The sequence below is a fragment of the Cottoperca gobio genome, chromosome 10, assembly GCF_900634415.1.
Source record: "Cottoperca gobio chromosome 10, fCotGob3.1, whole genome shotgun sequence".
Classification (NCBI taxonomy): Eukaryota; Metazoa; Chordata; class Actinopteri; order Perciformes; family Bovichtidae; genus Cottoperca; species Cottoperca gobio.
This window is the reverse complement of record NC_041364.1, coordinates 19,546,872-19,607,373: the sequence shown is the minus strand read 5'-3', so window position 1 is coordinate 19,607,373 and position 60,502 is coordinate 19,546,872. Positions and strand designations below refer to the sequence as shown.

The window sequence follows — 60,502 nt, the reverse complement described above, 5'->3', positions numbered from 1 at the left end:
CCCAAACTGTTAGACAACATGCTTCTTGAGGTGCTCTACAGGAGTGTGGGTTTAATAAAGACAGTCAAACTCTGCACAAGCTTACAAAGTCAAAAATATATAATGTTTTGGTGCGAGAGTTTTCTCGCCAATATAGTGGAACTAGACGGCACTCCGTTTGTGGTGCTCAAAGGGATCAGCAAGTTCTCTTTCTAAAAATTATGACCCGGGTACTCATAATAATCCAGAGACCTCGTTGTTAACGAACTACAACCATCGAACTACAACCGCCAAACGTATCACCGTTCAGGAGTAATCTAGTAGTGGACGAGAGGCTCGTGCTCACTCGTTGGCAGGTGTAGTTTGGTAGAAAGAAAACAGCCCTACAGGTAATATGAAGAACATGTGTTTTTGATTTTGGGGTGAACTGTCACTTTTTTTCTCAACATTTTTTTTAAAACAAGAGTCTCCGACTGGGACAACACCCTGGCACTCTGTATTCGACAGCTAATCAAACATCATAGTTCGCCTTTATGCTACATTTAAATGAAATACTGATGCTGGAAGAGAGCAGCAGCCAGCAGAGACTTGCTCTGGCTCTGCAGCATGTTGTGAAGGAGAAGAATCTGGTTTAAAGCTGAGCTGTGTGCCAGGCTGACGTCCTAATGCACTCCGTATGTGGAATGTGATCTGCGCGCCCAGAACTCATTTCGGTCCAATGCAACACTTGCTGCAGTTTCCATTTTGCTGAATAGTTGTTTGGTTGTTAGGATTTTGGAAGATACTTTAGTTTAGCATATGGACGTTTACGTAAGGAGATTTGGCTCAAACAGGACTGATACCTGCAGAGTTTGAGTTTAAGTTCCAGGAAAAACAGAATACTTTTACCTCTTAAAGTAACCGCTAGTAGAGTTTCGTCTGCTGTGAGTCAGTCAAAATATGTAGATCACAGTTATAAGGCTCGACTTTGATACACCAGGTTTAATACAAGACTTTATTAATTGCATATTCCAAACAGGGTCAACAAACCAATAATAATTCCACATAAAAGACCCCGACTTTAAAGCTGCAATAGGAGGGTTCAGTGAGGGGTTATTACCAAGACTCAAACACATGCACAAAGACTTGGATTGGTCCTTTGGTCAAACTAACTAATATGGAAAACAAAACATGTTTGAGGCCACAGATGATACTTCAGCTGACAACCTCAGCGTAAAAAATCCCAACCTTTAACAAAACCCTCAAAGAAAGTCTGAACACAGATTGAGGCTCGTACTGCCCTGGTGTACCGACGAGCAGCGGGATGTTAGTAATGTGATAAGTTCACTGTCACTCTTGCACAGTTAGCTGTAAGAAATGGTGCAGGAATCTGGCAGAAGCAATTTCATATTCCATGCATATTTCAAATAGAATGCTCTCTGAGGAGGGACAGTGTCATCTGGATTTCCAAAGCTGTGGTCACAAAAAGAGCCCTCTCTCACAAAGCAGGGCTGTATCTGCACATGTGTTGACAAGCATGTGTGTGTCTTTTACTGCATGTACTGCGAGTGTGTGTGAGCGTCAGGGCAGACAAGCCGCTGCCAACAAGTAATACAAATAGTGTACCATAACATAGAAGTCCTGAGATTCCCCCCCCCCCCATCCATAGTATCAGATGTGAAAGGCAAAAACAAGGCGACCTTGCTTATTAAGTGCTTCTGTGCAACTTTTTAGAGTCTGTAGCGTCTCTGTACAGAAAGTGTCAGAGTCCATCCAATCCTGAAGGAGCTGAAGTCAGGCTGTTGTGTTGCCAAGCAAACAGGAAGACAAACATGGCTCTTAATTCCAGAGGGATAACTCAAAAGAGAGGCTGTGCTTCCTGGAAGCGGGGCCCATCGTTATCTGGGCGAGACAGGAGGGCTGGAGGTGGGGGACTGCATCTTGCAGGGGCTGCTCAGGTCTCCGTTGTGGAGCTTCCATATCAGCTCCTCGTTCTCCATCGACAAACGTTTGTTCATCTTGGACTCCTTATGAAGGGACTCCTGCAGCACGGCCTGCTCCGTCGACAGCTGCCTGCAATGCATTGACACAACGGACGACTTAGAAAATACTCTGAAGAACAAATGTTTACAGGCGTGAAGCTCTCACTCGCAGCATCAAATCAAATCACTTATGGATCCTACTGAGGGTGCAATTCAAACATTTCTCAAACTGGAGTAAACAGTGCATTTGTTGGGGACACGTATGTGAGATTGAGTCAAAATAAACTACAGTACCATAAAACACAGGGCTCAGTGATTAACCCATTTGTGCCCAACTGAAATGTTGAATATGAATAATTAAAAAATAAATCAGTCAACCTGTTTGAAAAGGGAGTTTTCCTTTTGTTAGACTTCATTTACCTTGTGAGCACATGGGACAAGTGTTTTTTCTATACGTTTCATTTAGTAAAATCACTGCATGTCAGAAACTACAAGGAGCACAATCAAGTATTTGGAATCTTCGACAGTTTTTCCTCATTAAAAAATAAAGGGTGAGTCTTCATGTGATCTAAAAAAGTCAACGTTCTGTTAGATATTTGCCAAAGTCTGTCTGTACCAGATTTCAGGACTTTGGACAAATCAGAACAAAAGTTGTGGCATTTTCCTCATCATACTAAATATAGTCTTTGGGCACAAATGGGTTAATAGTTTTTGGAAAATAAAGCAGGTATAATATTGCTAACATATAAAAGATAATGCGTGGCACAGAGGAGCTTGCACTTAACGAATGAAGTCATTGAAATGTTCAATGAAGCCCCTCACCAGCCGTCTGGTTTCCATCACTACACGTGAGTTCTTACGGGGAACTCTTACCTCGACAGTGAATAATGTATTTCCATGCGGGCTCTCAGGTCCTCATTCTCCTGCTGGACCTTCTTAATGCTCTCGTCCAACTTCACATTTTTCTCTGTCTGGAAAGAGAAAAACAACACATGACTCACTCATTCTGTGGATTGTTTTATGCCAGTTGGTTTGCTTGTCCCAGCAATCATGATCATGTGCCTCAGGTCTCACCAGCTTGTCTATCTCCATCAGCTTCTTCTCCTGCTGGTGGAGCTGTTTGTTTTTTATTTCCAGCACCACTTTGAGGCTCTCTAGCTCCTGCTCCAGATACAGGGTGTGCGAGTCCTTCTGCAGGGGCAAAAAAGTAGAGCCAAGATGTTCGGGGACCGTCAAAGACTTCAAAGAGTTCAGCCAGCCTTGTAAATGTCATGTGGCCATGAATCCAGAAGCACGCAACAGAGGGCGCCATGCATCACTTACATATTCATCTCTGCTCTGGGCTCAATGAGGCTTAATGACAAATATTGTGTTCTGTATTAAGGTAGTGTTTAAACTACTCCTTGTCCTTTTTAACTACAAGTATGTAATATTAAGCTGTTGCTAATGCAGCTCTTATTATGCATCTATTAATAGCAGATGTAGAGTGGCAGGATAATGTGAGGTAGTTACCTTAATGACTACTGTGCCAGGGCAGAATGCTGAGGACACGAGGAGCCACTTCACACTGATGAAGAGCCTCATCCTCACTACAGCAGCACTCAGGGAAAATTAAATCCTCACTCTGGGCAGTGTTGTAGCCAACAGAGTTTAACCCACTCCTGTTCAGTTTCACGAGGTAAAGAATGGTTAATTGATCTAATAGACAACTCTTAAAAAAATTGGTATTTTAACCACTTTGAAAAAAAGTTGCTCCGATATCCTTAGGGGACAAACAAAACTGCAAAACTAATATATATTAATATTATTTTACAGAGCACAATTTGAGATTAGTCCTGATCATAACGGAATTTTAACCCTTTAAATGCCAGTTTGTTTTCAAAACGCTAGGTTGTTTTTTGTCTGGGATGTCAATGATTAGCAACATCATTCATTTTGATGCATCTTTTTAGTGTGTGCACAGGAAACCAGGAAAATAGCATGTATGTATTGCAAAGGGAAAATATGAGAAACTCTGGTGGAAAATAGTAAAAAATACAATTTTGAAGCCAGTGCTCTGAATGTAAAGCCTGATATAATAGAAAGACTGATTGTGGGCTGTTGGGAGTTTCTCTCTGGTAATCATTGGCTAAATGGTTTTTGTTTGGAGGCAAGCAACACTGGAGTCACGAGATGTCTCTAAAGTGGAGCTCTGCTATAATAAGCGCACAGATACGAGTACCTGACTCTTTTCGGCCAGCTGTTTCCTCCTGTTCTCTTTGGCAGTGAGCTTCTCAATCAGGTCATTGTTCTCCACAGTCAGCCCTTCAATCTGTCCCTGTGGATGTACGCAGCACAACAAGTCACTGAGGGAACTTTTTACACACTGGTTCGTCAATTCACAAGTTATCCATATGTCATCACATAATGTTTGTGTGAAGTTATTTGATAAAAAGGGGAAAAGAAGAAGTTATGCTTACAGATAGAGCGGCTCCCGTCTCTTTTAAACTTGTGTCCAAAGACTGCAGCTCCTGATTGTGGACTTTGCTGAGCTCTAAAAGGAGTTTTATGACATCAGAAATATTTCAGAAAACTCAAACTGTACAACAAAGTATCGACACTAACCACAGTTTTATGTTCTGATGCAATACAAAAATGCACACGTGCATTTAGTAACTGAGGTAAAATGTCAAAAGTTAACAAAAAGCCAAGGATTTCTCAGATTACAGAATGGATGTAGTTTCATTCATTTGGTCAAATACTGTTCACTCACCTTCCAGTGACGTTTCACACTGCTGTTTAACAGACTGCAGCTGCTCTGCATGGCTGCTCTCTAGTTTCAGCTTCATGGCTTCATGATTGGCTTCAAGCTCTCCCATCTTTAAAAAGCACACAGGATAGACTTAATATCTAAAGGCATAACTCATCCTAAGGCATTACTTAAAAGATGTGTTAGTTATTTACTCATGAAGCACAGAGAAGTTCAAACAAACACATTTTAAACATGTTTCAATGAACGTCCTCCACTGTTGTCTGAGCCTCTACAGAGAACAGCTTTACATTAAAAGAAGAAAAAGAGTCTATAAATTAAAACGCAGTAGGATACTCAGAGGCAACAATAACAAATTCAGTCATTTTGGCAGAATATATTTGTGTCACTTTTAATGCCACAGTGATTCATTGAGAGGCATTCTGGGTGCCACTTTGATTAAGGCTGATAAATACCAATCACAGGCAGTTTCATTTTGTTTGGTAAAAGTTCTTCACTTCAGAAGTAAAGAGGAGTCTGTGTGACATCCGAATTTCAAATATTATTTTCATAATAGAAAGCCCTGACCCTAACCTGGGTATATTATTAGCGGGGTAGCCGATAGTTTTCCTTTTTCGCTTTTTTCCTCTTTACTGTTTTATGCAATTAACAGTCTGTTTTACAAAATTAGAATGCTAGGACATAAAGTTGATTACATCAGCATTGTTATTACAAAAGCCTAGTCATTAGTTAAAATCAATGTATTAAGGCTACTGAAGGTCTGCACAACTAATTAAAATTCTATAATACAAATCATCATCAAAAAGGTGGAGTGTGGACAAACCTGCTGTTGCATGAGAGTCCTGCACTTGTCAGTCTCCTCGTGGAAGGTGAGCTGGACTTTGTCCCACTTCGTCTGGTAGAAGGCCTGCACTCTCTGCTCCACCTCGACCAGATCCTGCTGGTGCTGCTCCTGCAGCTTGTGCACAGCATCCTCCAGAGCAGCACACAACTCATCCTTCTCCTTCTCCAGACGTTCAGATGAATGGACGGAGCAAACTGGAAATTAAAAAGTGGAAGGTCAGTATTTTGTCTTTGTAAAAAGGGGTGACAGGTGCATGGCGTTCTGTGGTTGTATGCAGCTGTGTACACTGTAATATTCATTGAAATAGGGCAGAGGAAAATGTGTATTAGTAACCGCTTGTGTAACAAATGAGATGCGTCCAGTGTTCAGCAGAGTTGATGTAAATGTGCGACACTAAATGTGCTCCAAAAAGGAATGGAAAAACTGACTTTGAGGGAAGGGTCCTCTTGCACTTGACTGCATATGCCAACTGCACTGCAGTTATTTATAGGCAGAAGAAGATTAGTCTCTAAATTCTTTCTCAATATCTTGAAATCTGTAAACCAGTCTCACTATTTCTCAACTGTTCCCATTGCCAAGTGTTTATATCTGCTCTGGAGTGGGTGACAGTGACACACTCCATAACCTGTCTCCAGTTTAAGTGCTTGTGCAAAAACACAGCTGATACCCAGCAGTTGGTGTTGCCAGCCGACGTGAACTTAAACTCACTAGTAAAGTCACACAGACAGTTAAAAAGACAGCTGTGCAGAACAAGAGCGTCTGCCGTCATGTTAAGCAGGTTATTTTCTGTCAAAGGTTTGGTCTCAAATATATTGTTTGACAATAAACCACGACTACTTGGAACTTGAGACTCTGCATGACTTCAAAAGAGGGCGTAATACAATCCTGAACCCAGATGTTGCTCTGCTACAACATGTGTGGCAGGTATATTCACTGCCCTCACAAACCATCATGTACTATTCCCTGATACAGTATAAACCCTGCACTTCATGAGCATGTAGATTCACCTTAGTGAGTGGGATAACAGCAGCAGATCCAGGAACAGTGGCAAAGCTAACATGGAGACAATCCATCAGGCTTTGGCATGTACAGCTCAACAAACCATGTGCAACTGAGATCTGGTCATATGAGCCTTTCTAGTCCAAATCCACCCCACAAAAACACATCTTGGCTCAGACAGTTAATCTAAAGTTAGCTGCATTTTGGCCCACCTTCAGCAGGGGGACGGGGTTTGGAAGAGTCTCAGATGCTGAAAGAAGTAGATCCCTCAGATATAATTTTCCATGAGGAATGATAAAAGGGGGTGTGGTTGTATAACAATTTTGGCTGTGGCCCAAGAATGTAATTTATTGCTGTATGAGGCGTGACATCACTGTAAGCAGGCAGGGAGACAGTCTGAACTAAAAGCGGACTTATAAATGTGTCTGGACTTCCAAACATCTTTTACTACAAATACAAAAAGGTCCATCTGCGGGCAGTGTAGGAAAGAATGTGTTAATGCACAGATATAACATCGCTCAACCTATAAGAGCAGTCATGAGGAAGTCCCGAGGCTGTGAGGGAGGGGAGGAGCCCCAACACTACAGCTGCCATAAGTAAAAGAGTGTGAGAGGGATGAAAGCTGGTGTGTGAGCACGCAAGTGCCTGTACATGCAAAGCTATTGTGTGTGGCAACATGGGTCCTTGTCTCGAAGCCTTCACAAGGCCTCAGGTGGTGTGGCATTCCACCACTGGGGGCCCCTGCGGTGTGGGGTCAGAGGTCAGCCTGCCACTCCCTGGGGAAAGGGCTGACACCATACTATTCAGCAACACTTAAAGGCCTTGACAAATAGAAATGCGATTTTCAGTGGAGACAAAGCAATTAACAAGTGGAGGAAGAACCACAGGGGGATCTATGTGGTGGACACACACCATACATGAACGGTAATATTTGATCCATGAAACAGTTTTGACACCAGTTCCTTCAAATAAGTAATGTTAACCAATCACGGCACACACCACTTCAAGGCACAGCACTGAGCCATTTCATTATTATTAAATGTAATAAAGATTAAACTGCATAACTGCAGTCCAGAGGAATTTGTGCAATGCAATGTGTGACTAAATTCATCAATGCAGAATAACGCCTAACCGATGCTATGAACTTCTAAATTAAAGCACACATGACTCTATAACTGCATTAGACACAGCAACAATATAAGTGAACCATGTAAACGACCAAATAGGCATGATGAAACAACATTATCTATACAAACATGATCCAAGACATTTCCTGACTTGTCATCTTAACTGAACAATCAAAAAGGACACAAACGCATCAGAAAGGGGAACTGAAAGCAGACCCTGTACCAGGAGTGTGTACTTTGGTGATAACAACTTTAAACACAGCTGGTGCGTAACCAAGGTGACCTCACTTACCCAGCTCTCCTTGAAGGTTGACCAGCTCCTGGGACAGATCTCTGCACTGCCTTGTGGCTTCATCACGCTGCAGAGAGAGAAACAAATGTAAACAGTCATAAACATGCTCACGAGGATGTCAATGCAGTTTTTTTAAAAGCTTAAATCAACACAGTTCAGATCACAAATAAGCAATGCCAGCATTATGAATGTGAAAGATTATTCACTATATGAAGGAAGGTTCTGTGAGGGCAACACCCTGACAGAAATTCCTTGTCCTTCCAGGATACGAGTTTGACTGACAAATGCTAATACATTAACAGCAGCAAGGGAGGGAGATGAATGAAAATAGACATTCAACTCGTGTTTTCAGTTTGCCTCACATGCCTCTGTCTGCCTTTACTTCTGCGTTTGACTCAGTTTTGCAGTACAGAGGAGGCTGCGCTGTAGCTGCAGTCCTCCTCCAGACTCCTAACTGACGCATTCAAATCCAAAAACTGTTTACCTCTCGTTCAATACCATCTCTCTGCTGTGTAACATAAACAGCCTGAAACAGTAAACAGCACACAGCCAGCATAATACAATTATGAACCTGAGACAAAATAGCCCAGTAAGACAAGCTGAACATCACTTCACTGATCAGTTTACAAAAGCAAATATAGTCCCCCCCACTGTCCAGCTATAGCCCAGATCTGAATCTATTCCTCACTGCAGAGTAGAACAATGTAGAAGCCAGTTACCCTCTCTGCAGCGCAGGCAGCCCCAAGGCACGCTCTGCTGCCAGAACAGCCCATGATCCAGCCTCAGTCTGAGGCTTGGTAGCCAGAGTCTGCCCCCCCCGAGCTATGAAGACCCAGAACTCCAGGACAAACGGCGGTCCAGGTGGACGCACCACCTCCGCACACCTCCTCCCAGACTGCTCTGACTACATCTGAGGCAAGACTGAAAAAGCCGCTTCACTGGCTGTGGAGAGTGACTGCAGAGTGCATTACCGTATTACACCTAAAAACACAAAAGGGGCAGGCTGCAGTGTGCATAAGAACAGCCTCCTCACCAGCGAGGTGGGGTCACTTTAAGGCAGCACTAAAAGGCAGCCAGAGTAGAGCAAATAGATAAATTGTACAGAGCTGCCTGACATAGGGCTGATGGAGCAGGACTTGTGTAGTGACCTTCCCAGGGGATACATGTTGAGGCTTCATTACCACCATCCCCCACCACTCATCCAAAACCTGCATTAAATCATCCCCTCACCCCTCTGCATCACAAGCTTCTGTGCAGCTAGTGGTTTCATGGGTACGATCTCTCCATTACGAGATGATATCATGCTGAGACGGATCACTTTTCCAGCTTCTGTGAAGAGTCTTTACAGTCAAAGTATAGAATTAAAGAAAATGATGTCACTTGTTGACTCACTACATTAGTAATCATTCCTCGGACTGCATTACAAACAGCACATCTCAACCATCTTTCCAACTCAGTTGATAAAGCCTAGGTTTCTTTAAAGGGACATCTAGCTGGGTGCAAAGAGTAGACATGTCCCCTGTGTATATCAATATACCACCATGTCAGGTGTAGAATAACACTTGATGGTAGAGAGATCAATGACTAACTGCTTGAGATCAAGTTACAAATGCCAAGAAATATTGTGACTATCAGAAAGCAAGTGAAGTGAGATTATAAATGTGGCGCTCGCATTCCTCCACAACATGTTTCACAGCATTTGCTCTTTGAGAGAAGGTATGTCAAACCCGGTCCAGTGCTTACACACGCCATCCAAATAGATGATAAGAAACAGGGCTCTGCCCTCGCTTAGTGTTTGGCTGCTGTTCATCATAACCATATCAAGTCAACAGCTGGGACATTCTCACACTATGGTGCTAAGGAGCTGCTGCCTCCTCTTCTTGGCGAGTGGCCACCAGATTCCATTACACACTACATGCACACAACACTTGTCCATTAACACACATCTGTTAGTGTGTACTGAATTGATGTCTTGATATTAAATGCAAGTTGTGTGTGTTTTATGTACTGAAGATCTTAGTGTCCACTGGAATTATTGGTTCCAATAGAGGACTGAAAAGAAGCAGGACGTGCTGTAGCTAAAGTCGAGTTAGCTGCTGTTCTATGAGAGAAGATCAAACATGTTGTGTTTTTAATATTTGCAATCAGTTTCACAACCCTGCCACCCAAACATGGGATACGAGTCAGACAACAGTGACTGCAGATCACACACTGTCTTATATACCAGCTGTCACATTACATGGGCCAGAATGCCATACATTTAGACACATTTCTCTCCAGCTTTGTTTTGTATGGCATATATCCATCCACCAAAACTCTCCACACTATTCTCAAAAAATAAGTTACTACTGGCTTTCTAATGCCTGGAATGTGCACTCAAGCTACCACAGGCAAACATGTTGATGGCTCATGGATGATGGTTTCCAAGGCTCCTAAACATCTACGGAGCGAAAGTCTTTCCACCTTTTCGATCAGTAGGGCAGTGCAACTGGCAGCAGTAATGATGACACAACAGTACTCACTGAAGCTCACCGAGACTAAAATTGGATTGATATGAACTCTGTCACAACTGTAACTATCCAGAGCAATGCAACAAGGGATCTGTCTGGTGTCAAACTCTGGAGCAAGGCAGGAGTAAAGGGAGTTGCTGTAATCTAGGCCAAAGGAAATAAATGCATGAGGGACTTTCTGTATTATGACTGAATTAAGTAGTGGTTAACTTTTCGAAGAAGTTCAAGTGCACAACCACGCTCACACATCTGTTCAATTCTCGTTAACGAACATCCCCATGTTTCATGTTAGAAGCAAAGGTACCGTTTTTCCTTTGCTCTGAGTCCCTGTGTTGCTTGGTAATACATTACATAACGTAGCACATTGCTTGCAAAGAACAGCTTGTTGAAAGAACTTAGGAACACTTTGATGGAGCCACTTCTCACTTCACAGCAGCAACAAGTATATGATCCTCACCCACAAACACTGCTAATGTGTGTGATGGAGCGCTCCACTAAGCTGGAAGCACCACAGCTACAGTAGGGTCTGAAATAGGGTCACCCTTTTCCTCTGCAACACCCTGGTGCCCTGTAAATCTACTGAGTCTGCAGCACAGGGGTGCTAAAGTGAAAAAGATTTATGTGGTCAAGCAAGTTATTTTTACAACCCACTACATGTGCATTTAATGCATTCGGCCTCAATGCCCTGTGCTGATGTGTCAGAGGGGTAGCAACAATGTCAGATAAGGTCCAGTGGATTGCAAAGCATGGATGGCAAGTTCAGTGGCGTCTAGAGGAAAGTCCTGGTAGACCCGATGTCTGCCTCTTGTGCTAGTGTTCATTTAGTCAACTATCTTTTTTATTTAGTCTTAGTCCCGTGTCAAATGTCCTCGTCAGTTTTGACCATAATCAGTCATCCCATTTTATTTAGCAGCACAGGAAACAGAACTGCTGCATTGAAAATAAATAAAGTATAATATTGAATCTCTTTTTTTGTCAACGAAAACTAGAGAGAGATTTTGGTAAAGCTTATATTTTTCAATCTACATTTTTATCATATTTTTTCCCTTCAACAATATTGCAGGTTGATATAGTCAGTAAGCGTTTAATGACGTTGGTGCCGTTTCTTCAGCGTTTCGTCATGGAAAAGGCAGTTGACGAACATATTGAGTAATAGTTTTCATTAATGAAATTAACTCTTTGCGCTACTGAATGACATGAAACCCAAAGTACTTACAAATTCATTTACAAACACCTAACAAGTAAGCGAGAAAAATAAGCATTTATTGATTTTATACATCATCTTTTGATACTAGCAGGAGGGTTAGAAGGGGAAATGCACTGACTGATGGGTCTATCAAGTGTTTTTTCAATAATAACCTATGAAGTTTATCAGTGTGCTGATCGTATGCTTGTTGATGTTGATGTTTAACAGTCAATGCAACAGCACAAAGTCACATTTCAAATATATCATTAATCGCCTCTGGACATCAGGCAACGCATCACTGTTTGAAATGAACAGCACTGAACCACAAGACTCTTTGTTATACATGTAACACAGTGTATGGGTTCTCACTAAAATATATCTCAATTCAATTTTTGTGAAGTAAAGACAGGGAGCTGAGTGGGAGACACTTAATATCATCTGATGTCTTAAATGTATATTTGGATGGTACATTACAGTTGTTTCACTCAATCAACACATATGGTGTGAAAAGATTTGACAAGGGCACATCTAAAGTTAACCAGAGACTGAAATAGCTTGTGACATTTTATGTACTCAAACAGGGCATCTGCTTTGTTGCTCTGGGTTTACAGGAAACCTATAGATATAAATCTTTATTGACTGAATTGGGTCAGTTGAATTAAATGGTATAATTCACTCATCGTAGCTTGTAGAGCTTCTGATGCATATACTTAATAGAGTCAAAGCATCAAGTCATAATTTTGCTTTGATAACAACTAAATGAGGGAGTACAGTGGTTTGTGTCGGGTGGAGGGGAGCCGATAGCATAAGCCTGTTTGTACTACGCAAAGATTAATCCCTTGGGGCATCCAGTTCCTGGAAGCCAATCACATGGCACTGCTATTAAAAACAGTTCAAACATCCATATTTTAAAAAGGCCCTCGTGCTTGCCTACCTGGATAACCTAAACATCTATGAAGGGTACAACTGAAAGACTCTTAGTGAGCTTTTAGATCCAAGCCAGAATAAGTGCAGTTCTATTGTTCAAATCAAAGAACACATCATGCTGCAATAAAGATTAATTATTAAAAATGAGCAAACCTTCTCTTTGACACAGGATTGCTTCAGTTGTTCAGTGTATGAAAACAACAGGACTGTTTTGAGTTGGACAGCTTCCAAGTATATCTATGTGCAGCCCTTCATACCCTTACAATCACCCCCAGGCTGTTTGTATAAATAGAAATGCAATGTGGTTTGCAACACACAGGATTTAATGTGTAGTTATGTCAAAGATAAATTCAGACTTTGAATCACAAAATGCAAATGTAGATGAAGGAGGTGTTATCTTAAAAGAATTGAGATCAAGACGATCATTTCTGTCTTTTACCAACGTGGCTTTTTTTAACCCGTATGTTGAGTACTTTTAACTGTTTATCCAATTATAAACAGTTAAGAGAGTAAATAAAAGTAAAGTAATCATAGATTTCTGAATTGTATTCCGGGAAGGGATGGGTAACTATACTCTTATTGGTTCTTTACTAAATCATGTTTAATATACAATTGTTAAAAGAATAAATTCAGAACAGGATTAGATTTTATTTATATTTCAAATAAAACAAACAATTCTAGAGCAGCAACAGTTATGTTTCGCTGTATAAACTCAATTATATCTCACTGTATAGGTATGGGTTATTTTCCACTGATTCCTTCTTTGTAACGGGCAACTTAGTGCGATAACATGTGGACCACACTCCAATACCAACCATCACAAACTAACCTTCTCCAGAAGTAAATATAACGGTTATAAGATGAAACAGGTTATCTAAAAAAGATGTCTCTGTATCTTTCTCTGAATAAAAGGTCAGTGATACTGCAAGCCGCATCTTCACGATTTCTCCTTTTTCTATTAGATAATTTGCCAGGAAAATAATTTAAAGCCTCCATGCCGTTTAAATACAAAATAAATTCCTGTCATTAATAAAATATTCCTACCTCAGCCAAAGTTTGCTGCAGAACGATGGCGACGGCCTCAAATCTGCAGTTACTCGCTGCCAGGAGTCCTCTGAGCTGCTGGATGCTCTGGTCCTTTCTCCCGCCCTCTGCGACACTCGCTGGCACCACATCTGGAGGTCTGTTACGCTGGTTTGGTTGGGACGCTTGCGGCTGACGGTGCTGCGGGCGGGAGCCGGCCTTGGGTTTGTTTTTGTCCACTGTGAAAGAATGTGTGTTGAGTGTCGTGACAATGTTGATCATCATCATACCTCCTCCATAACCGGTACAGCTGGTCTGACAGCAGCACCCCTATACCCTCCTGTCAGGAGCATGCAGCAAGCTCCAGTGTCAAAGCCTCAAATATTTCTGCATTCTGTCCAATGAGCCAGCCTGATGATTCCCAGCGCTTCTCCTCCGACAGCAGACATAAAAATGGATCCTCAATGCTATTAATTTTCCATAAATACATCACCCCCATACACTAGCTACCATCAATACTTTGTGTACTCTGCAACACTGAGGAATCAGATGAGGAACACAAAACTAACAGAAACTGACTACCACCGAGTGTTAGAGTGGACACGAAGGAAGAAAACAACTGATCATTGATATTTAATACCTGTGTGTTTATGAGGACACTGCAGTGCGTGCTATGTAACACAGCAGTGAGAGTAGCCCAAGGAATATAGTGTACCACCAGGGAGTGGACTATACTGTACCACCAGTGGTACAGTATGGTACGGTGGGGCTACTCAGCTCTGTCTGCAGTTTTAGAGGACAGCGGTTAGAGCCAATTAAGATGAATAGTCAAACACAAATGTTGACATGGTTGCAAGTGAATTTGAAACAGTAAAACCAATGATAAATGAACTTAAACAAAAAAGGTATAGTTGATAGTTGTACTCCTATACTTTACTATGTAGGCCAAACCCAGCACATGAAGCGTTTATAATCATGTCCTTTATGAACCATAAAACCTGGAGCATATTCAAGGTAAATTTAGATGCACTGAGCAGGGAATCATTTTAACCCAGACATCCCAGAACTACAAGGCACTCAGAGACACAGACCTCTACCAAGGCCGTTTTCATAAATGAAAAACAATGCATTTATCCGCCGTGATTCGGATCCGCTCCAAACTTTAATTGGGTTCTACCTTGGCCCATGCTACATCCTTCGTCCAAGTTTCATGAAAATCGAGAGACAGTAGTTTTTCAGTAATTCTGTTGACAAACAGACGAAACTGAAAACATGACCTCCTTGGCGGAGGTAATAACACCACATGCAAAAGAATGCTGTATTTACATGGATGTCTTTCAAAATAAGACCCTGCAGTTTCTAGTGGTAGAGAAGGTATTTAATCTAACAAGCCTACAGCTGATCCAGGAGCTGCAGAGCGGACAGCCCTGGCCTGACCGGGGCAACATAACACTGCATAGAGAATAACACTGCAGGCTGGCAAGGCCAACACTGTTGTGATGTACAGAGAAGGTAAACAGACTCAAAGACCAAGCTGTGGAGTCACAGCAACTAAAGTCTTCTATGTGAGAACAGGAAAATAAAAATACAGATCCAGTTTCAACCGATTAATTATATTTTTGCATTCATGCCAGACTTGAGTTTACACAGCTCCGTGTCCGGATGTGCAGTTCACTTCAAAACTAGTTTCTCCCTCTGTGTGTCTCGCAGCCAAAGTAAACTGTTCAGCATAAAAGACGGGCACAGCCTTCAAGACAAACAAAACAAGACACACACACACACACACCTTACTATAGCATTTAAGTTCATTTTTAGAATGTTTTCACTTCTAATGCAGTCCAACAGCTTTACATACGTCTTGGAGCTCATACTTCAGCACGGTTGGGCTTTTATTATCTGTGAAATGGGGGACGCAGATCATTCAAAACCACAAACAAACGATTTCTCCTCGAATCTACATAGCATTATTTTTACGCTATATTTTTCTTTTACATCATGTTCAGTACATTAGTACAGCACACGAAATGTCGGAATAGGAAACTTTTTTCTGACACTGATCCAAACAAATAGGTGAGCTGTGCTGCTCAGCTTTCAATTATGTTGATGACGCTGCAGTTCACTAAAGCCAAGAAGGGTTTCTTTAAATTAGGATGCCCTCTGCTGGCTGTGCAAAGAACACAAGGATTCATTTGTCTATATCAGTGGTTCTCAACCTTTTTTGGGCCAGCCCCCCCCCTATCCATTATCCAGGTCCAAGTAGCATAATAACATTTAAAAAAAAATATATATATTATATTATTAAACAAATGTTTTGTTGTTTTTACCTTCAATTGCCCTGATACACCATGTACCCAGGGAGCCCCCCAACGGAACCCTGTGTTTTATTTTATATAAATATATAGCGCCAAATGGGCTCTTAAATAAACTAAACGCTTATGCTACTTTCGCGAACAAACGAGGAGAAAGAAGAAGAGAACTACAAAGGGCAAAAAACTCAAAAATCCAACACATTAATTATAAATGGAGCGACGTCTACTCAGGCGAAAATATCCGCGTTTTTTTAAACACACAGCCTGAATCAGCAGCAGTGATGCAGGTGTTAGCTCTGCTGGTGTTAGCTCTGCTGGTGTTAGCTCTGCTGGTGTTAGCTCTGCTGGTGTTAGCTCTGCTGGTGTTAGCTCTGCTGGTGTTAGCTCTGCTGGTGTTAGCTCTGCTGGTGTTAGCTCTGCTGGTGTTAGCTCTGCTGGTGTTAGCTCTGCTGGTGTTAGCTCTGCTGCTACGAGCAGCCAGAGTGTAGCTCGTCTGCTGCTGGTCCAAGTCCTCGTCCACACAAACACTGGCCTTTTACTTCCACAAAGAAATAATTGTTCGTCAATTTCTCCTGGAACATTCCGCATCCACCTTTCTCTTTGTTACACTAGTCATGCTGCGTTCGCTGATGTCAATGACAGTTTAATATTGAAGTTTTTTGACATGACGTGACCACGTGATGACACGTTCCGCTCGTGTTGTGTTCAAGGAGTTCAGTCGCCGGTTATATTCTATATCTGACTAGATTTGGATACATTTTTTGGGAGTAGATTTTTTGCATGTTTATGAATTACCTCGCAGGCCGTACACACAAACGCCCCCCAAAGACACGTGAACTCCCCCCCTTTCTAAAATATTGCTTCCAGCGCCCCCCGACATCCTCTGAACGGCCCTGAACTGGGGGGGTGCTACCGCCCCTGTTGAGAACCCCTGGTCTATATGATGGTGTAACCAAGAGGTTGTGAAAATAAGTAGTTGAGTTAATAAGTAGCGTGTGATTCTCTTATTAATGTGATGGTGTGTAATTACAGCTGCAGGATACGAAAATATGAGATAATGTAATTTAATAATATAAAATAAAACATTAAAGTGTACTCAGTTCTGCCCCAGGGTGCAATATCGCAGTCTTTCCCGATGCGCAAGTTGACATTACGATGATACGATGATATATTGCGCGGACCCATCTTTTTCCTAAATTTATTCTTTTAAACTTGTAGCAAAAACTGAGTTACGGCTTTTCTTGTCTTCCTGGTACAATTAAAGAAAAATGGTGGTATCCCTGTTCGCTGATGCCACTATTAACATGTCCATATAAAGAGGAACTGGCAGAAAGATCTTCACATATTGTTTATTTCCCCCCAGCCTTCATCTTGTGCTCGTTTCCAAGACCAGAAGTGGACATCATGCGACACTGAATCTAAAAATAAATACAAAAACATGCTCTCACCTCATTAAATAATTCAAAATGGTTCAGAGATTCTTATGGTGAATAAAATTAAACGGAAATTCAGTCTAATTTTCAGGCTGCAAAAGAGAATCCTGTATTTGTTTCATTTGGACAAATCATTTCTTGAGGGCTGCAGTGTAATTCTCACAAAACAGAAAATATATATTCACTAAATATAGTCTAGAAGTTCAGATATCTGGCTTTATTATCCCATATTTTTAACAGTAATGTGGCTTTTGTTTTCCATAAAACACACAAATCTGCACTTTCATTTGAATTTGACGTTATATAAGCACTTAAGCCATCTCTCCCTTTGACTGCAGTTCCATGGCAACTGAGGACCTGCAGCTATTTTCATCAAAGAGTCTGAACACAGACTTCATGACACATGTTGGCTTCTTCATTTCATAAGTGTTCCCACGCTCAAAGATGTATATAATGTACCAATTCTACTTGTACACTTGTACATCAAATACTGAGTGATTTAGTGACTCCGCAGCAGAGTGCTCTGCCGCTGCAAGGAGATATCACACCATAGCACAAAGCATGATGGGAGAGGAGACCCTTCACAATCAGGCACTTGTTACAGTGGTCGGTTTACACAATACCAGACAATAATGCTAACATTCACTGGACACTTGTTTTATCTGATCATTGGGACACTTTACGATGACTTGTTTTGAAGTAAACTAATAATGATTTCCTTTGTTTAAATAAGACATGATACCATATTTGGTCATAACCTTTCAAAAACAGAAGGAAAATACTCTAAATAATGTGGAACAGTCCTGTTCGAAAATCACAACAAGGTTCCCTTTGCCGACCTAGAAACCAAGAACCAAAATAACCTTGGTTCATCTCAGGGTGAAACAGGAGTACAGGGTGTCACAGTGAGCACGAGAGCAAGACGAAGTGCATTATGACAGTCATAGAAAAAGGTTGCCTCAAATACAAGCAGTCTTGAAATGTCAATATGATTTTTAAAAAAGGAGACCATTCTGATGCTTTGTTTAAATACAATTATTCCTGAATTTAAGATTCCCCATTCTACAACACTTTGGCTCAGCGTGATATGTTTTGGTGACCAAGGTAGGTAATGAAAGGTGAACCTCCTGCTTTGCTAGTAAATAGCCACGCTAAAAATAGATTTCAGAAACAGCTAGGGCTACGTGAGAGACACACACTGGGAGGCATGACTTAAATATTACAGCACAGAGACATAATAACCATTATAATGTTGGTAAAAATATTTAGTACTGAAATAACTGACAGACCTGCTTGGAAAACCACCGTGTTCTTCCTGCATCCTGACAGCAGCTGAAGGTTTCGGAGTAAACCCTTGGCTGTCAGACGCACGTGGATGTTCGACAAGGAGAGCTTCGGAGACCATAACATCTCTCAAAAATAAGGCAGGATGGCCAATGTTTTAGCCACCAAGAAAAAAACCGAAAGAAAAAAAAAAACGAAGTAGAAGCTTGATGCTAGCTATGAACCACATAACATGGTGTGCCTCAGTGTATGATGCCTCAGGTGATGAACTGACAGGCAACATATACATACATACATCAATAAGAAATGGCAGTAAGAGTAAAACCGCTGAGAGGGGCTTGAAAAAAAGTGAAGGCACCCAGTTCAGCATGGCAGTTCTCCCAAATCACAATTAATTCCCAGCTGTAATAGCTGGAAGATACAGAGAAGGTTAAAGGCTGGCCAGCGGTTTGTGGCACAGCCTGATAGATGTGATTGGGGCAGGAAAAAAAAATTAAATCCCTTAATCCTCTTGGTAAAGCCCGGCTTCATCTATTCACCAAATACATGAATCTCTCACTGCAGAGCAAAACAGCATATCCAGGCTTAATGATGGCGGTGCTGTGGCAGAGCCAGGATGTTAGGAAGAGAGCAGAGGGGGTGGGGCGGGGTGGGAGGAGCTAACAGCAGAACTGCAGCCAATGGTAATTTAATCCGGCCCCCCACTCTGCCTCTCGTTTACTCTCTTTCCCCGTGTCCCCAGCAGTGGGATTGCAAGAGACAGATTTGCCGTGCCATGGTTTTGAGTGATGAGCAGCTTGGCTGGCACAGCGCTCTGAGAAAATGTGTCCTCAGCTATGACTGTGAAACATATTTAATCCAAGACTCAAAACGTTGTGCTGACTAAATGAGTGTTCTACATTGCAGCATGTTTTTCATCTTGTTTCTGAAAAACTGTAAGCTTAACTGGGCTGCAGCAACACTGTAGAGCACACCAATATGCATCAAGCATTGAATGTGAGCACCAGAGAGCAACAAAGGTAAAAAAAACAAAACTTTTTGGTGCGATAATGTTGATAGGAAACAGATGTGGCCATTGATACACAACATGGCTGGTTTCACAAAGATAGACTTTGACTACTGCCTAGATCAAACTAATAGACTTCAGATACGACTAAATTCATCTGTTGCAAAAGGTTTCTAGTTCTTGACTATATCAAGTAGCACTAATTTACAATGAAACTTAAGACGTTTTAACCCAAAAAACATGACTGACTGACTGATCATGTCAAACCGCTGAAATCGGTTCAGAAGACTTCAACATTTACTGCACACTTTGCTGTGGGAATTCTGCAAAAAGTGTAACGACACATAATACAGATGAGGTGTTGGGCATCTACGAGCAAAATTATTCTAGCCCCATATCTGATTTACTAAAGTACCACAAGTTTCTTCCACAAGCAGCATTAAGATACAAGTTCATCAGTATTTTCAGCTGAAGTAGAAGCACTCTGGATAAAAGCCACAATACACTTTCATCCCCTTCACTTTTATAGTTCCGGGTAAACTTTTCTTACTAAAACCTCTAAACATTGCTCTCTTACTGTCCTGCCACCAGATTTACAGGAGACGAGTTGACTAAAATATTTACATAATTATTTGAGTCACCTTCAATCATTAGCAGCAGCAGATTTGCATGCTGTAGTCAAAGCTGTACCCATCCAGGCGAGACAAACAGCAGTTGATCTGACGCATAGTGGAGCACGAACTGGCAACTGACCACAAACAGCTAGAACTAATAACGTTTGCGAACGTTTGCGAGTGTTCAACTGAAAAACAAAGATGTGTGTGTGTTAGAGATGTGAGCTCACATGGTCCAGTGTTTTTCCCAGAGGTTGTTGTGATGAGTATCGCTTTCAGCACAGCAGCTTTGAATGGGGATGGTTTATGTGCAGCTCCTCCAGAAACTGTTGAACAAGTAAAAAAGTGCTGGTTAAATACTACAAAAGTATTTTGAAGATTAATAACCAACACAACCACAACTAGGTAAATACAATTATTCTTTGTTATTTTAATAAAGTGCTTGAATATACTCAATACAAAAATCAAATGAATCAGATTAACAAAGGCTGATGTTAGTCTGACCATTAATTATGAAAAACTTTACCATAGCAAAAGGTAGCAAATATAGAATTACATTTCTAAACGATGGCTGAATAAATATTCAGCATGTAGAACAAATATTTGTCCTCAGAGCTAAACTGACTAAAACATCCAGAAGCTCTTTCATTCAAAACGTGACCATCAATACCGCAATTATGATTCCACTTCCAGTCTCACTTACTTCTCCAAAGCTTTCTATCTTTTCCATTAAACACAGCTAACAAAGGGATGATACAAAAACGATAGGATCCAACGAGAAGGCATGTCAAGAGTGTGAGATCACAGTTGGATGCTGCATTGCGCTGTAGCATTAAAGAAGAGCTGTTGAAAACATGAGCTGGAAATTCAGTCCAAGTGCAGCTTCGAGGTCCTGAGTAACCGGCCATTTGTTTTCATTTAAAGATTAGGAAAAAAATAGGTTGACTGCTCCTTTTCTGCCCATCAGTTGTGCGTCTACTCGCTCTCCTCCGGGCAACGCTGTGTGAACTAGAGTGGAATAGAACCCGTTGCCATGACAACCACACAAGGGGTCCCCGGTTTGGAAAATAGGTCCACTCAGCCAATCAGTGACCTGCATGCTGTTGATGCTGCTGTGAGGAATAGAGCCCACAGTTGTCTTTACACAACACACCAGTAATAAAATACTGTACGAACACATCAGAACCGCTCGACGCTCAGCAGCGACACAGAACGAGTCGCTGGCACCGGACTGGAGTTCAGCTCATTCATATATGGTTTGATTGCTTTAAAAAGATGTTTACTTTTTCAATTTGTTTTTATTTGAGCATGTTGACAAATATACATATACATACAAATAGGTCGCTATATGCTCTTTTATTTTTTTATCATATGTATAAAAATAACTAATAACAAAATACAAAAGAAAAAAGAACCCCCACACCCCCATCCCACCAGTGCTCTACTGGGTTGATGTAAAGGAGAATTTCAATTGTACATCGCTGTAAGATTGAGAGGTGACCAAACATTGTCAGAATATAGAAGCTTATTCATAAGAGTTTGTCTTATTCTTTCTAAATTAAGTGCGTTTGTGAGGTCACTTCGCCACATCTTTGTAGTGAGGACTTTAAAATAAATGTCACAATGTTTTTAAGATGCCAAGCTCCTGTATCTAGGCAGATGTGGGGGTATTTAAATCAGACACAGTTCAGCCCCAGGGATATTTACATCCAAGCCTAGACCTGAAGTGGGTCACCATTCAGAAAACCATCCCCTCCATGTCCAGATGTGTTCTTAAAAAGCACATTGAACACCATGGCCTGATCTTGGAAAACACCTGCATGAAACTGATTTTATACCTTTACTAAATACTACTAAAATACTATACTAATACTAATACTATGTAAATCCTTGTTGGGCATAATATGTGTACTCCCAGCACCTTCACTCTGCTCAGTGTGAACACCGGCCTCAGTAAGGCTCCTGGATGGCCTCGGGATCATGCGTGGTAGTCTAGAAGTAGAAGTTGGGGGAGGGCCCATGAGAGAGGGCCGAGTGGGAGTATAAGGAGGTCGGAATCCATTCAGTTGAGGCTTTGTGCTTGCTGTTGCTGCACTTCCAACGGATGGCTCTCCTGCCTGCACTCTCTGACTGCCTGGGATGCAATAAAGCACAAACAAATATCAGAGGTCAGCAGCATGAGCCGTTTTATTAAAGGACAAATGCACATACTGAGCTTGGTCATGAGTACAAATGTGGGCAGTAAGAATGTCCACAGAGCTTCCAGATGGGCCAAATCAGGCATAATAAACCAGCCAATATCTACAACATTACTAAATCCTATTCATGGGATATTCGTCTGTAAGAAACTACAGAAAACTAATAAAACATCACATTTAAAAGCTTAGAAAACAATGTATATTGATTAATGAAAGTCCCAAACATCTCATCTAAATGTTATATTTAATATAGAAATTGTACAAATCTTACCGGCATGCATCTTACTCATTACAGCAAACATGTCAAATATGATCAAAAACAAACAAACAAAAAATGTTGCAGTTTAAGCAAAATAATGCATCCCGTGAAGGGTCCCTGTAGCCGGAGCATGAGAAGGTTACTGCTTTTTTTTTTTTACTGTGCTCAGAGCGCTTGTTCAATCATTGTTTTCTCACTATTGGTGAGCTCAAAACCTCCCCTTCCTTCCCCTGCTTTTTCCACTTGTACAGATGGCTTCCCATAGGAGGAAGAGTCCCCCTCCTTCCCCAGGACTCCTCTTACTATGAAGAGCAGTAGGGCAGAGGGCGCTGGCTGTTTATCCCCAAGACCTGGACAAGAGACCGGAGGTGACTTCTGTACCCAACACTGTTCCTGTGGAACATGGCTGAGCTCATCAGAGGACACAGTTCATCTATTAGAGGAACCGCTCAATGTCACCCTCTGATGGAGAGACTGCTTTACTACACTCTGAATCATTTCAGTTTACAGTAACTTTACAGTAACTTTACATGCAACAAGAGCTGCGTAAATTCAAACTTAAATGTTATTATTTTCATCCGTCATTTTCATTATTTCTGAAACGATGGCGGCAAGCTTGTGAATCCTGCAAGCTTTGAAGGATTCTGCTGCATCAGCTATTTAAAATTAGAGGGTTAAACAGACCATGTACAAAATGTTCTGTTTACACAGCAGAGGAAATAGTTAGGAAATCATTAGCTCTCTGCCGAGTCAAAGGCAGGTCATGTTCTGAGGGGATTGATCGTGACCTCCCGTCAATGTTTATTTACTGACCTGTAACTTTCTGTAAGTAACTTTTCTGTACAACTTTAAACTTTTATTTTGTTTAAAGACCCTTGCGACATTATCACAAGCTCAGCTTAACTGGATAACAAAAAACAAAGTATCTGCAGTATTTAACATATGAGTTTTACCTGTGCTGCTTTTCAGCTTGGACTGAGGTGTCCCTACAGCTTTGGAGGTCCTGTATTCATCCCTCCCCCAGGATGCCTGCCTCTGCCTGGTCGACAGCGTGGCTGGTCTGGGACTGGCAGCAGGAGGTTGTGAAAGTTGGGCTACTCTTGTTTGTCTAGGAGATGGCAGTCCTTGAAATCTGCTCTTACTCTCATCCCATGAGGCTCCTGTTGTTGTCGATTTGCTGGACTTTGCCTGCAAAGAGTGCAATCTCTCAGTCAGTTCTTTAGCTCAATGCAACTGGCCTCGATGGTTCACAAACATTTTCGTAGAGATCCCTGCCAGCTACAACCAAATCTCTGAATCCAAAATATTTGGACTCAATGTGGCTAACAGTCAAAGCTGCAAGAACACAAAAATGAACACAAATGTAACATAAGTCCATACTCACCACCAGGCTGATCCTCTTAACCTCTCTTGTTGAGTTTTTAGCAGGTCCTTTTGTGCTAGTAGAAAACCTTGGAATCGTTCTCTTCTCCCTGGGTGTCCTAGATGACAATGATGAACCCTCCGATGAGCAGCGAGGCTGCGTCTTGAGCACGGCAGGCTTGTTCTGGCCTAAAGCTGAGCCTGTTGTGACCTCAATTTTGTTTAACACGCCCTTTTTTGGAATTGTTTCCGGATCTGTTTGGCCACTTCTATCAGGGGATTTTTCTATGGATGAGAAGCAAAAGGTCTGGTTGCCAGAATGCTGTGCGGTGTCTGCTTCTTGGCTTGAGGCTGCCTGTTCTGTTGCAGAGCTGGCATTAATGCATTGGACTGCAGATAACTGTGTCACACCCAAATTAGCCGCCCCTGTATTAACTCGTCTCTGAGCAGCATTGACAATTTTAGTGGTAGTAGAGACAACTGCAGTTCGACTCCTTAACTTTGTAGGACTAATCCTGTTAGTTGCTCCTCTTTGTGCTTCAGTGTGGTTATTGTTCATGTTAACTTGTGATGGTTTGTGCTGTGAAGCGGAACCCGACACTGACATTTGATGCAAATTTCCTGTCACAACTTTTGATTTTACGCTGCTGAAGTCTGACTTGGGAAACTTCTTAATTTCTATTTTCTTGACCTTGCTGGCTGCAACCAAACTGTTAGGAGTTAAAGAGATTTGCTGCCATTTAACAGGGTGGAGTCCTGGGTTACCTGCATTTCTAGTACAGGGAGACACTGAAAAGGAGGGGAGGCTGGCTATTGTGTTCCCAATGTTTTGTACGGGAGTGGAAGTATGAATACCCTCATCAGTGTCTTGCATAGCTGACAGAGAGGGCACAAACTTATCACCTTGTTCTGGTGTAAATGCTGCAGGGAACCGGATCAGTGGCTCTGCTTCAGCACTAGCTAACTGAACCCCTTTTCCACAATTTGCAGATGTTTCACAGACAAAGGTCATCAAAAGACTTCCCTTGTTCTCACTTGGCAGAGCTACAAGAGAGTTAGATGTTTCCATATTATTTTCCTCAGTGGAGAGCTGTGCCTCAGTGAAAGTCATGCCAAGAGTCCAATGGCCCATGTTTTCCTCGATGACTCCTTCTGTGGATTTTTCAAGGACATTTGGCAGAGTGGTTGACAACAGGTTAGATTCAGCAGGCAATGCTGGATGGCTCGCTGTCAGAGACATAGATGACTCTTCCAGGGAAGAGACCAACAGTGACTGATCTGCCAGACAAAAACTGTTGCTTCTTAATACCATTTCCCCAGAGCTCAGGGAGCAGAAGTCATTCTCAGTGGATCCTCTACGGGACGTCTCACCTGAACTCTGTCGGCTTTCCCTCCCAGCAGAGTCTAGAGACATCACTGCACTGTTACTTCTGTCTTCTGTGTTCTCACTGAACTTTGATTTTGATCCCGTCTCATGGTCGCTCATCAGACTCAAGTTTTCATTCCAGAAATTCACACTGCCATTAACAGGTGTGGCAATAAAATTTTCGTTCAGGTTCTTGCTTACACCAGAGAGTATATCACCTTTCAGTAAGGCGGTGTTGTAGGGGTCATCCAAAGAGGAGGTGTCGCTGAAGCAGATCTCCAGCACGTTGTTGTCAGGGGAGCTGTTGGCTTCTCTGTCGCTCAGGTTTGAAATACTGTTGGAGTCAGGTGAAGGCGACAGTGACGAGCTGTAATGACTCTCAGAGCAGAGGGCCTCTCTGTGGGCCAGAGGAACTGTGCTCGCAATTTGGTCAGTGGATATCCTGAATGTCGAATTAGACATTTTGAAATTCAGACAAGATTTCACCTACTTCTGTAGATAACCTCACATTCTGTTAGCAGCACAGTAATCCATCAATGTTGTTCAGGCAAGAATATCTGTAAAGAGGAGAAAAAGGGTAAACTCTTTATAACCATGTTATTACACAATCTATGCCAATACAGCTTTGTAATTTCACCAAATGTTATCACAAGTACTCCAAACTGATCTTGTGCCCAAATATTCCCATGTAACATTAGCTCAGGGCTGCAATTTGGCTTTGCCTGGTAAACCTTTGTAGAAATTGACCATTGTAACAGTAGCTGGATACTCAAATTATTTATGACTTAGCTCAATGAAAAATGCAAGTCATCAGGATCATGCTTAGGGAATACTGTTGTGCAAGTCTGTGTAAATGATATACTTATGCTATGTGATACAACATGTGATTTCATTAAGATTGTTGAATATCAGATTACATGAGTAACTGTACCCTTTCTAAAGATATGTTTTACAAGACACTCTGCTGTCTCTCCTGAATCATGGTTTCATAAAAGCTTAAATGTGAGCAGGCCAAGCAGTTACAAGCCATGTTTCTACTCTAAAATGAGTTGTTTGGCATGCGAAGCAAACGGCAGTCTTAACGGCTTTGTTGTGTACCGTTGTGTTTATTTAAGCTGGACTGGACTGCTAAGCTTGCCAGCCACTACTACAACAAAAGCACCATTGTGGTATGTACCACCGGAGAGTAAGATATCAAGTCACCAAGAGCCCGAAAGTGTTCCAGTATGCAGACATCCTGGTGCATACAAGAACATTTAGCACTTGAGATAAGATTATTTAATATTCTGTATGAAGTTTAACATGTTTCTAAAGCAAACAGTTGACCTAGTCCATCTTTCCCGGTTATCATCACCCCAAACTTGTGAATGAAACAACAAATATCTTGATTGTTGGGAGAAAAAGTGTGCAATCTGCTGTCAAGTTTATAGGGACAGGATCAGTGAGTGAGTAACCTTCCCAGGAAATGCACAACAAAAAGCACAAAACATAAATATAAAGAAAGAGTTCAGTTCATAATATGCAGCATGCTTAGCTTGTCTGTGTGTAATACTGCTAAAATAGAAGTTTCTTTTGTAGCAATAGCAAAACATCGAGCAGTTGAAATAAATCAAAATAAGCAATTTCTCTCCCTATGTATAGAGGGGCAGACGAGGCTCTAATTTCAGTGAGTGATGTAACTTAAGAGTCATGGACACATGTAGACGTCTGACATAACAATACAAGCTGAATGCAGGCCTGAAGTGCACAAAACTATAAATTGCACTGACAGTCTTTTCTCATGGCCAAAATATCAGCCACCGTCACAAACCAAGTTTTACTCGCACATTGACACAATCAGAAATGTCAACAGAACAGACAATTGACAAATTCAGCAAGTGTCAACGCAAATGTACGGATGTTTCTTTATACGAGGCACTGTAATAGAGAAATCAAAAACACACTGTCGACGATAATTCTGGACCCCTACCTCCAAACATACACTCTTCAAAATGTTATTTCGAAAAATGTTAGACCCTAGAACAATTTTCAGTATGTAAAGACAACAAACTACACCATAAATTAAGTCCACAGCTCAAAAGTCTGAGTGCTACTATATTCTTTAACCTAATCTTAAAAGATTTGGGAGGACTTTCTAAATATGCCACAATAACAAGGTGGTAATAATCAAATCTGCCTTACCGTATCGACACTACAGCTGATAAGATATACCAAAGCAGCTCTGCTTTTATCAACATGACCACAAGTCCAAATCTGGATGAATCATGTTTAATAGGCAGAGAAAAACACACCTTCCACTACATTACAATCTGTACAGTCAAATAAAATATACTGTTGTGCACATTGAACCTTGGCAAGCGCTCCACCACCACTGCAGTATCTTCCCACACAATATAATAATTCAGAACAGGGATGTTGCTGGTTAAAATCGTGACTAGGCATTATATAAAGTACAACTGCACCTGAGACAAACCATAACCTGACAATGTTTAAGGACAAATGAAAACCACGAAAATAAGCTACAAGACACACAGCAGGAAAAACTATATTTTTTCAAAAACAGGTTTGCAACACTTACCTTTGACAAAAGACTGATCAACAATACTAGGAACTATATAACGCAATACTGCCACTCTTGTCCTCTTCATTTTGTGATAACAGTGGCAAAGAAAATGCCTCCAGTCAGCTGTGTTGCCTGCTGTATCACATCAAATCACATTCTGCAGGTTCACCCAGCTCATTTTACCCTCTTAGAGACAATCCCATTACTGCTGTCCATCCAAAGCGCTAAATCCAGCCAACTGGGCAGGCAGTGTGCGAGTGAGTGTGCTTCAGCCAACAGCCCCTGTCCCACTACTCCTCCCTCCTCGTGTTCAGAATCAGCCGTGCATCAGTAACATCACAGCCTGAATGAGAGTGCCTCCTGTCCAGGCATTAGATTTGTTTTTTTCTCTCCCTCCACGAGGTAATGCGACTTTAGTCCAGCAGGCCTACTGCAGCAACCCTCCAACCAGCCACTGTGTCAGACACCATCAGTGACTTGGCTGCACACCGCTCCCCAGTGCAGGAATGTCAAGGTCCAGCTAAAGACTGTGCTCAGTGTAGAGCTCCACTCCCAAGTTCACAGAGTGAGTGAGCAAGGAAGAAAGTAATATGTTACCTTATCCATGCCGAGCCCAGTGCCGGGGGAGTGGCCATGGCCTGCCAGGCGGAGTTGGCATTCACTGTTGCTAAGCAGCCAGAGTCCCTCTTTTATGAGGGAACGCATCAGGCTGCTTTTTAGGAAGGGATAAGTTAAAAGGGGAGCAGAATGACACGGGGCCTGGTTTCCTGGGGGAATGTTGCCCTATGACAGTTCCCAACCAGAATTTGCATAGAAACTCACTTACTCCAAAACACATTACAATGTTGGTGATAAGTTCTTCACAGTCCTCCACTGATAATGTCACTGCCTCATGTTGCACACAAAGAGCTCGACACTTGATCCCAGCACTACAGCAGTGGTGCGACACCAGAGTCTAAGACCCCCTAAACCCTATGCTATTTATGCCTAATCTATACAAGGCCCCTGACCCTAGAAACTACAGTCTAATCTTAACTAGAGACAAGATGTAAATCATGGTACAGAGTAGGCTCATCATCTCCTCAGATTTGAGAATTAGTCCTGTGAAATCTGTGAAGTCTAGTTATGTAATCTAAGGATTTTGACATTGGTCTTCATGCATCTATTGTTAACACAAATGCAGATGTGTTGGCCTTTTTCTTAAGAATTTCTAATGCAGGACGAGAATGTTTAGCAAAGAGGCATGGCTCTGAATATAACTTCTGTTCAGCTCTTCACCGTGCCCTTATCCTGTGAGCTTTTTTATTTTTCTTCTTATAAAAAAAAAAAAAAAAAAAGGTTTACATCTTACATAATAATCCAAATAACAATAACAATTTTCATTTAGTTTTCGTGACAGAAATGAATGAAATCCTGAGATAAAAGGCGAATTGTATAGTTCTTAAAAGAAAAGTTGTTTTACAAGTTGGTTAGTTACAATTTGGTTATTTTGTAATAGTTATCATATAAGAGAAATCATATGCAAGTTCCTGCCTTCAAATTGCATTATACTGTACATTTAAAACCCGAGTGAGAACAGAACAATGCTTCTCTATTTCTGAAGCCCCTCAGGCACTGTGCAGAAAGGCTCAAATGGCCTTTCGTTGCCTTTGCATGGGTGCCTGGACATATCAGTATCATACAGTGAGCAGTTATGAGTAGCAGGGAGAGCAATCAAAAGCCCAGGCACAGAGCTGCACGACACTACAGCAGGGCAGCAGGTCAAGCTGGGGGATTCCAGCCAGCATACCACAGGGACAACGCTGTCCTCTGTAAGAACCAGGAGAACAAAACCCCACCAATGAGCGTGGTTAGAAGAATAGTATGTCACTGTCTTTCAACAGTCAGCATTGGTCAGTCTGTTCAAGCAAGAAGAAATAGAAGAGGCTTTTAAGACAAAGCTGGGGGCCTATGACATCTAGTGAGTATGTCAGATGTCTCAGCAGCTGTGCAAATGTGTCTTGGTTAACTTTTCATTCAGTTCTCTCAACTGTGATGCTTACACTGAATACACGTGGAATGTCCAGGGGGTGGAAAACAATAAGTAGCAATGTTTGTCCCCACGGTCTTAAAAAATGTTTAAACATAGGACATTATATACAATATAGGACATTTCAGGGGCACTCTAAAAAGGAAATGAATTACTTAAATAGTGAAAATGAATTGAATAAGGCCTAAAGCTAGGGTGGGTAATACATTTTAGAAACATGTGTTATTTGTTGAAATACCTTACATCCAAATTGCATCTACAAATAGCAAGGAAAATACTTTTTAAACGTCCTTCAAACGCAAAACGTCTGCGAGCCTTTAAAAGATTAGGGAACATGCTGGTATTATGTTAAAATGCCCCGGTATTAGTGTTAGTCGTGCCGAATAAAGTTACAAACATAGCGGACATTAGGTTTCATGAATTTCAACGGTCGAAAAACCAATGGGAGAATAGAAAACAGCGTTTAGCAAAAAAATTAATCAAGCCTGATGTTAGATAAGCTAGTTATCAAGCAAACAACAAGCTAGACTTAATTTCTGTTGACAGGAGGTTGAACCTTTTGGTATCTCAAATAGTTTACCTAAAGTTGGATAATAATGTGCGAGAAAACATATAAACGACCTCTCCACATGCCCAACAAATGAAACATACAGTAGTAAATGAAGTTGATAAAAACATAATTAAACATTGTTACAAAGCTTGTAACGTTACCTGTCACGAGCGCGGGCAGGTGCGCCGCGGTCCTAATGAACGTTCTTCTTCTTCGGTTTTACGGCAGGTGTCAACCAGCGTTAAGTGCATTACCGCCAGCTACTATGTTGGAGTGTGGACCGGAATTATTTATTCTTTAAAAATAAATTATTATAATAATAATAATAATAATAATAATAATAATAATAATAATAATAATAATAATAATAATAATAATAATAATAATAATAACAACAATACAAATGTAAAACAAGAAGAATACACTTCACTGAACTTAAATTCTATTGATCAGCTCTGTTTCTTTCACATGTTGGACTAGTCTCTCTAACTATGTCCAATACAGTCCTTCCACTCCAAGCTTCCTGATTTCTCTTTTTTGTGTTTCTCGTTCTCAACAGTACTTTTGGCAGTGAAAAATGACATGCTCCACTGATTCCTCTACTTGACAGTGCTCACATAATGTCTTATTAAGTCTGGTATGTCCTACTCTCAGCCTTGTTAAGATGTTCTCCTCTTTAGTGCTCCTTTCAGCGGTCCTCACTGTGACCACTTCTCACTGGAGTGACTAAAGTTCATCTTCAACACTGGATAGGATACTGCCGTTCCCGTCTCATGCCTCTCATGCTCCTAATCATGTTTCAAACATCTCCCACAGGAGTTGATATCACAATTTTATTACAATAAATCTGCCAGCTTTGCCTTTTTGCTTTACATATTAATTGTCCTAACCTTCGCTTGTGCTGGCTTATGTTTAATAAATTATGAAAGTGATGAGTTCTTCTTCCTGACAGCTTTATTCCTTTCTTTCACTGCTGTGCCACACTCCTCTGTCCCCCAGGGAACAGCCTTTCAATTCATTCTTCCCTTACTTCTAGAAATTGATTTATTAGCAATTTCTAGTAATGTTGTTTTAAACTTTTTATCAATCTCTTCAATATCTTTATTTAAGTTTGATTGATCCATTCTTATTTCACATATATATTTAAACATTTCCCATGTTTCACTGCTAAATACCCATTTCCCCGATATTTTTCTCTGTAGTAATAGTCTACATAACACTGGAAAAATGATCACTACCTACTGATGTTTCTTCGGACACATCCCAATCACATATCCCCACTAAATTCCTAAAAACTAGCGTTGAATCTAGCACTGAAGAGTTCCCTGAGTGTACATCTAATCCAGTCGTTCTTCCATCATTTAAACAATCCATGCCCTTTTCTTCTAGCAGTTCTTCAATTACATCACCATTTGCATCTGTTCTTCCTCCTCCCCATAACGTGCTATGTGCATTAAAGTCTCTACATACCAACATCCATCTAACCCTTCAATTTGTGTTAAGCTAATCAAATCTAGTTTCCTGCAGTGATTGCAGTAGTTAATAATAACACATTCCCTCACTTGTCCATATCTCTGTTACATATTCTTGTTCATTTCCTATACTCTAAATCTCCCTATCACACCTAAGAGAAGCATATCCAAATCTTTTAAAATCCACATCTGGTTTACAGGATAAATCGTCTACATATTTTTTAAATTCCTGTCCATTGGCCAACAAACTTCTCGCAGTAGTAGAAGGAGCCTATCCAGCCCCTGGTTATATACTGGTATCATTCCTCACCTCCCCCCATGTCAGTCCACTGATGTCTAGATGAGGAGCTGCTGTCTTAACAATTATTTGTATTCTCTCTGTTTTGGATTGTAGCATTTACTACCTCTGCTATGAAAGTGACTAGCTTCTTTAAATCGATCACTATTTCCCCTTCATTTGCCTCGTCTGATTCTTGCCCACCACCTTGGCAGCCAGTGCATATGGGATCTTACTGAGCTCTGACTTGCTGCATTTCCATTTCCCTTTCCATCACTTCACATCCCCCATAGACCAGACCCCCATGTGACTGCCACCAGTTACAACATTTTGGTGGACCCTGATTACATTGCCTGTACTCACATCTGGCACATCTTCTTCTGTCTTTACAAGTCTTATCTCAGCAACACGACCTTCTCTTTTCTCCCTTCTTCTGTCTTTATCTTGGCTTATCTTTATACTTCCATCACTATCAACAATATGAGAATCTCCTCACTCACAACACAGTTACCTGCTGTCATAACTTTCTTCAACTCATTGGGTTTCCCCATTTGTGTCAGTTTTCCTCGTATCCAACTTCCAACTTCCAAACATGTCTTCCTCCCAGGTCAGATTTCTCAGATATTTTCACCTGGTCCTTTTTTAACTTTTTCCAAGCATCCGGAAAAAACAAATGTCACACTGTCACCGATCATTCAAAGCTCATATTGTCCCGCAGAAGTGAAGAAAAATGTTGTTTGCTTGAACTTTGATACAATGTGATGAGTTGACGACCCCCTCACAACTAACAGGTAGTTGCTAACAGTTGTAATTAATTAATTAAATAATAGTTGCCTTTATCCGTTCAGCTCTTATCAATGCTGTTCGGTAAGATGTCCAAAATAAAAGCCACAAATATCAAAATATTATGAAGTTTTCCATCTCAAGAGATCAACCACTTGATACCATCAGATTTTATTATTTCAAAACTGGAGTTACAATAATTAAATAATTACATGATTATAAACCATTGTTATGCCAGGAAGCAAATCTATGTACAATATAGAAAGTGCATCGTGTTAACAGAAAGAACATATGGGCACACTGAACACATCCTAGCAGAGGTAACGGATGAAAGGGTGAGATAAACATTTAAGATAAATTAGATAAACTAAGGCTTGATTTAAAAGAACCATTACATCTTCTGAGTCAGTGATATCAATCAAATTTACAATATTTATTTGATCATATTTGGTATTTTACAACAGCCATTTTTAGAATATACTACTGTGCTTGGCGATTAAACTAAAATAAATCATAAAATTCTATGTTTTTGAGCAAAAAGTGGCATTCATGAGACACTACCACCATGGTACATTAGACATTTGCCACTTGACACATACTGTATACTGCATTGGTTTTGTCAAAAATTAGTTTTCAGTTATATAACAGAGGACCAGACACTTTATTGTGGGATTCCTTCTCGATGGATTTGTAACATGCTACCTATAGTTGCATATGTCTCTGTTGACATCAATGGAAAAGCAGGACAATAACAAAGCAATCTGTCATCTTTGTGGCTCATTACGGTATCAGTCTGAATGGATTAAATACAGAGATAGATGCAGGACAGTATCACAAACTGATACATCAGGCCACTAAGTGCATGAGACAGGATGAATGTACAAAGACAAAATGATTGTTCCACATCAGTTTTAGGCCACATGGCTGCTGTCATTAGAGTGGGTCAGAGGTGGGACTCCTTGTCCAGAAGGCAAGTCAATGTGCACGCTATCAAAGAGGGGGACGAGGAAGGAGGCAGGAGGAGGAGCAGCATGTGTCTTCCAGGGATGTTGAAGCTAAAGGAGTAGAGGAAGGAAAGTCGTGTTTTCTTTTGTGTCCGCTAGCAGGCAGAGGTGAACAGGCGCTTCTCCCCCTCTTACTTTTTTCCCCTTTCTCTCATTTGACACAAGTGGGCCAGCTGAGGCCTCCACAGGCAGCAGAAACGATGATGTAAAGGACCACCTGAAAAGAGCACAGAAACAAAGTTCACTTCCTGCACCACTGTTTTCTGTCTGTCTGTCTTCATCATACAAATGAGAATCAAAGCTGGAGTAACAAAGTAATCTGGGTTTTTCATGGTAAAGAAAAGAAAGAAACAATTTAACCTTTGTGCCTCACTCGGGACATTTGTGGCTTTTTAATTTCACAATCATTTTATTTTGAAAGTTCAACCTCAGCTCCTATAATAAGTCAATAATAAAGTGTATAACCAAAATACAGACACTTAAGGACACAAATGTCCCCATTAAAACCAAATGTTTTGATTCCACGGCCATAAAAGCACAACATCATGCATCAGGCTTTCAATCCGGAGACCTGGCTTCAAAACTGTAATTTTTACCATTTTCCACCAAATGTAGTTATTTTCTCATGTTTGCCCTACGGTGCAAATACATGCAATTTTACTGGTTTCCTGCGCAACAAATAAAATGCATCAAATGTTTTATTAATCTTTAACATATCCCAGAAAAACTAAATATTAACAACAGAGGCAGTTTTTAAACAAACTTGCATTTAAAGGGTTACAATTCTAAACTATGAATATGAATGCATATTTGGTCGTAAAGATCAGGACTGACGTTAGTTAAAAGATTGAATGATTTAGTGAAAGTGGAAAATAATAATACTATATCATTTCATGGCAGCTTTTCGACAGACATTTTTGTCAGAGCAACAGGGGGCACTATTCTAAGTAATAATCCACCAAAATGGCTAAAGACCCATCACACTGCTGCCTCCCAACAATAACCAACATCTCACCAAATACTATTTCTGTCCATACTCACCAGGCACACAAGCACAATGACAACAGTCAGCTTGAGGTTCTTCATACACATGGCTCGTGCCAGGTTACGACTTGTGGTCTTAAATGTGACCGACTAGATGAAGAGTAAAGAAACATCAGTGACTTCATTTGTGGACAAATAGCTTGCATGAATACCATGACATAATAGATTTGTATACTGACAAATGTGCACCAGAAAACAAGAAGGATAAGCAGGGAATCACCACTGCACTTTAAACTCACTGAGTCAACCAGATTTTCTGTCTTGTCGATCAGCAACTCCAGCTTCTCTCCTCTCTGAGCGACCAAGTCTGTAAAAAGAGAGCCGAAGTTAAGTTGGGAGACACAAAAGAACCAGAGCAAAGACATTTGAGACTGTAATCCCCCAGTTTTCATCAAGATGTTACTTATTGAAATATTGCGTAATTATTTAGCCAGAACATTTGCTTTAGGCATGAAGGCCAACAAATAGCAACGCTTCATTGGCACTTCACAATGAGGAGGTCACTGATGCAACGCACTGCATTCATTTAAAAGTGAAGAACTGAGAATGCTCTGTATTAAGGACTTAAAACCAAAAACCTACAGTGCACCATATTTGCGGGACGGGGATATGATTATGGGAAGGGAGAAAATAGTTTATTTTCAGATCAAGTATTTACTTAGATATTTTAAAATGTCTCCATGTGCGTATAGATGCAAGTATGTTTACAGGGTATGTGTATATACCGTATGTATCTATCAATATTATTATTATTGCTTCTTTTGGTGTATTTACATTGTTTTACTTTAATGTAAATACATTTTTATATCATTTATACCTCCTGACTTAGTCTTTTTAGTCTTAATTTATTTGCTTTGTGAGAGAATATGCATCTATCAACGCATTAGACTGCCTTCTTAGATGTCTGTGAAGTAAACCATCAAAATAATTGAAATAATTTAAAGAAGAAATGCCACTCACAAATAGTAAGCTTTGTCTGATTCATTTAAATGGACATGCACTTTAATTATTATGTCATAGCCCCATATTAAAAGAGGTCCTCTCAGTATCACAGTGCCATGGAGAAACTCATGAGGAGCTCACCTATGTTGCGGACCATAATGCCCTTCAGGTCATCCACTTGCATCTGAGTCTCAGTGACACGATCTGTCCCTCGTGGGTCGGAGTGGTGTTTCTACAAACAGAAAGGTGGGGGACAAGAAGGAAATGGAAAGGGGATCGCAGTGTAAATAGTTGTTACTAAATCTGTATGCGTGTTTAAAATAAAAATAGACTACAGAAGTAAAAAGCAGCTTCAGCGCCCTCACATAGAGTATGTAGCTCAATATGTTCTTTTCATACTCACCATCTGAGCTGCCAGTGTTGAGGAGAACTCGCTGTTCATGGCGTAAGGCAGGGCCGTTTGAGCTCGCGACCCGTACGTAGTCTGGAAGCGCTTCTTGACTTCACCGAGGAAGCTGAATGCACGCGACCTCTCAAAGTCCTTTAGTACAAAATAATTTTAACATAAGAGTTATAATTTGAAGTAAATTCCCATTGAAAGGTCGAGTAACATGAAACATGTCTTTCTAAATGGTTACTGTGTGTCTCGGAGTGTATTGTCCTGCTTGTTGTTGTAATAGGCTCAATATATTACCGTACTTCACAAATACAATACAGTGCAATACCTTTATTTCTGTTTCTCAAAGTGACTGGGTTATTCCACTGGTCTTTATATTCAACTATTCACATGAAGGGACCTTAAATATCTATCACCCAACTTACTCACCCCTAAACAAATAAATGCACAGATATCAGGGTCCATTATATACTTACGTCATCAGTGATACACAGGTATATGATTCTGTCATGGCAGATGTAATGAAAGAGATAGCTATAAAAGAAAAAAAGTCAAAATGTGTCAACATTACAGATATATTGCTAAAAAGAACACAGTTTAATTCAGTAAACTGCATGCACTGTAAAATGTCTAAGGAAACATTAACCACAGATAAACTGTAGTAAATGAGCTGTAACTCTATATGATACAGATAGATACACATATCAATATATAGCTATCTTGTTTTTTATTTTTGTCTTTTGCCTTTTTTGACTGTTGAGCTGCTTTAATAAGTACATTTGGGGGATTTGTGGGATCAATACGTTTTTATTAATGTTAACTTATATTAACATTAACTTATATCATTCTCCATTTCTTTCCTGTTGTCTGGTTTCAGAATTGTCCATGTAAATGTAAATACTGTCACTGTTTTTTAGGTTTTAAGAAAAAGAGTCAGTGAACACAGCTGTAAAAGGTTCCAGGTTTCACAAGTGTGTGAATACGCATGAAACAGACCCTGAGTGATGAAAGTAACATCATGCTGGAGAATAGTTATGTCGGAGGAGTTCTTCATATCAACTCCTATCGAACTAAATTAAATTGCAATACCCAAGTGGCTGTTAAAGTTGTGACTTGGAAGTAATTTTGTTTGTCATTTAAATTAGTGTATGGCTGAAATTAATGTGACATAATTTTGTAGAGGACTGTGGGAAAGTCTGACCAAACTGCATGTGAGCTTGTATTTTAGAAGAATCACTCTAACACTACACGCATGTCTAATTTCTTTCTTTAACCTGCTGACAACAAGTATAGCCTGTTTCTGTGTGCGTAGCCATAGTTGACAACCAAACTTTACACATGCCTGAGGAAACCCATGGGAACTAATGAGGGTAGGTCTGTCTTCATAACGTGTCCATCAGATGAGAGGTATTTCATACAGCACTGTGGATAAGTTTGCAACTTTTTTTTAAATCCATGGTGCACTTTCTATTACGCTATATACTTATCACATCACCACTTGCACATATTACAAGGATATGCACTTTCCTGAACTGGGAAAGACCTGCAGACACATGTAGCCACAGCAGGAGTAAAGTGTAACTGAAGGCGTGCATGTGTGTGAGTGTGTAGGTCCTACCTGCCATGGCTGTAGGTCAATTTGTTATTCTCTGATGGGATTTTGGCTAAAATCTGTTCAGTCACTTCCAGGAAGTTGCCGCCACACCATGCATGCTTTGCCAGGATGGTGGTTCCACGAGCCACCACAGCAAATAGGATTGCCATGGCAACAGCTGGGGTTTCAGCTCTATTACTCGCTGACAACAACAAGAACAGTGAGATGTTACTTGCAGGATGGGCTGGGGAAAGAGGAGATTGCTTAACAGAAGATGGTTCTGGTGAAACGTTTCAGGGTAAAGTTAACGTTACAGATAATACATACACAATGTGTGTGAATATTTGTAACCACTAAACTAACTAGCTTTACCAGCTACATGATCCAGTTGTCACGAGAAAAGAAAACGAAAGACAGATTAAGGGTCTCGAAAACAACAGGCTAGCTAGCTAATACTGATTTGACCAATGTACATGACGGCGTTTGGTAGCTGTTACCTGTTTGTCGCAATACCAATTATCGTTTTGAGTAACGCAATTAACAGTGATATATAACAATGAATCCAATACCTCGATGTGTCAGCACTGTTCAAGGTAGCTAATGTAGCACAGATCCCAACATCTAAAGAGATTTCACCTGCTAGCAAGCTAGCTAATCCCTTTCGAGTGACTTCTGTTTTGCAATTGGCACAGACCTCCAGACCGGAAAAAGAATTCCCTCCTATGTTAGGAAATGTAGTTCTTACCACATTCCTTAGGCCACGTACTCAATTATATTGTTTTGTATTAAGAACTACATACGTTTACTTCCTGTTATGCCGTGTTATCGTCACATGTTTTCAGACCTACGTCTCACTATGGCGACAGTTTGGTGATAAAGTAATGAAAACCCTCATGATAGTCTTGCAGGCAATTTAACCGCTGCTGCAATGGATAACCCACTCTATTGTAACTGTCTTGATTTGTATATATATATATCTTTTGTGTTATTTCAATATTTTAAGCATGTTCTTTTTTTCTATGTTCAACAATAACTAGATTGTTACTATTTCTTAAGTAATTGATGTTCTTAGGAGGTTTGATTCTGTCAAGTCTATTTGTAACATAACGGGGCAGGGACAGGTTCTTAATAACAAATAAATCAATACATTACAGCACTGCCTCACACAGCAAAGCCAGCTGAAGAGAATGAAAGCACAGATTACAAAACTGTGCACGAGTATATGTTCAGTTAAGTGAGGTTCTTTTGTCTCTTTATTATTATTATTATTATTATTATTATTATTATTATTATTATTATTATTATCAAAATATGGAAAATTGAAAGATGTTATGTATTTGAATCTGCATCATAGAAATACTTACTTTGTTTTTCCGTTTCAATGGCAGCTTTCTGAGACTAGGCTAGTTATTTTTGTTTAACTTTAGCCAAACAAATCTTCAACTTGTGTGGACTACCAAACAGACTTTATTTCAGACACTTTTCTATTATTTTACCATTATATTTCTGAATATGTCTCTTGAAAGATGTAGCTATTATCAAACACACACACGTTTTGTGGGACAAAGCCCCAGTGCTACCTCTTGCCTGTCAGACAGTGGTGAGGGCTGGAAGTCAAAGCAATTTGTATTGACGTTCAGAGTCGGAATATGAAGCATGGCTGTTGAAGGGGAAAAGAAACCTGTGCTGGAGATGGTAATACGGTCAACTGCCTTATGATTTTTGACATTTCATATAGCTACATTTATTAGCCATTATTGAACTCTGTTTGTAAGAAAATATTCAACTAAAGAAGCTAACTATAGCATTTCGACCGACCGTAAACGCCTCACGTGGGTAGCTACAGAAGCTAGCAGTGAGAAAACAGATATTCCACCTTAAAATCCAAACTACATTAAATGCTGCTCTCTTTAATGCAACTTTGGTTGTGGACTGATATCACGAGTGGCATTATGTAGAGCTAAGCTAAGGTTACCTGAAACGTAAATCACATTACCTACTTTTCATTTCCTTTACAGTCCACAGCTGACTCCGAGTTTCTCCACTGGGGGGCAGTATTGAAACAGTGGAGAGTGTTCCCTCAGTTTCTCAGTATGCTGTTGAACATGTTCAACTATTGCTTATCAATGGGCATCTGTGAGATAATAAGTATTGGATGTAGAGGCAATGCATACAAGTTCCCTCTCAACGTGATTTGTGACTCCAACTCTCTAATGTCTAAGTATTCTGGCTCTGTTTGGAGTTGGATGTATGATGCGATAATATGTTTTATTTTAGGTCCAGGCTGATGGGGCTGATGAGGGATGTGTGACATTTGTTTTCCATGATGAAGATCATACACTGGGCAACTCCCTCAGATATATGATCATGAAGACGTAAGTGTTTTCTTTTGTGTTATTTTAAACAAACAAACTGCTACTTTAAACTCAGCATGTTGTGTTCACTGGTTTGACCTTTCTGTATTTAATGACATGCAAGGCCTCTACTCCCATTGGGCACATTTGAAGAACAAAAAGTATGACTGATGGTTAACTTGTGTACTTTGCGATTAGATAATTTATCATTATGATATCTCAAAGGGAACAGACATTAGTAGCAGCACAGAAGAATATGTTCACCACTTTACCTCCTGTCAGCCCTTTCTGATGGGAAACTGAAGCCGCTATCTCTGCTCTCTTCAAAGCCACCAGACTCCATCTGTCATTTTTCCTGGCAGAACACAGGAGTTGCTGGTCTACCGCTGCCGTGGTCGGTTAGTTTCTTTGCGTTATTGTGTGACTTTGGTTAGGTTGCAATCAACACTAACAAACTAACCGATCACGGCAGCAGCTGTGGCTCAGGAGGTAGAGCGGGTCGTCGACTAATCGTAAGATCGACGATTCGACTCCTCCATTGGAACATTGGGCAAGAAAATGAATCCCAAATTGCTCCTGAAGGCTGTGACATTGGTATATGAATGTGTGTGTGAATGGATGAAAGTTGATATGTAATGTAAAAGTGCTTTGAGTGGTCGGGAGACGAGGAAGGCCCTATACAAATATATAAGTCCATTTACCATCCATCCGTTTACGATTTAGACCAGCAAACTCCCGTGTTGTACAAGGTAAAGTGACTGTTTTTGTTATTGGAGTCTGGTGACTTTGAAGAGAGCAAACATGATGGCTTTAGTTCCCCCTCAGAAAGGGCTGTCTGACAGAAACTAAACTAAGTGATATTGATTGAAAAATATATGTGTTGCTGCTGTTGTTCACTGCAGTGTATTGGTGAGCTTTCTGCTGGTACTGTGTCTGTTTCTCCAAACGTACCGCTGACAGTCATCTACTGTCTGTTATACACTGACTATGGATAAGTACCTCATACAACCCTACTTCAAAAAATCTGCACTATCCCTTTAAGTTGTATGTGGTTCCACTTTGTTCCCAGTGTTTTTATTCTCAGTTAGTCAAGGTCAGCTAGGATGAGTTGATAGTGGAAAATGTGTAATGTTAATAACATACCTCCACCCATTTTGAGGCAAAGATTGCTAATAAGCATAAATCCTGTTTTCACTTTCCTGTTTTCCATCAGTGTGGATGTGGATTTTTGTGGTTACACCATCACCCATCCGTCTGAGAGCAAGATCAACTTTCGCATTCAGACACGAGGTGAGAGATGCCGCCTCACTTGGCACTTCTTCTTTTTCTTCTTCTTACAATCTATGTTAGTTCGTGTGTGCATACATGCGCAGGAGAGTTTTCGGGCTGTGTTGCAGAGTAAACATGTTGATTGGAGTCTGGTGCATTCACTTTGTCCAGTCAGCCAAATGAGAAAGGTCAGTGGCTGACTTTAAGTATCACAAATGCACATACACACACAACCACTTGCCTTGTTCCATTAAAAGCTATAATGCACTCTGTAATGCACAACGTGGCTACAGATTCAATCACACGAAAGGACTCTTACAAATAAACTTGTTTTTGTTGAACTGAGTTTCATGATGCCGGGAGGCTTCATTACAGCAACACACAATTACCTTTCAGGCAGCAGGAAAAAACCCCTAGTGTCCAATGTGTCTTCTATATTTATTTCTGTCTTTATCATGACCACAATGAAAATGGGTGGGTGGACTCCATGTCATTTAGGAGAACAGGGTCAGGATTGAAAATAGCCGTTCTTTTCATACATTTGTTTTAAGTGTTATATTTTTAAAGTTCAAATAGATGCCCATGGCAAGATACTCAAGCGTAGAGTGATGTCTGAAGATCTCGTGCTAAGCTTAAACAGCATCAAAGCAAAAGTGGTCTTTTTATAAAGATGAGAACCTGAATAAACAAGTAACTCTTTGCACTTGTGTGCAGTTGTAATCAATTTTGGTTGATTCACATTGGTTTTTAATTTTCTGTTGACTTGCTGTGACATTAGCTGCGGTATTATTTATTTATTTGAATGTCAAATCTTTCCAAGGGAGAGGACAAATGTGTCTATTCAACGCTTCGATTAAAGAAATATGCTGCCGTTTGGGGAGCAGGATGAAAACTATCCAGCTTTTGTTGAATCCTGGAGCGATGATTGACACGTGAAGTCTGGCATCAGTCCTGGTTGATTTTGTTATTACAATTAGAGGAATCTTCTGTCTGTTTCAGGGGGGATTCCAGCCACAGAGCCGCTGCGGAGGGGCCTGAATGAGCTCAGTAGTGTTTCTCAACATGTTCTCAACACCTTTCAGGTAAGCCTGTGCGTCCATCACCAAGTGAGAGGAACTGACTATATTCTTGGCTATGACAAAATACTACAATTACAACGAACACAAGTGGTATAGTTGTATATGTTAGTAAATACATCAATATTAAATATTTAAATAGTCAGTAAAAACTAAACAAAAATGATCTCTCAGTTCCTTTGTTTGTAAACAACAACACTAACTTTCACTTCTGTATAAAATATAAATAGAACAACAACAACAACAACAACAACAACAACATATAATCAATCACAAACCTAAATGGATTAGACTATAACTGCATTGTGTTGTGCAACCTGTGTTGCAGAATGACAATAAATGATCCTTGAATCCTCACACACACACACACACACACACACACACACACACATTCCTGCACTTATTTTGACAGGCTGGTATGTTACAAAGTCCTTCGCACATTCACAAATATCTAAAGCTGCCAGAGGAGCCGCTAACTGAGTTTACTCTGAGCAGCAAGTCGCCAAAAGGGTCTGAAAAGTCGGGGGAACATTCTGGTCCGCAGCCTCGGACGCCCAGGCATAACAGCGCTTCTGTTGTAACGACTGAAGTGTGTCGCTCCCCTTTTTGGAACCAACTCTTCCACCGTGGAGCCGGTAGCGATTTCACTTTCAGTCATTCTTGTTGTTGCTGTGCTAACGGTATGACGTCAACAAGTTGAGATATTGCAGTTTCCACAATATCTTTCACAATAATATTTTTTTTTTATATCGAATTAAAAATGATATCAGTATAATTGTGAGGGATATGATATGGCAGTGGCACATCCCTGTCTAGCGTACATCCTGATTCAATTGGATGGCCGCTGATCCTCAGTGGTATGACAGGCTTGTGTACTGAGCAGGGAGCCAGTGACCCGGTGCTCTGACCTCTACAGAGGAGGGCAAGCAAGATACAAACCTTAATTTTCCACACGTGGTGTAATTATATTTCCATGTGGGATACAGGTTCTGGATATTAGTTCCATAGTGAAATGAAAGTTGCTCCCCACGCTGTGTTAACTCCAATTCTAACTACATCTTCTTTTATTTTGTTCCAGGCGAGAGTTAATGAGTTCAAAGAGCGGCAGGAGCAGCCCATGGAATGAAGAGCGTCACATATGTGTGACTGTGAAGCTGTCAGACACAGTTTTCTACAAACAAACTGTAACATGATTTGTTTATATATCTATAAGGTATTATAAACCGTTTCCCTGAAGATGGGTTGATCATGTCACCTTCAAACAGATGTACAGTTTTCTTTTTTGTGTTATGTTGGGATTGATTTATGATGTATTATACATTTGTATCACTCCTGTGTTCATGAATCCTTGGAATGATTAGTGGAATAAAAAGACATGTAACTTAGTCATTTTCTTTCTTTTCAAAAAATAAATAGAATATAAAGGAATAATGAGCTTCATAACCACTTGTGTAACCGTCTTTGAAAGATGTCCAAACCTAAAGTGTCTGAAAACTCCAAATTGCTCTCATCTGTCCTCTTGACCCCAGGGTCTGTCGAGTGAAGGAAGAAGTGGAAGCTAGAATGTCCTTATTAGCAGAGGAATGTGGTGCGAGGGACTTCATACGGTGCAAACAGAGGGGAGAAATGAGAGGAGACATGTGTCAATAAAGAGTTATTCATTGAGGTTAATCATATTCAGTCAGTCTCATGTTCATGCACCTTTGTCTCCAGAAACATCATTTGAGGAAAACAGCAACTAACAATGAATCCATTTGATTAAATATACAAGCAGTATGGCAGTAATAAGATTTGATGTACAGTAGATAGTTCAACATTTTGGGAAAATAAGCATGTTTGCATTCTTGCTAACGGATGAGAAGCTTTCTTTTTGAAGAGTGTATCAATCTTCTCATCTAACACTCAGCAAGAAAGCAAATAAAGACGAGTGAAGAAGTGTTATTTCCCAAAATGTCAAACTATTACTATAGTGTTGAAAAAATGAATTCAACTTTTAAAAATAAATTACATTTTTAAGAGAACATGTGTTATTTTGTACTGTGATACTGTAGTGATGAGGACAGGACTCAAACTGCCAATGCTGGTTTTCAAAATGATTTAATATCAGCTTTTGTAATGACGCAGCACAATTTAAAGTGCAGACTGAGAAGGGAAATTCCCAAAACTCGTCACATGTCCAAAACCACATCAATACTTTAAATATTGTTTGTGCAGAAAGTAATTTACCCAGCGCCACACAGTAAGGCTGCTTTCAATAAATGTTTATAAGAGTGTTTAAATGTTTAATGTGCTTTTTTCTCAAAATGTTCCATTTAAATAAAGCTCAGGACTTAGGACATTTTATTCTTAGATAATTATTATGGTCGCAATCAAACAATACGTTTTTCTTTGTTTTTTTTCTCTTTATTTTTCAAATATCTATATTGCAGTACTATGTTACAACTACAAATGATCAGTTATAAAATAGTTGCTTTAATGATTTAATTTCATGCATTTATTTTAGATTTGTGTTCATCCTACATTGAGGTTCATCAGTGCAGCAGTGTATGTGTGTGACCTCAGGGTTCATTGACTACAGCCAGGCCTGTGTTTTTTTGAGATGCCAAGAAAAAACCTTGACAAAAGGATTTTCTTCAGTATTCCTGTAACATAGACATTGAATCTCAGAAGCAAACCCTTGAGTCAAAATAAGAAAATTTAATTACCACTAATAACATAAGGAACCCTGTCTTGTGGGATTGGCTGTTTCCAAGAAACTACTTTACAAAATATAAACAAATAGTGAAAGATCCTTCCTGAGATTCAGATGCTATCTCTGCAAACCTGCTTATTGGGTCTAATGTTTATTTATCACAGCAATCATTTCAAACCAGGAAACGCCTTGTAAAAGGTAATTTGTAACACGTTTGACATGGTGCCTTTGCATGATCTTTCCTTGGAATCAGATGTAAACCAAATGTAACGTCTCCTCAAAAAAAACATGAAAGACACGAAGCCCGTAACATAATATTTAACCTCATGACGGGCTCACAATAACAGAGACGATTGTTTATATTCACTCCTGTCAAAAGTGAACCGCTCTCTCATACCACAGCTGTATTGTGATTTCAAAAGGAGAAGTTGAGGAATTTTCAAGCATTTGAAAAAGCAGTGTCATACTCTGATCTAACAAAAGATAAGTAGAGCACATACGTACGTTTACAAGAAAAGTCTCAGAGTATTCTTTCCAAACACTCAACTTAAAGGTGCCCTGTGGAGTATTGTAAACAAAAGTTATGTTAACATCTAGTGTTACTCACCAAAACACATTGAGTGGTGCAATGACATTTGTGTCATTGTTCCACTATATGTCATTTTTTTAAATACATGAGAAACAAATTAAAATATGGTTATGAACCAATAAACATATTGCTTCTTTCCTCTCCCTTTGCAAAACATGGGGGCAAATTGCACTCAGCTGCAAAACTTTATGGGCGAGTTTGCGCTTTATTATTATTAGCGCAATATCTTTTGTAAATCTGACCTTGAGACGTGGAAGATAGCGTTTGCAAGTGATTCGCAATTCATGGGGCAATCAGCGGCTGCAATCCATTCTTTGTAAATTTGCCCATTAGTATATCCTTGAGTTTCAACAAATGTATTGAATGCAATTCCTTCCTCAAAACATTCGCTAAAACCAAGCTTTTAAGTATTTTAAATCCAGCATTTCTCATGTTTACTTGCTAACAGTCTTCTTCCTGTCGGACTTTGCTAGTGTATTGCAGCAAATCCTGGCACATTACAGCCATGGATGAGTGTCAAGTGTCAAGAGTTAAAAAAAAGTGTGTCAACTTCTCCTTATATGTCTGCATACTGCATACTTCCACACAATCAATTTATTAATTTCCTGCATTTCCCTAGAATTAGTTTTTACAAAAAGCAGAATCACAATGTCACTCAAAGAGACACGTACCGACCAAGAAGAGACTCAAAATGACCACAAAAAAACATGACTAAATGACTAAATGACTAAATGACTAAAGTGAGACACACAGAAACATAAAACAAGTACCAAGAGACCCAAAGGTCCTGTCACACAGTTCCGTATGGCAGAAACGTATGCTGGTACATATGAAAATTAGCATATACAATGTATATGAACGTATACAGAGCCTATTGATAACGTATCACGTACTTATATAAAACGTATCAGAGCGTGACGAATGCCCAACAGATGCATAACGCATTCCTACTGTATTCCTTCGTCGTATGGAGGAAACATATGCCAGCATATACGGAATATCGGCAATACGCTGGTGTACGTTTTTGAACATGCTAAAAAAAGAAAAACAACAAAGACGCACAAAACAACTACAAAGAAATGCAATACAACTACAAAGAGACACAAAACAACCACAAAGAGACACAAAACAACCACAAAGAGACACAAAACAATCACAAAGAGACACAAAACAACCACAAAGAGACACAAAACAACCACAAAGGGACACAAACAACCACAAAGACACAAAACAACCACAAAGAGACACAACACAGCTGCAGAGACTATGAAAAAGGGCAAATCGACCAAAAAATGGCTTCAAAGAAACACAAAGCAACCACAAAGAGACGCAACATGACTACAAAGACACACAAAACAACTACAAAGAGACACAATAGGACTACAAAGAGACACAAATCAACTACAAAGACACGCAAAACAACTACAAGAGACGCATCATGACTACAAAGAGACACAACATGACTACAAAGAGACACAAAACAACTACAAAGACACACAAAACAACTACAAAGAGACACAACATGACTACAAAGACACACAAAACAACTATAAAGACACACAAAACAACTACAAAGAGACACAACATGACTACAAAGAGACACAAAACAACTAAAAAGACACAAAGCAGTCACAACAAGAGGCTAAACAACTATAAAGTCTTTGTGTTGCTTATATGTAATAGAGCTGGTGGAGCTTTCACTTCGCTGTGCCCAGGGAACCTTTAATGTATGCAGATGTGTCAGCAACTATGAGACTGCATCACTAGTGACCAGAAATATTCTAAATACATGCACTATACTTTAGTAAATAACCCAAACAACACAAATGCTATAAAAGTATATTTATTACAGCATAATCTCAACAAATAAGTATTGTATAAATGTAATTAAAACACCATATTCACATTACATTTCATTTTTAACCTTGAATAACTTCTGAATGTCTATATGGACCGTCACAAAGCTGCTCAGAGCTTCCAGTACACAGTCACCTCTAGCTGTAGCTTGAAGCAGGGCGAAGATGCATAAATACACATGTTGAGTTATTGAGTCACATGCTGCACGATCAGCTGATATGAGCACTCTAATACAGCAGCAATGGAAATATTTTGTCTGTACATTTATATATATATATATAGGTTAAATTATATCGATTTTAAAAAGCTTCAGTGTGTACAAACACCATGTCTGGTTTCTCAGCACACATTCACTGTTGAAAGAGGACACATTTGCTCATTAGTTTGATTTATAAAATTCAGAATAAGGTTTCCATCATAGTCATGATGTACTGAGAGCCAGCAAAAATGGATTCATCTTGTGCTAGTATCAGCAGTATATCTCACTACAGGATGCTTTTAAAACGTTTTGAAGATTTCTTACATTGAATTGTAACCTGCAGGTTTTTCATACGCATGTCTGACTTGTTAAAGTGCAGTACATTTTGTAGATAGCTATTTAATGATGTGCTGACATCTCAAGATTAGTCACAAGTGACTACTGAGCACTTGCAGCTACTTCTAGCCAGAGACGTTCCGACTCTGAAGTTAATCATAAAATATTAGGAACACATTTCTCTTCGTGTGTTGCAACCCACATAAGTCTTATCCTGAGCTCCTTCCTTACCCTGCATCTCTCCTGCACAAATAATGTTGGTTAAACACATTAGAGATCCTGAATTTGACATGGATTATGTTCAATGGAAACAACTAATACATCTGAACATTTCTATGACACGGTTAAAGAAATGTAATCCCCCAATAAAAACATTCACTTCTTGAAAACGTCCAAGCTGAATAGGATTCCTTCCTAAAGCTTTTAAATGGGTCAAGTTTAGGAAATGTTTTCTGCGAGCAGTTCTCAGATGTCATTTCCAGACTCATTTCCAGCTGCCACACGAACATCTTTGAAACATGACCACTCACCGATGAAGCCGAAATGTTTAGAAATAATAAATGAATACCTCATGTTACAAAATGTTCACGTGTTTTGTGATATTTTCTTAGAAAAATAGAAGCTACATTATTATGAGGGACAGGTTAAGACTTTATACACAGTGGAAACGCGTACAACAGCTTGAATACTACGATAATAAAAGTACTAATAAATGACCTCTTCTGTGTGGCATGATGGGAGTCATCTGGTGTTTGTCAGTGTTCTGAGACAACAGCTGGCCTCCACATGACTTCATGCACCGATGATTTCCAGATAAAAGATTTCTGATTATTGGCTCCCCACATGACACTGGGGCCCATTCTACTCTAGTATGATGTCACCAGGCCACATGGGATTGAGGACGCTCAGTGACAGCATGCAGTTGATTTTCGGATAATCAGCGTTTGATGGTGTTCACATTGCAGATGCACAGTCGTGCACAAAAAAGAAAAGATCTTTTGGAAAATAATAGTGAGGTATTACAGCTTCAACAAGTATCAGCGCTGTTATTCATACACAAAGCACTAAGGCTGGATATAATCATAGGGTCCGCTTGTAAATGATCCGGTACATACATTTACATTTAATAAACATCGTGTATAAATGTTGAGACTTTTAGTTCTCTACACAAGCCTCAGTGTTGGAGTATGCATTTAGTATCACAGCTTGAACAGGTACAGTCCTGTCACTTCATCCTTTCTTCTTTCAGTCCGCTGTGACTTCTGTGACTTTTCTGTGACATTTTCTCCCTCCTCACTTGTCCATGATGGGACGACCTGAAGGGGAAACTTGTTTGGCATACGATACGTGTGTGTGTGTGTGTGTGTGTGTGTGTGTGTGTGTGTGTGTGTGTGTGTGTGTGTGTGTGTGTGTGCGTGTGTGTGTGTTTATGAAGAGTTTGTGTATTTCTGACTGGAGCGGGAGCTGGAGCGGTCCAGTCCGTTCTCGTGACAAGAGCCCTTCCAGCGTCCTCCCGAGCCTCGTTCATCCAGGGGAGATGTTCTGTAGCACCAGCAGCACAGGCAAGACTGCGGGTCAAGAACACACAGTTATTTGCTTCTTCTGTACTTTCTTATAATACCATTTTTAGTGCCAGTGTGTGCCCTCTCACCTGGAAGCAGTTTTTAAACTTCTGGCTGACAAAGTAGAGGGCAATAGGGTTAATGCAGGAGTTTAGGGAGGCCATGTTGATGCCGATGTAATCCATCACTAACAGGAAGCTGGCGGAGAAAAGGGCAAAGTTTACAATACAGACTACAGGAAGTCACAGAGCAGAGAACAACTCTCGTGACATTCGTGGTGTATCTTCGTCGCCTTACCTGAGAAGTTCACAGCGGTTCGGGTCATTTTGGTCATAAATAGTTTTCTTCAGAATGCGGCTGAGATGAAGGGGCAGCCAGCAGAGAGCGAAAATCAACACGAGGCAGAACACCGTCTTGGCAACTTCCCTCCGCTGCACACACACAAAGACCAGAGGTGGAGTATAACAAAGTAGATTTACTCAAGTAATGTAATTATGAAGACTTCTGAGATAGTTGTACTTTACTTGAGTCAGTTATTTTCATGCCACTTATTATTTCTACCACACTACATCTCAGAGGGAAATATTGTACTTCACTGCACTTATCTGACAGCTATAGATACTTTACAAATTAAGATTGTCTCACACTCAAACATGAGTTTGACTATAAGAGCAACTTTTTTCAATAATCGTTTCATTCATTTTTTAATCTAAAAACATTTCATGGTTCCAACTTTTAAAATGTGAAGATTTGCTGGTTTTCCTTTTAATAATTTTAATATATTATGAAAACAATAGTTTTGAGGTTTTTACTGATGATTGGACAAAATAAATGTTGTGAATGTGTCGTTCAGGGCTCTGGGTAATTGTGACAGCATTTCTCAATATTTTATTTATTTTTACAAACCAATCAATCAATTAATTAATGGAGAAAATAATCAGTAGATTAATCCATAACGAAAATATTCATTAGTTTAAGATGAGCTCCTACATTAGTGCAACAGTATAACACAGGTCACAGGTGACATTTTACTGCATTGAATGCTTTTCATTTGAATACTTTAAGTGCATTTCCCTGAAGTAACATTGTACAGTGTGGTATTAGTACTTTTACTTAGGTAAAGGATCTGCATATTTCCTCCACCACTGCAAAAGACAAATATTGATGCAACTGAGTGCCTCTGTCTTTCCGAGTCTTATGGTTACAGAGGATCTGAATGAGTCTTTTGCACGTATTTACCTGTTTCATGTGGTCGTTGAGTGCGATGCGCATGTCTTTTTTGCGACTGAGCATCTCGCAGGACATGAGTGTGTAGAAGATTCCTGTGCAGGCCAGTGGGAAGCAGAAATAGAAGCCAAACAGCCACCAGTCCTTCGCGTCCTGGTAAAACTTAAAAAAGAGAAGAAAAAACAGTAAATAAAAAACACAAATACAGTGTTACGGAAGTTTCTTTTATTTTTTAAACCTTTTCTTTATTGTGTTTTGCAGGATCATACAACATTTGTATCAAATACAAATACAATTGCCTTTTAAAATGTGTCATCAAGGAAACAAAGCCATGTATTCTTATAAGGAAGTGAACTGCAAAGCAACCAAAACACAATGAGGATGTTCGACAGCACAAACATGTTGTGTGTCTTACAAAAGTTATTTTGCAATTACAATTACAATTATTCCGGTCATTTTATTATTCATATTCCTGGACATTTGAAACAGAAGCTGTGTATTTTCTCTAACTCTTGTCCGGGAACATTTTACTACTAACATCTTTATGTCAGTGATTTTTGGACTGAACTTCAGGACTTTAGATAAAAACAATCTTACATTTCAGTCATTCTTCTTTTTACAATAATGCAAATATGTTTCATTAGCTACAGTTTCTCTACACTATTATTTTCTTAAAACTAGATGGCCAGCAAGAAAACAATTATTAATTTGTTTAAAAAAGTATTTTAAATATATTTTAATACTATTAAAAAAGGCTAGATCCAAAAAACAAATAAAATATATATATACACAGTATATATAAATATTATATATATATATATATATAAAAATATATATTATATTTGAAATAAATGCTTCCTTTTGTTGTTATTTTTTGCCCTTGTGAAAGATCAAGTTGAAAGAATTTAAGACATTTCCTCAATTAAGTCCAAATACCAGTTCTTTTCAAAATAATCAAATATCTTTTTGCTAAAGCCATCAAGCTCAAATTACAATTCACTGATTTGAAATGGCACAAGAAAAGACGTTGAAGCAATATCTTTTATTTCCACTGTGTCCTGCAATTCCCCCAGACCCATCTGGTTTAAATACACTTTAAATACCCACATATTGAAAATGTCTGTGCAATTTGTCCCTGTGTGCAGCTTTATTTCATGTACTGTGATCACATTCAGATGATTTGCATGGAATGTATATGGATTGCATTGAATGAATAATTACTTAGCGACAGAACTTCCAAAAGATAAAAAGAAATGCTGATTAAAGAAACACTAATTGCATTGTTGCAGTTCAGATGCGGTTTGTACTTTAAAGTAACATCAGGTGCAGTTTGGGGGGGGAAAAAAGCATAAAAGAGAGCGTGCAGGATACTTTCCCCATATGTGTGTGGGAAAATAACAAAACAATCCAGCTGATTGAGTTTATTGTGTTGTTAAAATTAAGTGTCTACCTTCATAAAGCTGGTTGTCTGTTCTGGATGCAGTAGACACACACGCAGCTTATTGCCTCTGTACGGCATCTCCAGCATGTCGAATGCCAGCGCCTCAGGGACTGCGAGCACCACAGCCACCAGCCAGATCAGCGTCACCTCCACCGCTTTCCACAGAGGGATCCCCATCCCCTTCACCCTGCTCCATGACGTCACCGCGTGGTAGCTACACAAACACAAATAAACGCATACACTGCTTTCAGCGCTAGCAAGCATACATTGCTCGGACGGTGAGGTTGTGTCTCTGGCCAAATCTGGTCCCTGTCGGACGCCAAAAGCTGCAAAGTGGTTATGAGATGGACGGCCAGTTGGTGACATTGTTTCCACACTTCCCCTCTTACAAACATGGAAATATTGATCATAATATTGTTATGAAAAACGTGAATGTATGTCTTTGTTTTGTTTTTAATACAACGCCCATTTTTGACACATTTCTGTTCATCTACATCTACTGTCTCATCGTGTTAAGCCTGGGGTGTTTACAAGAGCCAAAAGTCTTTATCCGAGCCGTCTTTGATCGCATATGGGAGAAATTTGCCATCAGGGATTTCTGCCAGAGAGTCAGCTGAATGTGTCAAACATAAAACTCTCACTGAGGAGTTTGTGTGAGTAAATGTGTGAGTAAATGTGTGAGTAAATGTGTGAGTAAATGTGTGAGTAAATGTTATTATTTTTAGATTTAGTCTTTAGTTATTTTCAGTCTTTAATCTTTATTTTTGAAATTTTTTTTAACCATAATGAGAGGTCTTGATTTGACGTTCAAACAACTGTCATTCAACGCCTCGATGTTGGCTGGGTAGTGTTTGTCGTGTGTGCGTAGAGTAGAAGTGAACTCACCGGTCAACACTGAGGGCACACAGGCTGAGGACGGTGATTCCCACTGAAGCTTTCTGGATGAACGGCATCAACTTACAGACGTACACACCGAACGGCCAATCCTCGGCTATTAGCTGCAGAGAGAAATGATGGAGGCAGACAGTGAGGAAGATTTATTTATGTGTCCCCTGTGTTCATATATGGACAGACATCTTTGAGGTTCATGTCAGGGTTTTTTTTACTTGTGTCAGTATTACAACGGCAGCAAGCCAAGATCAACAATTCCTCCCCACTGCCAGAGTCTATGTCCCAAGGGTTATTAAACTGGTTCAGCATCAGGACAATGTCTTTAGCAGCAAAGCAGTTAAATCTTGTCAGCACATTTAAGAAATCTACAGTTATGTCGCTAGCAACGCTAGGTTGTATGACCTTCAAGTTTTTAAAACCAAGCCTGTTATCAATTCAGCAGATCCTGTTCCTCATTATATTTATTTCACATTACTCTCATCATGTTTGGGTTGTCACAAATACCTAAAATGAAAATAAAACATGATTTGCCTTGATAACATGCAGCACAGCATTCCAGCTTCGTTCACTTCAAAGTGAATCCTTCGTCAGATTTGGAGGATGAAACGAGTTGTTCTGCTTGGATACTTCTCACTGGCACATGATTGTGGTTACAGTATATGTTGAACATTTGGCAGTGACTGCATTTACACCCACATTTCCAGGTAACACACACACACACACACACACACACGGGGCAACTGAGGAAAACAAAGACCAAGTTTGTCCTCAACTGTTAGCTCGCATCTGCTTTAATTGAGTTTTTTTTGTTTGAGTGGTTGTTTATAGTCCAGGTGGAAGTCTGCAGAGTCTATACTAAAAAAAACACCTAAATGTGGGGACAGACTGCAGCAATAACCTCTAAAATAAGCCAAAGCTAACCACAGGATGTGCCAAGAAAGCTGTTGCAAACAACTAACTCGTAATTGCCAAAGTGCAGCACAGGAAAATTCCTTAGGATTAAAGTCATACTAAATTAGACACAGACACAGCGATACTGTTCAATACATCGGAATCATTTGAAGTTGTGTTTGTGTGAAATTCCTTAATTGTTGAATCAAGATATATCGTCATGTGCAAAACCAGCATCATATTAATTGATAGTGAACAAACATACTGTAAGTTTCCTGGCTTGATTTAACTATAAAATGTCATCGTCAGTTCCAAAAAGTTGTTTAACTTCAAGCCTGGCATTGATCTTCAATCACATACAACAAACAGAATAAATTCCAAACAGACCGGCACAAGGGATAAATGTGGTCACCTTAAACACATTGATGGGGATGGCAATGATGATGTAGAGCAGGTCCCCCAGAGCCAGGCTGCCGATCAGGACATTGGGTCCATTCCTCATGCACTTGTTCTTATATATGATCCTGAGCAGCGTTGAGTTGCCGATGATCCCCACCACAAAGATCAGGCAGGACACGATGGTGTTCACATACTTGAAGGCGTGCTTGATCTCTGTGGGTTTTATGCACATGGGTGGGAAGGAGCTCCGCGGCCGGCCCAGCTGTGGGGGCGGAAGCGGGATAGATACGTTACTCTTGGAGAGTTCTGAAGCCTCAGGGCCGCCCTGGGTGTCGCGGACGAACCGAGAGGCTCCGGCCTCGGCGACCATCAGGAGACACAGCAGAGCGGCGACGGCCCTCATCCTCGCACTTATACAAGCAAGACACGTTCACTCACTGAAAGGCACTCAGAAGTCTGGAAATACACACGCTTAAAAGCACTCACACAAACATGCTCACACACATGCACACACAGGGCCTGGCATTCAGGGTCCAAGCTTGTCCTGCAGAGAAAGTAAGCAAATTATTTTGTTAAACACAAAAACAGTTGCATGTTCATCTTTCCATTGGGTGATACATTTTGTAAAGACGTTCATGGTCCCCAGAGGTTGAATCAACTGACTTTGGTGATCCCCTGACTTTTCCTATAGAACCACCAGCACTTCAAAGTGTACACTTTTCCTACTAAATAGAATGGCACAACATTTTGTGCGGATGTATATAGTTGCAGGAGGATGAATCCGGATGACTTTGGTAATCCCTGGAGGGACTTTTGGATGGATTGCCATGATATTTGGTCCACACATTCAAGGTCCCTCCTTCAGGATGATTTGTAACTTTTCAGATTGTGCCATCATCAGGTCAACATTTTAATTTGGTCCACACTTTGGTTTATGACCAATTACCTGCACATCCGATCATCCTCAGCTGTACTTTAGTTTAGTGCTAATTAATAAATGTTACCATGCTAACACTAAACTAAGTTGTAAAAGCATATAGCTCAGAGCACTACAAAATCACAAGCAGCTAACATGGAGTAAACCCTTTTGTTTTATTGAACTGGTGTTAATACCAGGGTTTATAATAAACTGGGGGGATTACAAGTGAACAAACAGTTTTATGTTTGGTGATAAACAAAAGCATCAACAAACCAGGGAGTTGCACTGACTCGAGCCTGATCCCACTCTTTGTCGAGCAACTGAATGCTCAATGTGGATACACGGCTTAGGTATCGATAACTTAGATAAACAAAGTTATTTCAAACAGGTTAAGCTTGATCCTTGCTCATGAGGAAATTGGTTCAGAATCAACGACTGGATTTATTGCAATGGAAAAGTATTCTCAAATAAAGGAGAAGGGCTGAAATGAGCAGAAAGAGAGGAGAGCCATAAAACATAAAACAGACAAATGGAATAGTGAAAACTGAGGTTATAGGTTAGATGAGGAACAGCGTTTCTGTGTGTGTGTGTGTGTGTGTGTGTGTGTGTGTGTGTGTGTGTGTGTGTGTGTGTGTGTGTGTGTGTGTGTGTGTGTGTGACAGAGATACTTTTCTCACAAAGGACCCAGGGCCCCAAGCCTCTTAAGAATCATGTGTACCCCCCAGAATGCCAGAGTGCCCTGGGGTGTCTCGGAATAAATGGGCTAATTGACGATGGTGGCAATATCTGCATGCTATCAGGGCACGCACACGCACACGCACACGCACACGCACACGCACACACACACACACACACACACACACACACACACACACACACACTCACACAATCTCTCCTCCAAGTGAATATATAGACCTCTTCACACCATGGTTTGGAAAAACAAAAGGATTGAGACACATTCTTTACTTTTTAATGAGCACATCCAAGAACGTGCTTAAACTTCATGCAACCCTTACACACCAGACAAACACACACTTTCAAACACAACTGGCATTCATAGCTGCATTCAGCTAAAAAAACCCACAGAGGCTCGTTCTGTTCGTGCACACAAAGACACAAAGTCACATGGATGAACTCGCACACATATCACAAGAAATCAGTTTTGAAAATGGTTTTCTGTAAATGTCCTCTATCATCTGAATAATGCCTTTGTGTTTTATAACATGGGACCTCATTAGGCCATGTCAGAGCAGGCTTGTCTGATCTAATTGGAAAGCTGAGTCTTAATCAGGCTGATCCTCTTAATCTAATAGAGTTGACTTTCAAAATCATGTCTGACCTTTAGCTCCGTTGGCTTCACTTCTTAGAAAGAAGGAGGTGGAAAGTTGGCAACCAGCAAGGTGAAAGTGGACGGGAAATTAGTTGTCAAAAAATGTGTTTGGGTGTGGGAAGAGAGGACGGTAAGAGGAGCTGGAAAATTAGAAAAAGGTGTTTCAAAAAGTAGAAACACACAAAGAAACACAGAAATGCAGATACAGAATGGCAGAAAGTTTGAGATGAATGACAGTTTGATCTACTTTACTGTTTTGAAGGACAATAGCAGGAAAAAGGAAAGCACAGGAACGTCATAAGAGGGGACATAGTAAGAGCTGTGTTACTATGGGAGTCATGAGAGTGACCTGAAGGCAATAAAACACAGATGTGTGACGGCTGCATGAATTTGCAAAAATGGATTCTATTTATATGGGAAAATTGAGAAAATTGAGAAAAACTACATGTAATTTTGAGTTTGTGAAATGGAACGGCTTAATGTCACTATTAATATTATGTCAGTGGCGTGATCATTTGAAGAAGGTCAAAACATAATTTAGAATTTTACATGATTATAAGACTACATGGATTTCTTTTAGCTGTCTGCACCTGCACCTCAAAGTAGCGCTTGTTAAAGTACTACATTACAAGTAAAGGTTCTGCATTTAAAATAAGTAAAAGTACAGAATCATTCTGTGTACTCATTCTATCTGACATTATTAGAGTATTAAATACTAATGCATGAACGTGTAAGATAGTTTTAACTACTTTGTGAACATAGGGGTCGGGCCCCTCCAAAGGGTCACGAGATGAATCTGCGGGGTCGTGAGATTTGGGCTCTTCTCTAATCGTGAAATATTGGAAGATTTTACGTCTTGGGACTCCTTAATTTCCCCCTTTAAACGTCTCACATGATTTAATTTAAACAGTATTTTAAATTAAATGAATTGGGGAAAAGTCTCTTTTGAGAAGCTAATAACAACTTATAGACATCTGAAACAAGACAATGGACCCCAACTACACATTGTTTGTAAGGGGCCAAAATCCAAAAAAATATAGAATATTTTAAAAGCTTATTATATGTTTTGAGTTGAACTATAAAGTAGCACAAAAGACAAATACAAAAAAAGTCAAATACAAGTACCTCAAATGTGTACTCAAGTACAGCACTTGATGAAACATACTTACTTTCCACCACGGTTCAGTTGTATAAATAAACGTCACAAAGAAACAACTAAAATATGCCATGTAAACTATACTCCTGGACACTAATGCAATACACTCCTGCAGAAATGTTCTGCATGTGAAGCTCACAGTGTTTGTGGTGAAACTGAGTCACTAATTCAACTCTGTGGTCATTTTTGAGCTTGTAGCTTTTCGTGCTGTATTGACATTTCAAAGCATTTCTGAAAAACCCAATGCACATGCCTTAACGATGTTGTTTATAAAGATTGGACCAGATAACTGAGGTTCAGCTCCACTGCATGCTAAATACACAGTTGTGGCAGTTAAAGTTTATAGCCTCCTTTTCCAAAGTGTGAAATATGTTTTTTCTGCCAGTTCCCTGTTCTTAAGTGTTGTCCTTTGTAAATAATAAAGATCAATTAAAAAGCAAGAGAACTGGACATAGTCTTTGAGTTTCTAGAAAAGCGCTATACAAATCTAATGTATTATTATAGTTCATTGTTATATTTAAATATTTTATTGTGAGGGTAACAATAGGTACAGCCATCATGTCCATCCATCACACAGCATGAGGCCAATTCATCAGCTGCACAATGATGCAGCTGAATTGTGAAACTGTGTGACTTCATCAGACTGTGATGACTTGAGCTATAACAAAGTAGGCCTTCTTTTTTTTTTATCTGCGTAACTACATGAAAATGATCTTCAACACATCGGCTTTAAATGGGTTATTACACGGAATGAGTTTTAAAAATGAAATAACACTTTACAATATGGGTACAAATCATATAGTAATACACGTAATAAGTAATGCACGACTCATCATGACTTAATGCAGGATGTATCATAGATTCCTGTTGGTCACAAATAACAAATAATAAAGTCACGAAGGCTTAATGTTGTTAGTTCACACCTAATACCTAATCAATTAAGAAACGGTCACTGTCAATGAATACATTCATTGATATTGGGCGACATTAGCTGGATTCCAGTTACTTTAAAAGTTTATTTTGGACTTATGCATTCGCTCAGCCTCTCTGCAACCAGAACAGTCATCTCATAGAAATATGAAGTTTTAAGTGCATCACTTAATTCAACAACAACACAATATATAATAACAATTAAAACAGACAAAAACTCATGTTTTATGTGACATAAAGACCATGCAGCAACATGTAAACGACCAGTTTCATAATAAAAACACTTCATATTTCTAAGAGAATGGGTTGTGTTCTGCTTTCACAAAAGCTGAGCAAACACATGATACTGAAATAAACTGTTAAGTAACTGGAATAATGTTTGAAGTAACTGTGAATTAATCCTTAATTGATGATCTGCCAAGTGTGAACAAACCACATACAGTTATAGTCACTTGATAATTTATTAATGCATTAATTCATGCATTATATCATTAGTCATGCATTAGTTAAACATCACTTACATATATTTATGCACTCTTATTATAAAGTGTTACCGATTAAATCAAAAAGGTGTGTGCAAAGAAAAGGAGCGTATTTGACATAGGGCCTACAGACTTGCAATTCTGCAGTTACTGAAAATGTAAATTGTTTCACGAAGACGAAAGGATACCAGTTAATAAAGTCCCCAGCCCTATAATTTCGCTAAATAACTTAACAGACAGATTCTACACAAAACACAGACATAAATACACTTGCATACGAACTAAAGGTTTTCTCCATTGCGCCAGTACAGTTCAGAAGTCATCAACAGACTGTGCCGTCATGTGGCTACTTCAGCGCAAACTGCACAGCCAAACCACTCCTTGACCACTCACAATTTCACTCTGCATTTGATCAAATTGAGGCCATTATATATTTAAACTCACCGCGGTGTTGTGGTGTGGTCAAGACCAAAGTTTTCCGATCAATATTCCAGCAAAGTTCCTCTAATATGCCTGATGCTTATTGGATTATTACTATTCTTTCGCTGAGTTCCAGTAGAGAAAGTGTCCACTGTGCGTGAAGATCCTCCGCTTTCTGCTCCGGCTGCACTCTGACTCACCGAGGGACTGTGCGGGGATTTATAGCCACGACCCGGGAGGCTGCAGAGACAGCCAATCACAGCACAGGCACGAGCATCCTTCCTTCTCCTCTGCCAACACGCAACTAACACGCACGCATTACCCTTTGTGCAAGATTACTTTTTTTGAAAATGTGCAACGCTTCACCGGTATCACCTTTTCCTGTTCTTACAGAACAAG

General features: G+C 39.9%; 4 protein-coding genes across 10 annotated transcripts; 1 reads left to right on the top strand and 3 right to left on the bottom strand.

Annotated features, from left to right (window-relative positions):
* Nucleotides 1-952: 952 nt before the first annotated feature.
* mtus1a (microtubule associated tumor suppressor 1a) lies at nucleotides 953-30,821 on the bottom strand. 2 transcript variants are annotated; one of them, XM_029441254.1, is made up of 14 exons: nucleotides 30,732-30,821; nucleotides 24,085-25,985; nucleotides 23,654-23,888; nucleotides 22,165-22,377; nucleotides 20,474-20,569; nucleotides 13,619-13,836; nucleotides 7,952-8,018; nucleotides 5,513-5,727; nucleotides 4,693-4,798; nucleotides 4,400-4,473; nucleotides 4,162-4,257; nucleotides 3,015-3,131; nucleotides 2,814-2,911; nucleotides 953-2,031 (listed from the first exon to the last, which is right to left on the bottom strand). In XM_029441254.1, exons 2-14 carry the CDS (start codon nucleotides 25,888-25,890, stop codon nucleotides 1,857-1,859), a joined length of 3,516 nt encoding a protein of 1,171 aa, XP_029297114.1. In that variant the 5' UTR covers nucleotides 25,891-25,985; nucleotides 30,732-30,821; the 3' UTR covers nucleotides 953-1,856. The 2 variants fall into 2 exon arrangements, with proteins under 2 accessions (XP_029297114.1, XP_029297115.1); XM_029441255.1 differs by lacking the exons at nucleotides 20,474-20,569; nucleotides 22,165-22,377; nucleotides 23,654-23,888; nucleotides 24,085-25,985; nucleotides 30,732-30,821 and adding an exon at nucleotides 18,629-19,199.
* Nucleotides 30,822-33,256: 2,435 nt separating this feature from the next.
* On the bottom strand, nucleotides 33,257-40,160 carry sybl1 (synaptobrevin-like 1). 4 transcript variants are annotated; one of them, XM_029441660.1, is made up of 8 exons: nucleotides 40,084-40,160; nucleotides 38,108-38,285; nucleotides 36,966-37,023; nucleotides 36,496-36,633; nucleotides 36,234-36,324; nucleotides 35,390-35,457; nucleotides 35,148-35,240; nucleotides 33,257-34,323 (listed from the first exon to the last, which is right to left on the bottom strand). In XM_029441660.1, exons 1-8 carry the CDS (start codon nucleotides 40,088-40,090, stop codon nucleotides 34,258-34,260), a joined length of 699 nt encoding a protein of 232 aa, XP_029297520.1. In that variant the 5' UTR covers nucleotides 40,091-40,160; the 3' UTR covers nucleotides 33,257-34,257. The 4 variants fall into 4 exon arrangements, with proteins under 4 accessions (XP_029297520.1, XP_029297523.1, XP_029297522.1 ...); XM_029441663.1 differs by lacking the exon at nucleotides 40,084-40,160 and adding an exon at nucleotides 38,581-38,820; XM_029441662.1 differs by lacking the exon at nucleotides 40,084-40,160 and adding an exon at nucleotides 38,653-38,820 and having other exon boundaries at nucleotides 38,108-38,327.
* polr1d (RNA polymerase I and III subunit D) lies at nucleotides 38,318-44,167 on the top strand. 2 transcript variants are annotated; one of them, XM_029441665.1, is made up of 5 exons: nucleotides 38,318-38,381; nucleotides 40,361-40,458; nucleotides 41,651-41,727; nucleotides 42,706-42,788; nucleotides 43,861-44,167. In XM_029441665.1, exons 1-5 carry the CDS (start codon nucleotides 38,358-38,360, stop codon nucleotides 43,906-43,908), a joined length of 330 nt encoding a protein of 109 aa, XP_029297525.1. In that variant the 5' UTR covers nucleotides 38,318-38,357; the 3' UTR covers nucleotides 43,909-44,167. The 2 variants fall into 2 exon arrangements, with proteins under 2 accessions (XP_029297525.1, XP_029297524.1); XM_029441664.1 differs by lacking the exon at nucleotides 38,318-38,381 and adding an exon at nucleotides 39,624-39,778.
* Nucleotides 44,168-47,890: 3,723 nt separating this feature from the next.
* Nucleotides 47,891-60,281, bottom strand: LOC115015090 (endothelin receptor type B-like). 2 transcript variants are annotated; one of them, XM_029442248.1, is made up of 8 exons: nucleotides 60,128-60,281; nucleotides 54,880-55,410; nucleotides 53,571-53,683; nucleotides 52,695-52,899; nucleotides 51,257-51,406; nucleotides 50,315-50,448; nucleotides 50,107-50,215; nucleotides 47,891-50,023 (listed from the first exon to the last, which is right to left on the bottom strand). In XM_029442248.1, the coding sequence occupies exons 2-8, from the start codon at nucleotides 55,267-55,269 to the stop codon at nucleotides 49,883-49,885; spliced, it is 1,242 nt and encodes a 413-aa protein (XP_029298108.1). In that variant the 5' UTR covers nucleotides 55,270-55,410; nucleotides 60,128-60,281; the 3' UTR covers nucleotides 47,891-49,882. The 2 variants fall into 2 exon arrangements, with proteins under 2 accessions (XP_029298108.1, XP_029298109.1); XM_029442249.1 differs by having other exon boundaries at nucleotides 54,880-55,128.
* Nucleotides 60,282-60,502: the final 221 nt, after the last annotated feature.

Bases quoted from the DNA above. Each gene is read 5' to 3' on its own strand.
- LOC115015090 (XM_029442248.1), bottom strand. From the start codon at position 55,269: ATGAGGGCCGTCGCCGCTCTGCTGTGTCTCCTGATGGTCGCCGAGGCC. The intron at 52,900-53,570 runs GTGAGTTCACTT...GTGTTTGTGTAG, and splicing joins TGTGCCCTCAGTGTTGACCG to CTACCACGCGGTGACGTCAT. The intron at 51,407-52,694 runs GTAGACACTTAA...CTCTTTTTTAAG, and splicing joins AGACAACCAGCTTTATGAAG to TTTTACCAGGACGCGAAGGA.
- sybl1 (XM_029441660.1), bottom strand. The intron at 37,024-38,107 runs GTAGGACCTACA...TTTCTTTTATAG, and splicing joins TTGACCTACAGCCATGGCAG to CTATCTCTTTCATTACATCT. The intron at 35,458-36,233 runs GTGAGCTCCTCA...CTCTTTTTACAG, and splicing joins CATTATGGTCCGCAACATAG to ACTTGGTCGCTCAGAGAGGA.
- mtus1a (XM_029441254.1), bottom strand. From the start codon at position 25,890: ATGTCTAATTCGACATTCAGGATATCCACTGACCAAATTGCGAGCACA. The intron at 22,378-23,653 runs GTAAAACTCATA...ATTGCATCCCAG, and splicing joins CAAGCTGAAAAGCAGCACAG to GCAGTCAGAGAGTGCAGGCA. The intron at 8,019-13,618 runs GTAGGAATATTT...CTCTCTCTGCAG, and splicing joins TGCAGCAAACTTTGGCTGAG to CGTGATGAAGCCACAAGGCA.
- polr1d (XM_029441664.1), top strand. From the start codon at position 39,740: ATGGCTGTTGAAGGGGAAAAGAAACCTGTGCTGGAGATG. The intron at 39,779-40,360 runs GTAATACGGTCA...GTTTTATTTTAG, and splicing joins AGAAACCTGTGCTGGAGATG to GTCCAGGCTGATGGGGCTGA. The intron at 41,728-42,705 runs GTGAGAGATGCC...TGTCTGTTTCAG, and splicing joins CTTTCGCATTCAGACACGAG to GGGGGATTCCAGCCACAGAG.